This window comes from Lotus japonicus, chromosome 1, assembly GCF_012489685.1.
Source record: "Lotus japonicus ecotype B-129 chromosome 1, LjGifu_v1.2".
NCBI lineage: Eukaryota > Viridiplantae > Streptophyta > Magnoliopsida > Fabales > Fabaceae > Lotus > Lotus japonicus.
In genome coordinates this window covers 31,479,023-31,551,111 of record NC_080041.1, presented here as the reverse complement: position 1 = coordinate 31,551,111, position 72,089 = coordinate 31,479,023, and the positions used below count along the sequence as shown (strand labels likewise).

The window sequence follows — 72,089 nt, the reverse complement described above, 5'->3', positions numbered from 1 at the left end:
CATTTTACCGCGTTTTGCCAACCTCTATATATAGCCAAGAATGAGGAAAAAAACACAAATATCTTACCCATTTTCCCCAAGGAGGCCGCGAGTTTGCATAAGGGAGGAGGAGAAGAGATTTTTTTCAATCCTTGCTTGATCGTTGATTAATCAGTTGCTGCTTCAAGGTTTCGAGGTATAGTCGCTAATCCTTACCTCTGATCGCTTTTTCCATAGCTTTTCTGTAGACTTTTCTGAGCTGATAGTTTTGAGGTTTTTGCAAAACTATCCTGAATATTTCATTTTTGATTCTAAACATCTTCCTTACATGCCCAAGATCACTTCTGTCGGAATAGATTTTCCGTTATGCCGCCGAAATCGTCGTTAGTAACGTCCCTGTCAAATTTGCTTTTTGGGATTTCAGTTTTGAAATTCTAAGTTAAAAATCATGACCAAAATACCCCTGCGACAGTTTTTAATTCGATAATTTTTCCGAGTTTAGAATACCCTTAGTTACGGCTAATGATAGCATAGGAACCAAGTTTGATCGAAGAAAAATCGACCCACCTAATTACCAAAAGTGGCCGAGAGCTATAGAGGAGGAGGAGGAGGAAAATTTCCTTTTCAAAAACTTGTCCTTTCGCGCTAGATTATCGTACCTCGGAGTATATACTACTTTGTGTAACCTTAGTGAGTATTGATTACTGAGTTTCTGATAGTCTTTGATGCAATTCTGTGGTTTTACTCTAAAGGTTCTTTTGAAGAATTTCCTGAAGATCAAGGAGCTCATTGTGAAGGAACGTTTGAGGAGAACGCTGGAATAACTATAGGTAAGGGAAACTTACCTTGCTAGTTAATGCTTTAGGTGTCGATGAATTCGACTTGATTTATTGTTTATGCACTTGTTTGTGTTTGACTGGTAAAATGTTTTCTGAGGCTTCGGCTGACAATGTAGATGATTCATCTACTGAATGCTTTTGAGATTGAATTTCATGCTAAGTGCTAAGTGGGTAATTTAGGATGTGTGGTGCATGCTTTATATGCTAAGTGCTACGTGGTTATTGCATAATATGTGGATATATGACATGCTGGGTGATTGGGCTGAGTTATTTATGCTTTTGCAATGAAATCTGAGATTCTGTGTAGTGAGAATAGCGGGCAGGTCATGCCGATTTCATTTTGAGAGTTTTGAGAAATTTTGATAGGACGAATGAGATTCGAGCCTTGTATGGTTGTAGTGGATCGAGACATTCTCTGGAGTCATTTGGGATTAGGAGATCCCGAGAACTTATAAGATTTGCGATAAGATAAAGTGGAAACTATTTTGTAAGGAAAACTCATAAGACATTAAACAACCTGTAAACCTTTTAATAATGATAATAATCTTGAAGGAAAGCTTAGGAGTCAAATCTTAGTTTTTGGAAAACGAGAAGTGTCGTCGGATCCAAGTGTTGAGATATTGAGAGGTTTTAAGTATGTTGATACTCTCGTGCTCTGGGAGCAGTTGTGTTGTTGGGCTATCTGAGAGATAAGCCGGGAAACGGGTAGTTTCCGAGCATGTTGATGCTCTTTGCTCGTTGAGCAGTGTTGACCATCGGATAGAGATGAGTCGGATGATTTGGAGATCATCATGAGATACAGTTTATGCCTTCGGGTACAGTTTATGCCTTCGGGTACAGTTTATGCCTTCGGGTACAGTTATGCCTTCGGGTACAGTTTATGCCTTCGGGTAATTCGGACATCGACGGGGGATATGATCGACCGTGAGGTTAGGATCGACCTGTTGATTGTCGGGCATAGCGGAGGGAAAAGTCGACCCGCAGGGTTAGGACTGATCCGGCTATGTCAAGGTTGTAAGTGAACTCGAGGGTTATGGTCGACACAATGCGAGTGTTAGGACCGACTCGATCGTGCCCAACCTACTTCTTTCGGAACTGTCAAGTTTGACGATGCATTGACATATCATGCACTCTAATTATATTCGTTATGTGTTTTGATGAGTAGATGTTGATAAATATCGTTACGGGCTTTGATGATTGAATTGTACTAGAGATTTGATAACATGCTATGTTTAAACCTTAGGGTAGACAATGCAGAACTTAGATGTATATATACAATATATATATACCCCTTACACTTTACCTATTGTCTTGTATTCTCTATACTATATTCCGTAAGTTGACCCTTGCACGTGCTACCTGTGTTTGGGGGGCTATGTATGCCCTTTTTGTCAGATGCCGTTGACGGATTGTTTCGTGATGCTTCGTCGTACGGGGAAGACCCGGAGAGAAATGACTACTACTGAGCCTTCGACGTGGACCCGGACTGAATGCATGACCAGATGAGGGTCGATGATGGGAGTATAGGGTATGGGTGTTTAGAGCCTACTAAGGTTGGGTGTTAGTGTCATAGCTCTGATTGTCATTCCTCATTTTGGGGCAGGGTAGGTCCCCGACTATTAGCTTTTGTGTGGTGCTCTTCCATGAGGATCACAGGGAGTTGTCGGACGTAGGAAGTCTTTTGGAGGCCGTTTTGGGCCGACTTACCTTCTTGGAGAACTGTATTTCTAAAACTTATGACTCTATCTATGGGTCGTACTTGTTTGCCGTTGGGCAATACTTTTGGTTACTTGGTGTTACTTTCCGTCACTTGAGGACACTCGTGACGATGTTTTCAGTTGCAGCGAGGGTTGTACCTTTATCGTATGTTAGTCGCTGTTAATCGCGATTGGGTTGAGTCTTTGTTTAGACAAGTCTATTTATATTTAATCGAAAAGAAAAAAAATACCTGTTTTTCCGCTTCATGTTATTTTTAGTTACTAAAGTGACACCCGAAAATCGGGGTGTTACAACTCAATTTAAAGGGTGTAGGTTACGCAGTCTGAAAGTGCATAGCCTACGCAGTTATAAAGTGCGATCAATGAAAATTTAAGGGTGTTTTTGGGTTTCGAATATGTAGGGAAGGTGGAACTAGATGAGAGGGGGTGAGAATAACAATCACCTTATTATAAGTATTTTAAGTAAACTCGTGCATCACTCGTGCAACACATGAGTTTACATGTGAATCTTCCCGTCTATGCTCTTATAAACTTTGTTTGGCTCGATGGTATGAATATAAGTTAATATTGATTTTTTTTTTAATAATAAATTTTTAAATATATGAATTTCAAAAAAATTAATGATATTTACTTATAGTTTTAATTAGTACACATTGAATACAAGAAACAGTTTAGAATATATATATATATATATATATATATATACTACCGGTAGAACTCGCTTACAAACGTATGATATATATAGAGTTTAATGGATATGCACTGACAGTGTAAAATAGTTTTACACAGTCATCCAATCAAAGCATGCCACATAGGAGAGATAATTATATTTGACTTTAATTTTAATTAAAAGAATAAGATATTTTCTGATTTGGCGGAATTCAATTGGATGTCTGTGTAAAACTATTTTACACTGTCAGTGCATATCCATTAAACTCTAAACCTTAATGTTGTTTATTAAAGTTTTATTCTATTTATGTGTGAAAATTTTTTAGTTTATATAATAAAATATTATCTTTTATTAATCACTTAATGATCCTTGGAATTTATTTAGCACAGTCTTTTTTATATTTATTTATGAGTCTATTCTTGGCAAATTATCCTTGCGCTTCAAACAAATTCAAAAGGTTGTATTGCGTCTCATAAAAAACTCTGATGTATTTTGGGAAAAAATAGTAGGTAAACTTACTCACTCAATAAATTAAATTAAATAAAACATTGAAAATCAGACCTTATGTCATAAAAAGATGGCGGTAAGTTTTTTTTTAAAAGGGAAGTAAGTAAATTAACAAGGAATCAATAATATTGAGAGCTGACTCAAATACCATTCAGTATGAAATCAAGGCTTTTGATTATAGTACCTCCATTCCTTATTAATTGTTCCGGAATAGAAGAAAGACGCATATTGAGAAATACAATTAATTTTGTTAATTTAGTTTCATGTTTCCTTATTTATTTTTCTCACAAGGTAATTACTTAAAAAATCATCAATTAATTCTTTATTAAAATTCTAAGTGAACATATATATAGAAACAACTTTTTTTTCTCTAAGTTGACAGTTAATTAACAACGAATGTAATATTCAAAAAGATATTACCGTAAATATCATTCATGAAAAATCAATAAATTATTATTACTATTAATAAAATCAAATGTGTTCTGGAATGAACACTCAAGAAGGGTATATGCCTCAAACCCTAGCAGAGCAAGGGTGAGATAATAACCTAATTCTTTAGATAAAATGCCAAAAATTCCTTTTACAATGGTCATAAAGTCCCCTTTTATAGGGAGGTTACACGGAGCCCTAATCCTATCACTAATGGGCTAGTTACGTTGGGCCTTAACACTCTCGGTCCAACCCCCTCACACATCACGAACGCCCTTAGCGTTCATCCTAGGTGTATCCTTAATTTCCCCAAGTCTTTTCCCCCGCCCTTGGCAAGTTCTATTCCTCGGGATCTTCATTGTCCCTGGGCGAGTCCCTATCAGGGGTCGGGGTCTCACCCAGTCCAAAATTAGTCGTGTTTTCAGTTTAGTTGTAATCTAAGTAATAACTAAAACTTATGATAATTATGTAGATAAGTGGTATGTCAAAATGTAGATTTAATGATCAGTTTTAATTAACATAGTTATAAGTTTATGAAAATATATTCAAAATAATATTTCGCCATAAACTTAAATTAAATAATAATTTTTAAATATTTATTTTATCACGACTTCATTTTACTGTATACTTTATTACAATTTACTACTATCTTTAAATATTACTTTATAATAGGAAATGACTATTAAATATTTGTGTTTCCCCTAAATATCATGTACACCCTCCGGTCACTATTATAAGCAAAAAACAACATTTTAGATTCATTGAATAAATGATGTATCTACTCATTATTATAGACTAGATACATCATTTATTGAATGAATTTAAAAACTTATTTTTTGCTTATAATAGTGACCAGAGGGTGTATGACTTTTTTTTTGTCTTTTGGCCACCAGTCTCCATAGGGAAAGGGGCCCCACGTGACTAATCTGACTCAGGATACTGTAGTAATGTCCCTCTTTGAATTAAAAAATAAAAATTAATTAATTAGTCATAAATCAACTATTTTTTTAGCGTAGAGATTAAGTTAATCTTGAAACAAAATTAACTATGTGAATAACGAATCATGACTTTACCATTAATCTCCTAAATATTAATGAACAACATCTTTATAATTTTATTTCCAATTTAATAATCTCATAAATCATGTTCAACTTTGCACAAAAATACCAATAATTTGGTTATTCGCTAATAACATTCATTAGTAAGTAAAATGAATTCGGAACAAATAATACTTATCTCATTGATTATATATCGTATTATTTAGCCATTAAAGGATTGGCATAACAAATTCAGGTCAATCAACCTAATTCCTAATTGTCAAGATTATTAGGGATTGTTTAGCAGAGTTATATTGTTCTTGTATGATTATTTGGGTTTTTTTTATTCTGTCAATCGTTTCGTAAGTTGTTTCATTTTTTTCCGAAAATACAAATTATATATTATGTGACAAGAGAACTTATTGAGAACAATCTTCTTGACAAGGATACAATGAGCTGTTAAAAAGTTAGTTAAATCAAGGAAGGACTAAATAGGACTCTCCCTGAAACACCTGGACTTTGTGAGGTAATCAACAATTTTATTTGATTGTCTAAAAATATGAATGCTTCCAAGACATTCAACCTCAATCATAAGAAAATCAATAAGATTTAGATCATTCAAAATCTGAGAGTAATTTAAATTAAATGATAATAAATGACAAAGGGTAAATATTATATTTTTTTACTCTTATTTTGGAGTATAGCTTACGGTCATCTTTAATATTACGTCAAAATAGGGAATAACTATTAAATGCCATGTATTTCCGCCTAAGATATAGGTATGAAGTTAAATATTTTCTTAGAAAGCAGAAGTATATTCAATGAAGATGGGGAAATAGACAAGGTGTACAACCCTACTCAAAAAGACCAAAAAAGCTAGCAAAGCCAAATACCAACCAACCCAAAAACCTAAAAAACAACCCAAGCAACCAACAAAACTAGCCCCCAGCATAAACGCAACCGCCCCAGCAAGGGAAAAAAACCCGGGAAAGAGGCGCCCCAAACAGCTGCAGATCAGAACAAAAAGGAACAAAAAGGGAGAAAAGACAAGCAGCTCAAAACCCCTAACAAAAAAAAACAGCTAAAACCCAACCACAAAGCAGCCCAGCACCTAAAAACTCCACTATGGATCACCATAGAGCCTCGGATGAGTAGAAATAAGGTGGCCAACTAAGCTTTGGATGACTTCCTCTTCAGAACCTATGGCGACAACACCTACTTGTTTGGCAAGCAAAAAGTCCCTCCGAGCTCTCATCAAAGCCCGATCAGAACGACGAGCTTCATGGAGAATCAGGGAAGGGCTCCTTACTGGCGAAACCTCGACCACCGGAACCTCAACAACCTCTTCCACCAACAAGGTTAAATATATGTCTATTAAAATTAAAACAACCCAAATTAATTAATCATAATAAATCAACTATTTTCAACGTAGAAATTAAATTAATCATGAAATAAAATAAACCACGTGAATAACCATTCATGACTCTGCACTTAATCCCCCAACATTAAAGAATAATATCTCTATAATTTTATTTCCAAATTAATATACTCCTAAATCACCTTTTTTTAATATTAAGAAAATTATTATCAAGTGGTGTATAATATTGATTTCTAGAATCAAAATTACCATGTTATTACCTTTTTGAGATAATCCTGACTGTTAGCAACACTAACTTATTCTCAAGTAGGTGCATATTTTTATCAATCAAGTCAACCTATTGTTGTGAAAGTAAAAAAAAACTCATTCTCAAATTACTATTATTTATTGATCTCATTTATACACAATTTTGATATGTAATCAATGAGATAATAAAGCTTCTTTTGTTTTAAAAAAATATAATCAATGAGATAACAACTATTTGTTCCTAGAGTCAAATTATTTATTAATGAATATTTTTAACGAATGACCAAACTATTGATTAAACTAATTATAAGAATGAATCATAATATGCATATTTTAAAAATAATATTTTTTTATAAGTAAATTTCATGAGAACAACCCTCTCACAACTAAGACAAATCAACAAAATCCAACCAAACAAAACCGCCCCAAAGACCACACCTAGTGAACGTGCCTCGTTAAAACCTTCCTAGGGAAAACACATTGGGATAAAAACCTAGTGAAGGAAAAAGAGTACAACATCCCCTAGAAGTGCCTTTAAAACTCTCTAAGCAAAAACCAATACAATAAAACCTAAAAACTGAAATCTAACCAAATAAGTGGACGACATCAGAACCAACAACCTAAAACCTTTGTTTTTTCCTATCCCTCTTAGTGACTTTCTTAGGCCGACCTCTTTTTCTCCCAAAAATAAAACTTGGGATAGAGAGCTCCTTCTCCACATAAGGAAAACGGAAAAAAAAGGCTCGAACTTTGAGAAAATCACAATGAAGGGAATCACCAAAACCCCGATAAAAAGCAAAACAATCAGGATTTTTAGCCAAACCACAAGAGAACCTTAATTACTTATATATGATACACAAACATCATCTTCAAATGACTAACATTCAGCCTCCATTAACAAATAGAAGACCTCCAACTTTGCTGCATTCATCCTCCCCTTCTACTTGAATAATCATAGTTTAATAATAATTCCATAAAAAGTAAGTATATAACATATATTTACTAATAAAAAAATGAGAAAAAGGAATAAGTTTACTAATAATAATTCTAAACATAATCATACTAATAACATAACATATATAACATAAAATTTAATAATTGCCTTAAAATAGAATTATTTTTATTTTTCCTTAAATTAATAAATATATAAAAAGACATTAATTTCATAGAATCTCCATTTATTGTATTGTAAAATTTGTGTTTTTTAAAATTGTCAAACTTCCTAAGGTCATTGTCAAATTTTCCCCATTTTAATATATATTTGGTTTTTCAAAAAAAAATATTTTGAAGGTAATTTTATAATCCATATAATATCATAAATAAATTTTAAAGTTTCGCATTAAATAATTTAAATATTTTATTTGTTATCTTTTATATGTATACTAGTACTTTTGACCCGTGCGATGCACGGGGATATTTATTTTGTTTTTTGTGTTATTAATTTAAAGATATTTTACTGATTAAAAGAACAAAAAAAATTTCAATGTACCAAAAAAAAAATTGAAAGAACAAAATTTATTTTAGATATAAGAAATCATAAGTTTGTAAGAATTTTTTTGGTAGTGTATGTTTGTTTTTGTTTTTTTAGTTGCTATTTTTTATTTTATCTTTTGTATTCATTTTTGTTTATCACGTGAATTCGTTAAAAATCTGTGTAATTTTTGCTATGTTTATTAAAAAATAATTATGAATGAAAAGAATAAAATAAATTTCAGATATAGAAAAACAGAAATTTGCAGGTTTTTTTTTTTTTTTACTGAAATCCTCGATTGAGGGTTATGTTAAGTAACATATTTTTTTTGCATCTACAGCATTGAGAATAATGATTGCTGTGATGATTTTTCTGAAATAAAAGAAAATAAATGGGGAAACATAATATGAAGTCATAATATGTAACCACTAAGTTTTACACTGCTATTCCCAAAATTTCAAATATGAAAATGCATGATCTTGTTCTAAAACCTATGAAAGATTGATTAGCCTTAACTAATCACTGAACATTGTCACTGCTTAATTCATGCACTGGTTAGCTCATTGACATAATTCCCCCTGATTATGGCATCACCTTCTTCAACATAGTAGCTCCTCTCCTTCTTCAATCATCCCAAAGGAACCTTGACCTTAAATGGCCAAAGGAAGGTTGTTTGCCTAGCCCAACAGTGAGGATCCCATGGATAAGGTCTCATAATTCCATACTTACCCAGAGCCTCCCCAATAACAGAGTTATCAATCAGGGCAGTTCTCTGCTTGAAGGTGAAACAATAACAGAGATAGTTATACTTTCCATACTTGCACTCTACAGATTTGGGCTCAACTTCGCAACATGTTCATTGTTGATTTGCTAACTTTAAGAAATACACCATTAAAAATCTGTCTCAATCTCAACAGTTGCAAGATCCTCCTTGTCTTAGGATGCAGGGGATTAATCCCATGGATGCGAATAATAAATAAGAGCTTAGCATCAGGATCAACATAAAATCAACTTTTCAACTTTCCCTTACATTTCAATAGAATCAATTACTTTTTCTGCTCATTGCACTCCTTGGCATACTGCTTAACCTTGTTGTGGCCAGCTTACAGCTCTCAGCTCTTTTCTTCTTAGCAGCTTCAAGCTCCTACTTTTTCACCAAGGCACATTCCTCTACCCACTTATGCTTTTCCGGGGCAGACTCTGGAATAGATGCCTTCACCTCTTCTACTTCTTCAACGCAATGTCCTACCTGCAAAGAGAGTTTGATCAATAATGGTAAACAATATGAGCCAAGAAGAGGTTTTTAACTTAGATGTTCATATAACTTTACTATGGAATATGTATATGCATTTCACATAGTAAAGAAGAACTTACCTAGAATAAATGACCCTTGAATGACTGAGTCCCAAAATAATTTGTACACTTGATGCTACTATTGTTTCACGTTCAACTGCTCTCAAGGTCAGCACTAAGAAATTAAAAATTGATTTGGACCAGTCCTCGTCAAATAACATCAACATAGCTTATCAAAATAGTGATGGCTGAAGAATTACAACAACCCTAACAAAAGTCATGCCATAGACCAATCACTTTTCAGTTTTTGCATCCTTCCATGTCTCTATGATAACTCCAGGAAAGCATGACTTTCTTTGAAGTTGTTCTCAAATCATAACATTAAAATCAGGGACTGTTTTCAAACACACTCAGAAATTGCTTACTTGTAAAAATGGAAAACTGTTTGATGGTTGGTAATTTAACATGATAACCTCCGATGTTCAATCTTGAAAATTTATAAGATAAGATCATAGGATTTACCAAGAGGCTGATGAACCTCTCGCCTCCTTCTTGGCGGATTTCAAAGAAACCCTCCTTAAAATTTAAAAAATATTTTAAAGGTCTAGTCTCATCGAAAATGCAAAATGATGCCTCAAATATTACATTTGATTTCTTAGGTGGATATAAATATTGATTATCAAACAATACATTAACACAGAGCATAACTTTTTAGGATTCACTGTGACAGTGATACCAGGAACTCTATGCTCTAGAGCTTTTTTCACTTCATTCATTCATCCTACACATATGTTACATGAGATGATACTCCATTTATTAAAATAGTAATTTATAACCAATACACAACACCTCAATTAAAAATACTAAATAGATAAAGCTAATGCTTAATGGTTAGATAACAAAATAATGGTGGCCCTTAAACATACTTAATGCTCCTTAATGCATAATAACTCATGACCATTCATTTTCTAATTAAAAGTGAATTTATTTCTAACCGTAACTCCCGTTTAAGTGGCTAAACATAGTAATCAAATCAGAAGCCACAATGATTAAATATCAATATAATAAAGGTATATTATGAAGTGGTAAGAATTTTTGTTTAGAATCTCATTTCAACATCACTTTAGTTCTTGTGTGATTGAGTTTCTATATAGGACTAACCTGAAAAAATAGAACTAACCTCCTAGGACTCTTTCTAATTAAAGGCTAATAATCTATGCAGCAAAGATATATATAACATGACCAATATTTTAGTGACTTTCCAAATGAAATCTATAATGGAAAAATTTGTCAAAAAGAATCATATAATCATATAAATAAATGTCTAATAAGTAATAGTAGCTTAATATATATTTGTCTAATATGAAAAAGGAGAAGACTTTCCACTAACGTTTGAAGTTAATCCACTAAGAATTGGCTCGTAGCAACTGTGATTTCTTGAAGCTGAAAAGGCTATAAATGGTTTTTTATAACTTTCATGATCTGTAGTTGATAATCTCCACTACAGATTCATATATCCAAAAAAATTCGTGGCCAAAATAAGAATGGTGAATAATAAATGCAGAAATAGGGTGTAGTTGAAAGGGATCTTACCGGTGTTCTGGTCGGATTGGGCGCCATCACCGAGTCTCTTCAGATCTCCCTCGACCATGCTAGGCTCTTCCTCATCGTCTCCTCCTCCTCCTCCAATCCGATATTGAGCCCGTCGTCATCGCTGGGGTCGGATAAACCGATTGAGTGCAACATAGGAATAATAGATGCAGTGGGGAGCAATCATTCAGAATTGGAAAAACCACTTTACAATTAACGAAACATAAAATAAATAGAAATTGATCATTACCCAACAGTTCAAACTTCAAACTCCAAACATATATAGCAGTACTAAAAAATGAACAGTGCCTCTTGAAATGAAAAATCCACAATTCTTCCTAACCCATTAACCAAAACAAAACCACAATTGGAGAGTTAATGGGGAAAGAACTAAAAAATAAATGAATAAAGTTTATTTCATCACGAATTGCAATCTAAATGGCAGCATCCATGAAACAGAACACGCAGATAGAATTGAACCCTTGAATCTTAAAAGAAAAATGATGGGAAAAGAGAAGAGAATCATGAATAGGAGCACCTTGTTTTTCTTGAGCCTCTTGACGGCTACGCGATCCCCATTGGCCTTTATCTATTCCAATATAGGTGTAACCCAATAGGCTTTAGTTCTAACTTACAATTGAAACGGTTGTCCTGAGAACTCCCTAAAAATTTTGTATTGATTATCCCTACATCAGTAGTTGAGTCGTCCAAACTATCTCTCCAAGTTCCTTAGCCCAACAACATAATCACACATATCGAAAATCTCCTATAATGGATACAATGAAAGATTAAAAAAAATTCATATACAAATGCAAATACTAAATTTTTTCATCTGACATGCTACTAAATTGCAGAATCAAGAGGTTTGCCACACCATATCCTCCCCAATTAAACAGTTCTCATATACATATGCAAAGTTCATTTCTATATTCTTGGTTAAGTGACCTCCTTGCCAACACTCCACCCTTTACCTTACATTTCAATGTTGCTCAATTTGACTATGACCCTACGCCATGTTTTGCCACCACAGATTTCACACTATGTCAAGTGTCAAGGATTGATCAATTCCCTTCGGATAATTTTGAAAATACAGCATGAAGCCATCCACCAAAAATGAATATTGATGATTATACCTGCAAATAAACATGGGCATAGTAAGTCATGCAAATACAACAATCAAGCATAGACTCACACAACATCAGATATTAAGGGTTGTTCAAAAATAAAAACATCAGATATTAAGGGCTCCATATATCAGACCACCACGGAACAAAAATAATAAATGATCACAGCAAGTCAGCAATTGTCCATGCAAGAGGAGAAAATATAAAACAATTATAGCAAAATTCTCAATGTATTGATATGAGATATCTATAGGCAAAAGATCAGCACCCACTTCACACGATATTAAGCTAAAATAAAAGCATCAGGAACACATTATTGCTGCATCTGGCCCCTTTTGAAGAACTAAGATAAAAACAAATTCACAATTGGCAAAGCCACAACACTAACTCTTTGCTCAATCTGCAAAATTGAGGAAAATAAGAAAATGTAGGAGTGGATATGCACGCATCAGAAGGGCAACATTCATATAAATAAACAGGCACAAAGAAGGAAAACAAATGATGGTTCTTACCGGAGCAGAGGATGATGAGAAGCATGTATCCTGGTAACTTAATGAAAAAGAAAAATGTGGGACAGATCAGTATGAAAAAGTCACAAAAAGAAGGGATCAGAACAACTAAATGATTGGAATTCGGAATAAATGGGGTGAAATCAAGAGAAGCAATAAGGAGGAAAATCAGACGTTCATACCGGGTGGAAGACGGTTCAGTATCTCCTAATTCCAAAGTTCAGACTGTGAAAACAGAATCTTCATTGAGAGAAGAGGCTCTCTAACCGGCGCATATCTTCCGTAGAGCCTCTATTATAGTCGCCTCCCCTCCGCTTCTCTCATCTTCCTTCATCCCTCCAACCAAACCGAAAAGACATAATAGATGGAGGGCAAGGCTCCACAATTAATTTCTCCTTCAAGTGCCTCTCTCTTTTCCCTTTCAGCTTTTCAGAAACGAACGATTGAAAATACGAAAGGTTGTCTTGTGAAGAATCAAAAAGTAAGCCCAAGAAAGAGAAGAATGTGACTACAGATGAATAGACGGCTGAGATTTCATCTTTGGAGAATAATATTTAACTTTACCAAACTATCCATACATGAAATTAAATTGTAGTGCAATGAAATTTTAAATTACAAATTTACCCTCAAGGTTGAAGAAACTCTCCCTTTATATATAGTATAGATTTATATATATTTATTTCAAAAGTTTTCCACCTGTAACAAAAAAAAAATTATTTCAAAATAATTTTCTTCTCTCCTCTCTTGTAGGTCACTCAAAGAATATTGCGAATGAAGTTGGGAAATGGTATTATACAATGAAATTATATTTTCATAGAATACAATATATACTTGATTATTTTCTTTTAAATTTTACTCATAATATATAGGAAGGTGTAATATTTATCCACATTCTTTTCAGTTATATTTCAACTTTTAGTTTTTCTAATTTTGCTTATCAAATTATTACAAATGCATATTAAAAAATTTCTAATTAGAAAATAATAATAATAATAAATTACTACTGCAAGTGTTCACATAAAACTAATTATAATTCATTAAACTACGATTAAATTTTCAATCGTTTTAAAATTAAATTTAATCAACCTTAAAATAATGTCAGAGAGAATATTGAGGATGAAATATATGTATAATATTTATAAAAATGGAAAATAGATAACTTTGGTTGCAATGAATGTATAATATTTAAAAATAATAAATGAAAAAATATTGAATGTAATCAATAAAAATGCACATAATATTTCAAAAAACATTTCCATCAATAGAAATTCTGAAATTCTAAAATTGAAATTAAATTTTAATTTCAAATCAACAAAAAATTAATTAAATAAATGATATCTTATAAATAATTAATTTCATCAATGATAATGCAATTGATTTTAGTAAGTTCGAAATTGAGATAATTGACGTTCCAAGATTCAAGATTTGAAATGGAGTTGAATTTCAAATAAGTATTTTAATGATTTTAAAACATTCGAATATAAATTTCAAATTTGTTACGTAATAAATTAATATTATTTTAGTAAATTCAAAACTGCTGATAATTAACAGTAATAAATTTTGAATTTTAAATAGTAAAAAAAAATTTATAAAGTATATTCTAAGATAATTTTCAAAATATTACAAAATAAAGGAATATAATTTTAGTAAATTCAAAGCTATCAATAATGAACACTAGAAGAAGTCATCACTTTTTCGTAGTTATGAACCTTTTTTCTGCTAGGGTTTCTCTAACCCAAACAGACTTGTCAGCGGCTGGAGGCGTTGGCGAGCAAGGCGCGGCGGAAGAAGGAGAGGCGACGGAAGAAGACGAGCAAGAGGGTGCTCTTGGTGACCCGACTCTGGTTTCGTACGCGGAGGGAGGAACGACAGGGAAAGTAGGATCAGAGGTGGCCGGATCTCTCCAGTGTGAAGGCGGAGCGCGGCGGAGCGTCTCTACCCTCTTCGTGGATGGCATTGAGGAGGCGATTGGGTACCATCATATTCGAGGCTTGTTCGCTCTGTTCGGGAAGATTTCGAACGTGTTCATTCAGCGGAATCGCAAGTTTGGGCGGCGATTCCGTTTTGGATTCGTTCGCTTCTTCTCTGAGGAGCAAGCCTATTCTGCAGTCAACGTTCTTGACGGCCTTAGGGTGGGTGGAGCTGCGCTTTCGGTGGCACCGGCGAAGTTCCCAAGGGACAAGTCGAGAAGCTCTGTTTCTCAGGGATGTAGCGGCAAGGATTCACCGGCGTCGATGGCTGATCCTTACAAGGCTAGCGTTCGTGGACAGAAATCTTGGAGGGAGGCTCTTGTAGGTAAGTGTTGTTTGTCAGTTACCTCTCCTTTTGAAGAGCTGAGGGGGCTGGATCGTGGCTGCTTTTTGGGGGAAGGAATCCCTGTTGAATTTCTTTTCCCTGAAATTGGTGTTGGGTCTCTTGGTTTGGATGAGGTGCTGCCTTCGTCGCCTCTGCAGCTTCTTTCTACTGTAGGGGTTAGCGAGGTTGGAGAGTTTGGAGAGGGAGTTAATCTTGGGGAGGCGGAGGTTGAGGCTAGTCATGGGCAGGAGGTGCTCCTGCCTAGGAGACGCGGGCGCCCTAGGAAACTGGGTCGCAGAGCTCGGTTAGCTGGTGGTATTGTCGGTAGAGTCCCTGAAGGGTAGGATGTTCGCCGTCGAGGTCGGCCCAGGAAGAATGAGAGCAGAGTCAAAGAGGTGAGCATTCACAAGGGCTCACCTTCCTCTAGCCCGCTAGCAGAGGACCCTTCTGAAGGTCGTCAGTTGATGCTCTTGCCACCGGAATTTTCAGTTCCTCGAGGCATTTTGACTAGAGCAAGGAGTGCTCTTCTGATGGGGAAACGGTTGGGCTTAGAGTACTCTTGTTCTGATACTGTTGCCTTAAACCAGATTGCCGCTCAGATTTCGACGCGTTGAGCTTTGTTTGGGTTGGTCTTTCTGGTTGCGGTTGTTGCTCGACCTCACTGTTTGGTTGTTTTGGCCTTGGGGTTTTGTGGGGGGTTTTCTCTTTAGGTTTGTTTGTTTTGGTGGGCTTTTTGTTGTACAGGGGAGGGTGTGTTTATTGGTCGGTGTTGTATAGGGCGTTTGTGATTTTTTGATAGAGCTGTTGCTCTGCTCCCTCTGCTGTTTTTGAAGAGGGCGAGTAGCTTCTCCTCTTCATGGGGTGGCTGCTGTCTTGTTTTCCTCTCTTTTATCATATATTATATTTTGCTTTCGCAAAAAAAAATAATGAACACTAGAAATTAATTTCGTTAGTATTCGTAGAAGTTCCTTCTAAGACAATTTCAATTCCCAAGTTATTATTAAATTAAAAAAATAAAAAATAATGTATATTAAATATATCAACAAATTAATAACATTTTCTAATTTTTTTATTACATTTGGAAACTATTTAAAATTACCAAATTCTAATTTGAAAATACAATTAATTGTTTGACTATAATAATATACAAATAAATAAATAACTATAAAATAAATAAATAAATAAAATATTCAATAAATAAATACACATATTTTTATAAAAGCTTGGGGAAGCCATAGCTCCCTTTAGCCTTAAAGAACCGTGAAACTACTTAGAACAATTCAATAGATAAGGATTTTAAAATTCCAATAACATAGCCATGGCACCTAGCACTGACAGACTGAGCTCATTACCTCATTCTTTACTCTGCATCATTATTTCCTTGATACCGTTCAAGGAAGCCGTAAGAACCTCAATCCTCTCTAAAAGTTGGATAGATATTTTTAAGTATGCATCCAACATAGAATTTGATGAAGTGTCTTTTGTGAAAGATGGTCAAACTCATCCAATCAGAAAAACTCAAAGAAAGGCTTTTCTCGAGTTCATGACGCTTTGGATTGATAATCACAAAGAAACTATCGTGGATAAGTTCTCTTTGAGATTATTAATGCCTGAAAAGACTAAGAGGGTTGTGAAAAAATGCATTTCCTTTGCCACAAAACATGGGGTGAAGGAGTTGGAGTTGAACTTTTGTGACCCAAAGTTGGATTGTTACTTTACTACTACTCTTATCAATCATGAGGTATTGTTTGAATTGCCAGCACATGTTTATAACCACACTTGCCTCGAATATTTGAAGTTATTTTCATGAAAACTTGTTGAGACTAAGTTGCTTAACTTTCATGCATTAAAAGAAATTTCTTTGGGTTGGATGGAAGTGAAACTCACTACTATTAAGACCTTGTTGTCAAATTGCGAGGCGCTTGAGAGTTTAAGTCTCAAGAGGTGCTGGAATTCAGATGACTTTGATTTAGGGGAAGAGAATCTAAGGTTGAGAAAATTGGTTGTGGACAAATGCATGTTTAGATCCGATAGTCGTTATTTTATAGTCAATGCTCCGAACTTAAGATATTTCTATTATTCCGGGTTGAACAATAACTTTTTAGTCATAGACGTGCGCTCCCTTGTGATGGAAGAGGAAGTTCTTGACTTTTACATTGAGTTTGAAGGACGTGCTCTATTTCTCTACAAACTAATGGAAGATATATCAAGTGTTAGTGTTTTGACGGTGTATAATTACTTGCTACAGGTATGTTATATTTCATTTTTTTTATATTTCCACACTTATAGTTTGCAGGTAATAAGAAAATTATATATCACACATATATGCATATATTATTTATTTAACATTTTGTGTGAATTTGATACGCAAAGGTTGTTCCGACTGGAGGCTGCTTGCTCCGAATGCCACGTAGCTTGAATGTGAAGAGTTTGATAATGAAGACCTCTTTGGATCAAAATGAGTTTTTAGGAATTACATTCTTACTTAATAGATGTTCTGAATTGGAGCATCTCACTATCGAGTTAGTTCTCCCAAAAAAATATGTGGTGAGTACTTCATACATAGAATTTGTTTTCCTATATGTATACCGAGAAGGAATTAGAAAAGAATTACAATGACAAATAGGTTGATGCGAAGATGACAAAAACAAATTAAAGCGTGATGAATATAATATTTAAATATTATCCTATTAAAAAAATCTCATGGGTAAACGATTATCCCATTTTGTGTTTAACTGACCTTGTCTATGTGTGTATGATTTTGAAGCAAAGTTTTTTTTTTGTTCATGTTATAGGATTACGACTTTCCAGACAATTTTAATGTCGAGAGGTTTTGGACCGATCATGCAAGAGCTTATGGATGTCTGATATATACTCTTAGAGAGGTGGAGATTAAAGGATTTAAAGGAACAATGATTGAGATTTGTGTTCTTACTTATTTCATAACTATTGGAAGAGTCTTGAGAAATATGACTATAAATATATTGAAGGATGGTGTTTCGGACCAAAGTGAGAGGTTGGAATCTTACTGTCGTGACATTTCAGAAATGTTAATGTCTCAAAGGGCATCAAGAGATCTAGAGATTTCAATTTGTTAGTAGTTCAAAATTTTAGAGAATTTGAAATGCTATATGTTTTCGTTGACTTAATTATAATTGAACTCTTTCCTTTGAAAAAATTATTGTTTGTATGATTTAGTATAATTTCCTTTATAAAATTTTAGTTTAGATAAAACAATTAGTGTGTTAAATTATATTTTAATTTTTTCTAAAACATTTTTAGTCTTTATATAATTATTTGAAATTATTTCATGTGAAATAATTTTAGAATAATTATTTTTGAATGAATATTTTTATTTTTATACTTAATTAGTCTTAAAACATGAAATAATTTAATTAGTTTCGAATAACTTAATTTGTTTAGTTTTTAATCATTTTAAAATAAAATATAATCATCATTCCTCTTCCTCTTGTAACAAAATAAAATAAAATAAACATCTATGCAATGTGAAATAATACATATATCATCTCTTCTCACATCAGAAAACATACATATCATCTTTGAATACATAACTAAGTTTTAGTTAAAATAATGTCAGAGACGATATCAAGGGTGAAATATGTGTATACTATTTTAAAAACTGGAAACTAGAAAACTTTGGATGCCATAAATGTATAATATTTAAAATATTTTAAAAAACATATGAAAAAATATTGAATGTAATCAATAAATATGCACATAATTTAAGTAAATTAGACATTATCATCTCTTTCAAAAATTCAATTCAATCAATAGTCATTCTGAAATTGAAAAATTTGAATTAAATTTGATTTTCAAGTCAATAAATGAATTAATTATATTCCTATTATTAATTTCTAATTTAATCAATAATAATGAAATTGATTTTAGTAAGTTCGAAACTACCATTAATAGACATTCCAAGATTCAAAATTTGAAATGGAATTTAATTTCAAATAAAAATTAAATGATTTTAAAATATACAAACACAAATTTCAAATTTATCACGTAATAAATTCATAAGAAAAAATTAAAAACTGCAACATTAACAAGTTTTGAATTCTAAATGGTAAAAACATTAAGGATATTCTAACATAATTTTCTAAATTATTGCACAATAAATGAATATAATTTTAGTAATTTCAAAGCTATCAATAATGAACACCAACACTAAAAACGATGGCATGTGGAGTAGAATTGATAGATGGATTCTCAATGATGATGCCATAATCCAATTTGATGGTGCTTCTCAATCTGCCGAGGAATGGAGTGTCTCAGATCACAGACCTGTCTGTCTCTTTAGCCTTGGGTCGAATGATTTTGCCCCAAACCCTTTTGTTTCTACAATTATTGGCTGGTCAAAGATGGATTCAAGACGATGGTGGAAGAGTGGTGGTTCTTTGTTATATGGTACCCCGAGCCCCTCCTTGCATAGCATTTCCACTCCTTTATTTTGGTCTTTAAGCCTTTAAATCTGCATGACAAACTGATCGAGGCCATGGAAATAATTAATTTAAGAAAAACTGTAGTAACTAAGAAGTGACTCATAGGTCATTTCCCAAGGATTATCGTTTCAACAAAGATTCAATACTTCAAAAACGCACACACACTAAGGGGGTTTAATGATTCAGTTTCAGTAGACAAGCAGAAGATAAAAAGTGAATGAACAAAATCGAGTAAAACAGACGAATCTCTTTGTTCAGCATATCGCTGCTCAATCACTAGTATCAAAAGATTAATTCCTTCTTGTTAATTTCCTAGTTCGCGAGAATTAATTAACTAAGCGATAACTAATTCACACTTTCCTAAACTAAGCGAATAAGAAACAATTACTGTTCTATCAAAGAACATAGAAATGAGGTACGGTATCCATAGTGAGAGGATCGTGATGTGAGAATCTAGAGACAGTTTAGAGCGTAACCGCTTAGAGAGAGAAAGTAACTGAATTTCAAGCTTTTATTTCTCAAATGAGCTAAGAGTCCCTTACAATTGGTAACCGTCTCATATTTATAGATTTGGGGGTTGGGCTTGGCACCCCTAATTTCTCTCAATGGGCCAGTTGGGCCTCCCGGGAGAAGGCCCAATTTCCTAGCTTGCACGTCGCCCCGAACTGGCGCGCCTGGGCGAGGACCTTACGGTCTCGCCCAGTCCAATTACGAACTAACATGAACTAAGAAACCATGCATCATCTTCTATTTCTAACCTACGAAATTAAGCAAACCTAAACCAGAAGTAGAGATGAAGAAGACTAATTAAGAACGAATTCTACATTAAGGACTATACCTCAAGAGCGCGATATACCTCAAGAGAAGAATGTAATTAATAGAGAAGAGTTGTGGTTGGTTAATATGAAAGGTGATAAGTGAGGGAAAATGTATTAAATGAGGGTATAAATGGAAAAAATTAGCAAAAACTGCATTAGCTTTCTAAAACAACAAACATTTTGAAATATTAAAAGAAAGTTCAAAACAACAAACTTTCTAGAAGCGGAGGGAATACATTACTAGATTTGTTGTGTGCTAGGGGCCAACCCAAAATCAAGCCTATCCATTATGGGTTTCAATTGCACGTGGGTCCAATCCAGGTGTGGTGCGAAGCACCGAACAACCACCGCAACATTCACACGACAAACTTCAGACCCGTCTCTTTGACTCTCGACAATCTTCTTAATACTCCTTCTTTCTCTTCTATTTTCCTCTCTATTTCCACATTCCAAAGAATTCAAGTCAAGTCTAGATTAACCCAAGAAAAAAGAAGAGAAAAAGACCAGCTATCAGATCCAATTGAATCAGTTTTTCTTTTCTTTCTTCCATTTGGGTTCTTAATGGACGTTGCTTCGTCTTCTTCGAGTCATGCTGAATTCGATTACTTGTTCAAGCTTCTCATGATTAGAGAGAGAGAGAGAGAGCTTTGTTTTAGTTTTTATTTTTAGTTTTGTTTGAGTCGTATAGATGCATACCAACCCGTTCTTGCAAACTTGTTTTGCAATTTGACAAGGAAATCAAAAGAGCAACTTGCAGGCTGAGAAGATTGTGTAACAAGGTTATGCTAGTGTTTAATACTTCGTGGTTTTAAAATTTAGAAGGTACTCCCTCCGGTCCTATTTATAAGCAACAAAAAAAAATTCACATAGTTTAAGAAATGTAGTTAAACTAGATAAAATTCATTAAATTTGTCTTAAATTAAAATGAACTTCCAAAATTACCCTTTGTTATTAGTGTTGGAAAGTGGAAAAAAAAGAGAATAATTAATGAGACACATTTTACAAGTTAGAATTAATAAGGGCATCATTGGAAAAAATTAATTAATATAGCTCAAACTTTCATTTGGTTCTTATAAAAAGGACCAAGATTTTTCTTCTCTTTCATGCTTATAAATAGGACCGGAGGGAGTAAAAACTTCATCGGTAAATCGATCAATCCTAGATTTAAAAATCCTAAATTTTATCCTTAAAATTGGGTTTTGAAACTCGATATTTTTAATCTTCTTACTTTTGTTTGTTTTGTGTTATAAGAATTACTAAACCCAAAACATATAAAAGGGCAATAGTACAACCGAGTTCTAAAAAATCTAAAAACTTTAATTTTTTTTTGTTACAAGAGGAAAATTAACAAATTAAAAATCAAAAGTAGCTAACAACGTCTAGATACAAAGATGCATAAACCGACGAAGGGGGTCGCATCTAGATCTGCTTACGAGCTCCTGATAAACTAGTCTGGCGCACCAAATAATATGTTGTATTGTTCTTCTCACGTTGTACATGTAAGAATCGCACTCGTAGGAACCTTGGCACCATATCTCTGATTCGCTGTGGAACATCTCTAGCCCAGAAGGTTCTGAAATCAGCATTACTTTAGATAGCAACAACCTAAAGTACTACCATTGCCCAAACTCGTCGCCACCCCTGAAATCCATTCGCCGACCACCACCGCACATCCCATACGACCAAGGACCAGGTTCCAACTACCATCAACCACTACCACCTCGTTCGTCCCACTGTCAGTGATAAAAACTTAAATTCAGTATGTTGAGAATATAAATTCCCGAAATATAGTTTTGAAACTAGCTTTCTGTAACGCCCCGACTTTCGAGGGTCACCATAGTAAAATAAATATGCAATGTTTTCCAAAAGGATTTATAAACATGAGTATATTTTTTTCTTTTCAAGGTGTTTCTAAAACATGTCATGCATACTCTCATCTACAAATAAATTTACATCAAGCCTTGAATAAGGCAAGTACCCGAAGGTAAACACGAAAGCACCCAACCTACAAAACCTAACCAATAGAAACAACTCAACAAAGAATCTATTATGCAATGACGTCATAAATCCGACATACTTCCTATGGTCTCCACATCGGGGAACCGCAGGAAAGCAAAACATCGGAACCTACCCGAAAATTCAAATATAAATTCCTAAAAATCATTAGGTGAGTTTAAACCAATAACGGTAAGCTCTCTAACCCAAGGCTCTAGCCTTAAACCCGACTCTACTCTTCAAGTCCTTTACTAATCTTCAAGTTCTCATCTCCAACTCGTACTGAGGTCAAACTCCATCGAGGATTCTCCATCGCCTAATAGCGTTAAGCGCCCAAACAACAAGTAGCAAACAGAAAGGGTTAACTCCGTGCAATTACCACGTATAAAAGGGAAAAGCATGCTATTAAAGTTTAAGTTCATAACATGACACATAAGCTAGCAACTTAATTCCAGATAGATGACGACATATATCCAACAACATAAAATCAAATCAGATATCAACAACATAGATTTAATCAGATATCAGCAACATAACAGATTTAAATCAGACAACAATAACCTCAACAATATAACATCAAATCAGATATCAACAAGCTCAACAATATAACATCAAATCAGATATCCATAACCGCAATAAGTGTTCTGTAGTACAACTATGTGTTACTACCAAGACAGGTCCAATCAAAAGCGTCTCGCAAGACGGGACAGTCACCTGAAACGAAAACCATTGACCTGCCACTTAATATGCCACGAAGGCCCCACCACAATATGCCACACAGGCCCCACAATATGCCACACGGGCTCCACAATATGCCACACGGGCTCCACAATATGCCACACAGGCTCCACAATATAATCTAATAACACATATGCACAAATATCAACACAACATATAGCTACTTAGCACATACTTAGTATGTGATCAGCCCCAACATCAACCATGACAACAATCAAAACATCCACAAGAAAGCAGTAATGACAGAAACCAGTAAACGGTCGAAGCCTCTCAGAAAACGGAGACACACGTCTCAATAAGTTCACTCGGCCGAAGCCGCCAGAAAACATTTTCCCAGTTCAGCACAATAATTATAATCAAATGCCAATCAATTTAAACACATTCATCTCAAACGCATGCAGTGCGATAAAATCATGCAAGACTCAAGGCGCGCTAAAACCGAGCTACCCTTACCTTTTATTCTCCTTCCAAGCTCGATATCACAGACCGATCCAAAATCAAGATCCCGAACTCAGCAAGTTCCCTGAAGCGTCCTCCTCTGTCGTGAAACCTCACAGCTTGTTCCAAACCTCTTTCCTCAGCTCAACTCGCTCCAACCCTTAAGCAAAATATCATTTCTTAGACACTAAGAAACAATACAATCCAATAACGCTAAACAAAACCGAAAGAAGCTTTCGAAGCTTCAGAGTTCGACATCTAAGCACGAATGGACAACAAGACCTTCGTTCGCTAAAACGCGCATAACTCGAGCTACAGAACTCGGAATGACACGAAACCAAAGCCAAAATTTCAACAATAGAGAGAGCTATGCTATGGACCAGGCCATACAAACCAAAAAAATATTTTTAGACACGGTACAACCCCAACAGGTTTCGGCCACTACCAAAAATCGGGTTTCCCGAACTTTTCTTCGATCTAAATTAATTCCTAGGTATTCTTAGGTGATATCTAGGGTAAAACAATGCTCAGAATTGTTTTTAGAAATTGCTCTGCTACTAGGTGCTTTTGGGTCCAAACTTTAAGCTCAAAACTCAAAGTTAAAATCTTTGAAAACAAATTCGACAGGGTCGTAGATCGGGGCGTTTATAGCAACTAATTCTAAAGGCACTAAGCAAGATCAAGATTTTTTGAGTAAAAAAGTAAATTCAGAGAGAAAATGGGTTTCAGGCTTTAAAACTCAGATCTACGGCGACTCGGTGCAAATCCAAACAAACCGACAACGATTATAGCATGTTGGGTTAGTGGGGAAGATAGATGAAAAGAAAAATAAAAGCTATCGGACATTTTGAAATTTTGCTCCAAACTTTGAGCACAGAAAGACATGAGAAAACCCAACATAAAGAAGAAACGGAAGTAAGATCAGGCATCCTTACCTCTGCACCTACGCGTAGCTTCTGAAATCAGGACGATCGGGCAAGAATGAAAAAAGCTCTGCTCCTCTCTCTTTCTCTCTCTAGCTCTCGGCCAAATGGGGAAGAAATGAGATCTCATTTTTTCCCTTTTTATAGGTGAGGGGAAAATCCGAAAAATCGATATTTCGTGGTTCCGGTCGTTTTGATACTTTCACCTGCTGATAAAAATTGAGTATTCGGCGACAGAATGTCGAAAATCAAATCAAGGTTCATTTAATTGAGGAAAACGTCTCAAAGGCGGTGTGGGTCGATTTACGCTGAAAAACTACTTTTTGCAGTCGACGTCGGATGAAGAAACTTCCTTCAGGAAAAAGATCACAAACGTCGAAAGGAATGAGGCATCGCGGATGGAATCTTCGTTAGAAGCTCCGAATAGAAAAACTCTTCATTCGGGGTCTTAATTAAAGTCCCCGAGAAGTTAAAGTCTAGCTTCGGCGGACTTCTGGGAAGCGAAACCTAACAAGCGTACAGTCCATGGTTTCGTATCGGAAATCTGGTCATGGGAAAATACTCAGAGGTTCTTATTCTCTCTTAAATTCTAAAATTCTCTTAAACAGTGCTGTAGGAGCGGATATAGCATTTTTCGGACATTCTCGACCTTAGTCGGGTGCGAATATGGCTCGTGCTATCAATCAAAATGACTATAGTGTCATTTTTAAACATATTTCGATCTTAATTATCATATAAATAATATTCGTGACTCGCAATAGAGTTCGAGTTAGGAGAATAACATAGAATATAAACACTCAATCATTTAATACAACGAAAATAGATAAATAATCTAGTTATTTATTTTGGAGTCTTACACTTTCAAAATTAAAAAAACCCAAAGACAAATATGTATTTTAAGATATCGAAATTAACATCTATTAAGGGCGTTTGGTGAAAGGTTGGGAAATACATTATGGAGAATAATATTCTTGCGAGTCTGATTGTTGGAGATATCATTTCTAAGTAAGACTTATATGTGTGTTTAGTTAGGATTTAGGATTCTCAGAAATATTTTTAAATTTTATTTAATTAAAAAATTCGAAATGAAAAAAATATGCAATTTGTGATTAGTGGGAAGTTACATTCACTTTCTCATGGGAATGGAAGATTCCCAACCCATTTCATGGGAACCAAATGATGGGAGTTATGGAAGTTATTCCATATTCGTGGGAATGTTTTATGCCCGGACATCTAATTTCCAACCTTATAACAAATACGAGAATACCATTCCCTACATCCACATTCTCGGGAATGTATTTCCCACAACCTTGTACCAAACGCCTAACCCGATAAATAAAGTACTTAAGGGCATTATAGGAATTTACTGCATTAAAATCAAGCTTATCCATTTTGGGTTTCAATTGCACATGTGGGTCCAATCCAGGTGCCGTGCGAAGCACTGAACAACCACCGCAGCAAAACTTTACACCCGTTTCTTTGACTCTCGGCAACCTTCTAAGTACTCCTTCTTTTCTTTCTCTTCTATTTTCATCTCTATTTCCACATTCCAAAGAATTCAAGTCAAGTCTAGGTTAACCCAAGAAAAAAGAAGAGAAAAAGTAACCAACTCTCAGATCCAATTGAATCAGTTTTGCTTTTCTTTCTTTTGATTCTGAATGGACGCTGCTTCGTCTTCTTCGAATCATGCTGAATTCGATTACTTGTTCAAGCTTCTCATGATTGGGGATTCAGGGGTTGGCAAAAGCACGCTGCTTCTCAGCTTCACCTCTGATACGTTTGAGGATCTTTCTCCCACTATCGGTTAGTTGCGTTGCTTCCAATTTTCATTTGCTTTTTTGTTTTCCTTTTTTTTAAGAATATAATTGTATTGGATTAAACATGAGTTACATGAACAAGTGTTTAACAATTTGCTTAGCACTTAGCAGTTTTTGCCTCATTTCTTCAAATTTGGGGTATCTGTTACATTAGGTCTTGATGGATTTTTAGAGAATTGGGTGTTGAAGAGCTTTTTCTGTTTGTTCAGTTCATACAAAGGCCTCTTTGGCTGGAGAAACCTTTTTTCTATTTTTATTTCTTATTTTTCCTAATAATTTATTTAAATATCACCTAATTTTCACTTAGTAATTTCAAATATTTTTGCAGGAAATGTATGGTAACAACAGAAGTGTTGCTTTTATCATGTCATGTACATATCTATAAAACTAGGAGACCAGCTGAAAATAAAATGATATTTTTATAATTATGAATGACTATAGGAAGTTATTTTTTTTGAAAGTGACTATAGGAAGTTAATACATGTAAACAAATTTTATCTTTCATTTCTGTGTTTTAGTTCTGTTGTAGTATATTTGAATGGGATGAGGTCTGGTTGGTCTTGTCTTTCTACTTTATCTAGTTATGTCTTCAACAGAGCATGCCTGTTATTTAGTTAAATTCTTGATAACCCTTTCCATTGGCGTGCGAAGTCACATGAAATGTGATGTCTATGTTAGAGTTGTCAAATAGCCGATATAGCGGTGCCATAGCGTAGCGCTCTGAAGGCGGAGCTCATTGCTAGCCGCTATTTGCCGCTATTTTCTGCTCTGAGCATTTGGCATATTGGATTTTTGGCTTTCCATTATTTTACGTGATCCACGATTAACAACACTGGTCTATGTGTAGTTTATATAGGGCCTATCACCCAATTATATGTCTTAAAAGATATATCTTTCCTTATCTATATGCATTTATTCTTATGGTTTATGAACATGGTGCAGGTGTGGATTTCAAAGTTAAATACGTTACAATTGGTGGGAAAAAGTTAAAACTTGCTATTTGGGACACAGGTAATTTTTCATGTGTTAATTTTATCTTCTGGAAACTCAATCTTTAGTTGTTTTGTCATTTCTGGGGTTTCCTTTTAATTTTGTGTTCTTTGCTTCCTTTGAATGGTTTCAAAATTTCTATATTAGTTAAGGTGTGGAACTTCTTCTAGTACTACAAACATATGTTGTAAATTGAGTGTGGAAGTGCTGGAGCTCTCATGTCCTTAACTGTTTGAGCTATAATTGCAATGAGTGCCATTCGATATTAAATATTTAAGTTTAATTTTAAATTTTTAGTTTTGGTTCAATAATATATTATATATCTTAGGATTACTTGTATGGGCTTGGAGGTGAACTCTTAATTCATGTAACTACAGAATTTTGCAACTTCTGCACTATTGATTAAAATAAGCGTATGACAGTATGAGGAATGTACTTTACATTCATGTTATACGACTGGGGAAATTTTTTGTTCATTTATAAAGTGTATGTAGTTAAGAGCTTTATTCAACTATTTAGACAGAGATAAGCTACATTGGTTAGACAGAGATAAGCAACTTCTTGTGATATACTATATTCGACTAACTATATTGCAAATGTGTACAACTAAAGCTTTAGGGAAGTCCGGTTAACCATATCTGGAATTAGTTAGTTGGATAATTTTGTACTTTATCTTTGTGCAGCTGGACAGGAAAGGTTTAGAACACTTACTAGTTCATATTATAGAGGAGCACAAGGAATAATTATGGGTATGTTCCTTTATTTTCTCTATTAACTATATTTCCTGTTTTTTTCATTATTTGTTTGAATTTGGTATCGTTTTTCAGCCGTAAATCATGCAAAATGACTGCATAGTTCATACCTGTTTCTATTCTATCCCTTTCAAATATTTTATTGTAAAGCAGTTAACTTCCATGGCATGGTGTCACTTTTTTCCATATGTTGACCTCTTGTTAGTCTTGTATATGTATCGTGTCATTAAAAGCTATTTTTTACTCCTCGGCGTAAAACAGTCTTCTATCAAATGTCTGTTTTGAATTGTGGAAGAAATACCACCTATATTTTGGTAACAAATGCCTAAATTCATGCAATATTGTGTCAAACCAACTATTCTTAAGCATACTTTTGGGCGAAAGTATATGAATGGTCTTATGCCTAACACGTGCCTTCATGCAAGAGTCTTTTGCGATTGATACTGGACAATGCATAAGGTCCACCCCGCCTTGTGCCTAAGTTTGACTTTTATTTAGAAAAATAGGGAAGTAAGTCAAACTCTACACCATATGGTCATTAGGGCTTTGGTAACATTTTATGAACCAACTACTCCATAAGAACTGTTGGGCAAAGGCTTAAAAATGATTTACTAAAAACAGGAACATGATTAATATAAAATCATATCAAATGCTTGAAACCTCAGTTATACAATTCAACCTATTACAAAAAATAAAGTCAAAAGCTATGTGAATAACAGTTGCATTCTGATGGTTGAAGTGATTCTTTTCCTTAAGATGGGCACCTTAGGGCGTGCGGTGGCTGGGGATTGCTGGGTTTCTGGGTATTGATGATCTTGGCTAGGCGACCACCATGGTGGTGGCGGTTGAGGCAACCGGCGGTGCTCAGGGATGGTGGCTGCCGGAGAACGCCTACGGTGGCCAGGACAGGAGTGGGGTGCTTCCAGAAGGAGAGGCACATCAGAGGTAGAAGCTGGAAACTGGAGATGAGACACGGTTTCCGGGAAAAAAATTCGCACCGATAGAAGTAGGTCTACCTGGAAAGTATGGGTTAGGATTAGGGTTGCCTCTTGTTAGGCTCATGTTAAGAACCAAATGTCCCAAAAGCTTAAGCTATTGGGTAAATGACACATGAATGGTTATATTTCTAATACACATGAATCAATGACTATGTCATATATTAAGCTTAAAAAGTACCCATTTACCTCAAGTGTCTTTTAATGGTTGGACCTATAGTTTTCTCTGGTCTTCATTTACTCATAAGTGGCTATCCCTCTCTTAATCTAGCCTAGTTACCAGTGTTCTTATATAGGTCCTCTCTGTACATGCTCAAACCACCGTAGAGAAGACTTTATCATCTTCTACTGCTGCTTTAATATGTTTTCCACATGAATGAAATGACATGTCATATATTAAGCTCAAAACTAGCCATTTACTTCTATATGTCTCTTAATGGTTTAACCTATAGCTGTCTTCGGACAATGTTGTAACTAGATAGAATTACAATGAGTGTATTGAACATATTTTTTAGCGAATCCATTGGTGTTGTTATCTTTCATTGAGTAACTTCTTGGTGTTAGCAAGAATTATTGTCTTTATTTCTTGATCATAAATCTGGCTAACTTAGTATAAGATGACCTGTTTTGCTTCTAGATTGGTTAAGTTGTAATTGCTGTAGCTACATATTTATGTTGCACTTTTAAATTGTAAGGTTATTCAGTGAATCTGGGTTATGAATACAGTATATGATGTAACTCGACGGGAGACCTTTACAAATCTATCTGATATATGGGCCAAAGAAATTGATCTATACTCTACAAATCAAGACTGTATCAAGATGCTTGTAGGAAACAAAGTTGATAAGGTACGTTGTTAATGTATTTGCATTTATATAATAATTCATTCTAGCAATTGTATGGGTAGGTCTTGGTTCAGTTAGAAATTTGCGTTTGTGTAGGAATATGTTTCTGTAAATGCTGCTCATATGAAAGCTCTCACATTTAATAATTTCATATTTCAGGAAAGTGAAAGGGTTGTCAGCAAAAAGGAAGGGATTGACTTTGCTAGGGAATATGGATGTCTTTATACTGAATGTAGTGCAAAAACCCGAGTAAATGTTGTGCAGTGTTTTGAAGAGCTTGTAATGAAGGTAAGCGTGCAACTCTCCCCAATTACATAAATGTGGAAAGAAGCCCTAAACCCTTAACCCCATTGGCTTCTTATTTGGATTAAGTAGAGTTCAACCCCTTCAGGAAATGACAGAAATGATTGAAATTTGGGTTCCCCTGTTTATCTGCAGATTTTGGAGACACCAAGCCTCTTGGCTGATGGCTCATCTGGTATGAAAAAGAACATCTTCAAGCAGAAACCCCCACAGTCTGATGCATCAAATAGTAGCTGTTGTTCATGGTGATTGTAAGGTTTACTTTCAGTATGATCTGGATTTCAAGGGCAATAAAATTTCATCAGATGTACCCAAATTTAATTTCATTAGAGCCTGCATATCTGGATTAAGTGATGGATCTTCTCAAGAGTTTTACTACCTTTAAAGATCTCCATTTTACTGGGTGTGAGCAAGTAATCAGGCTGGGATTCATATTTCATACTGCTCTTGCATTCCTCTAAGAAAGGTGTTTGTCTATATTTTTTTTTTTGATGTTTTAAAATGATCATAGGTGAATTGACATAATAGAGGAAATTCAGAACGAAAGCTTTCTCTGCAGAAGCGTAACAATTATCATATAACCATCGTTTCGAGCACTGCACAGCATAAAAGTAACATAGAACATGATGGATGGAGTGGCAAATCCGTAAATAGATAAGCCATGGTGTACTGTATTTGGTCATTCAACAAACTTAAATAATTTAGTATAAGTAGAGAACATGATATATATCATGATGTGATATATATATCATGATGTTAAATAAAAAATCCATGATGGCTTTTTTTTTTGAGGGGCCATGATGGCTTTAACTTAATTTGTGTTCACAGAACTACTCTCTCCGTTCCAGAAAGTTTGTTGTTTTTTATCTTCTTTCAATATTCCAAAATGTTTGTTGTTTTAGAAAGCCAATGTATTTTTTGCTAATTTTTTCTATCTATACCCTTATTTAATACATTTTCTCTCACTTATCACCTTTCATATTAACCAACCACAACTCTTATCTATTTTTTTTATAGGCACAACTCTTCTCTATTAATTACATTCTTCTCTATCTAAGTATAATTTAATAGTTTCATATCATATATTAGTAAAATTAAATAAGGGAAATCTAATCAAATTATACTATCAATAATTGATGGAGGGAGTATGATAGCTTAAGAAGCTAAGGAACTACAAGGTGAATACAAATTAAATTAACTTTTTAAGTGTTAAAAGACACTAAGAAATATTTAGTACATATATATTGTTTAAAGATCAAAACAAGTAAAACATAACAATGACATTTAATAATGTATTATGATACAAACATTTATTGTCATGGTTAGTCAAATAAATTCGACTAAATTAATTTGTCATGGCCACAAATAAACCATCCAAGCTTTATTTTCTGCTAAAGTTAGAATCTAAGGACGTAGTACATTGGTTGGTCGAGATATACTAGGATATGACTTCATCTAAGGAATTGGTACACTCTATCTAAGGAATTACTACACTGGTTGGTCAAGATACTAGGATATGACTCTGACCCTAAGCGCGAGGCCGACCACCGAGTTGGTTCAAACCATTTTCCAAAACGCATTATTTGCTCGAATTCTCAAGGCCAATGACACTTTGCCTTAAACCAAACTCCTCGCTCGAGGGTAAGCCTAACAGTGGGTAGATGGAAGATTCATCGTTGACAAACCTAGTAGATAATTGAACCAAAGGACCCAACGGTTGGCTGCAGCACGTCTTGCCTAGGAACTCAAGTGACGTTGACATAAGCTTAGACTCTTCAATCTTTGTTCACGTAAAGGGCCATCAAGTAACCACGAGGTGCACATACTATCATAACCCTAGCTCATTACTAAAACTCTTGAGAATCAAAGTGTCTTCGTAGGAACTACGGCCAAACTCTCATAGCGAAGTAGCAACCATGAAGAAAGAGTGCCACCAACATTGTCCACACCAAACTATCTGCACCATTGTACCAAGAGATTAATACTTGATCTTGAGTGATTGATTGGATTCTCTCGAATCATTTGGGAAAAGAGTATTTAAGGTGAATTTACAATTATCTTTTTTTATGGTTGATGGTTAATTTAGAACAATAAGTATTTTATATTTAGTCTCACTCAGGGTATAACAAGGTCCCCTATATGTGATTGAACAATATGGAATGTGACCGCGTGAAGAAAGTGTGGAGTTGCAATTATGCATTTACAGAGACGATCGGTCCGCAACACTTCATAAATTAAATGCATTTTCACTTTTATGAAAAGAGCTCAATGGTTGTGCAAAAATATTTGTACAGAAATTGGACGTCACAAGTACTCACTCAAAAACACTTTTATTCTTTTTTATTTTAATTAAATTAAAAGCTTGTTTTCTAATTTAATAACTTATTATTAATAACCATTAAATCCTATGAAAAAAACTTAATAATTGTGCACTGTTAGTGTAAATCATTTCTAACAAATATGTAGGTAGCGTTTGGTGACGGAATAGAACAGAACGGAACGAGACAGAATAGGATGGAACATGATAATAATGTTCTGTGTGTTGTATATGGTAATTCCAAGTCAATATAACGGAACCATAATTTTAATTCCATATATAACCCTGCATGCTTAATATTTGATTAAGGAAAACAAATTCAACTCAATTGAAAATTTTGCATAGAAACAGTTTTTATTGCTTACTTCATGAAATAATCACTATTTCTTTAAAATAATCACTTATATATTATTTAAGTTGTTTCAGTATGCTATTGAAAAAAGTTGAAACCTAATTATCTATTTAAGTGCGTTTGTTTAGATGAAAAAATATTGATTTTTAACTATCATTTTATTTTTATTTTAAGAGATTTTGAGAAAAGGATAAGTTAATTCGTATTTGACTACTCTAATTAAAATCACTTTTTTTTGTATCTCCTCTCATCTATCATCATAGATTCATTATAAGTTAAAGTAACTGTTTCAAATAATCTGTTTTCAGTTTCAGCTAAAACATACACAAAAAGTGATATTTTGATTAGAAAAGTGATTTTTTGATTTTAAAAGTGATTTTTTGATTAAAAAGTAATTTTTACAAAATAAGTTGAATCAAACGCACTCTGATTGGCTCGTTTATCATTGCTTACAAAAAGTGATTGTACTTTTGAAAAAATAATTGATTTTTTTTTAAGTTTTTTTTTTTTTTTTTTTTTGAAAAAGTAGATTTTCATTTAACTTTGTCTACAAATATAATAAGTGCTTCCAATTTTAGAAGTGATTTTAAAATGTTTAGATACATAAAATTTCAAATATAAATTAGGGGTATTTTTGAACTTGCAAAATTTTTAAGAGTGTGTTCTGTTCCGTTCCACCCTTTTCCAGGGAACCAAAGTGTCCCGTTCCTATAGCCTTGCCTTTTGTCTCATTCCGTTCCATCTTAAAAACATGACAAACACTGAACGAAATCCATGTGTCCTGTTCCATTCCCTTCCCATGTCTACCAAACGCTACCCTTGTTTTGAAACAAATTGAGGATTTCCAATCATTCATAGGAAGTGTTTCAATAAAATATATACAACCTTGTTTTAGTATTTGTTTGAGAGTTTATATATGAATGAGGAAAATGATTTTCGTTTCGATAGATACATCAAGCAAAATGGAATACGCAAGCAGTCAAAGTTAAAGTTCCGTATGGATTCATCTCAAAAGAAAAAGTTCCGTATGGATTGGTTTTTTGAGGCTTAATATGGGTATAAAAAGTGAATAATTTGATATACAGCAAGCAAAGGTTCTATGGTGTAGTGGTTAGCACTCTGGACTTTGAATCCAGCGACCTGGGTTCGACTCCCGGTAGGACCTTTTTTGCTTCCGTTTTTTAAAATCTTTGCTTTCTCTCGTGGTCAACAGACAAGGCTTACATGAAATGTATACATTTAATGATTATAATCATGACATGATACACCTTTTTTATTTTACCTTTAAAAATCAAAATATTCATAAAAAGTAGTAATTTTATTTCTGGTCCATATAAAAAGTAGCAATAATTTATAGACAACACTCCCCAAGCCAAGAGACCCCAAATAAAGCCCAACAAAAAGAGGAACCAATGAAAAGTACCTGCACCCTTCCTTTCCTCCAATCCACCAGTCCAAAGCTAAGTACAGAGGAGATGGAACCCATTAACTGGCCCTCTGACAACTCTGAAAGCCAAACCACACATACTCTTGTTTTTAATTATTTACATTGAAGTTAACATGTTAAAGTTAAAATCATTCTTCTCCAATCAACATCAAATTTAACATCCAAATTCTAGTTTTTCTGTTCCATTGGTACATTTCTTTTTAATAAAAATGATATAATAGAGAGAAAACACTTAGACCACCGGGCACGGGGCCGATGACATGTTATGGAGGCCAACATAGACTCACTTGTAGCTAGGAGCGCCCGCAGATTTCCACGACGAGAGTTGTCGACTAACTAAGATTGACGCCAAAGCCTCAACCTATAAATAAGTGAGAGCTAGTTCCATTAGTACATTAAGATATATGAAATCACCTTAGCGTCGGCTCTAACGCGAAACCAAACATGCAAAATAGTAAGAGAATATAATTTTTTTTTAATTGATCTTTTAAAATGAATGTGATGATTATGATTTATGAGAAAGAAAGGAAGTAGTGGTGCCAACTGGGGCAAAACCACAACTGAGAGTGAGGCTTAAAAAACAGTTTCCTCCCGCTAAAAAGCAGTTCCCGTGAAATACAATATTGCAGTTCAGAACTGTAAAGCCTCTTCATCCTCGTGACACGAGTGACCCACACACCTCTCTCCATTTTCTTCCCCTTTCTCTCTTTCTCTTCTTCTTCACTTCTCTGCGCTTCTTCTGAAACCGCACCACACGATCGACGACAATGGTGAAGGAGAGAGAGTACTACGACATCCTCGCCGTCGCTCCCTCCGCCTCCGATTACCAAATTCGCAAGGCCTATTATCACAAGGTAAGGTTCTTCTTCAATCGTACATTTACCGATTATTGCAATTGCATCAATGAACGATGAATCTGATGATGATTGTGCTTATTGCTTGCTGCTTCAGGCAAAGCAAGTTCATCCTGATCGAAACCCAAACGATCCTCATGCTGCTGAGAAGTTCCAGGTAACTACTCCTCCACTGCAATTTCTCAGGTTTAGACATTTTATCTGTTTAATTAGTTTTGATCAACGATTGGTAATTAGTACTTGATTATTGTTAATTGGTTAGTTATGTATCTATAATGTAGTTAGTTGTTTGATTGTGATTTTGTAATGTTTGCAGATTTTGGGCGAAGCGTACCAAGTGTTGAGTGATCCGGTGCAGAGGAACGCGTACGATCAAAATGGGAAGCATTCTGTGTCTAGGTACGCGTGGTGATGATGATGATGATTTGTGGTGTTTTGATCTGGTTTTCTGGACAGAACTTGCTAATTTTGGTTTTTCCTTATTGAACTTCGGTTGTGCTTATAGGTTATCTGAAAAAAAAAATCATATTAGGCATGACTAGCATAACAATCTAGCATTCAAGAAAGCATTCATGGATAATGGATTATTGAAGATAACACACGAGGGAACATGAGAGAATTTTCACCTGAGAGGATCCGTGACATTGAATGTTTACTAATGTCAATTTTAGATGTATGTAGTCATCATAGATAGTCATCTCATCCGAGTCAGAATTCTACTTGACTGATAAGTGATTAAAAACACCAGCACCTAACATGGTAGAATGTTAAAAGTTGTTCAAAAGCAAAATATTTGTTATCAAAATGTAAATTCCTCAAATTGAATTAAATTTTACATAAGTAGAGTGAGTTCAATAAAAATGTGATGATTAGTATTACATGCCGTCTTATCATCCTTAAATCGCTATGTTTCATGAAGATGAACATGTTTTCTTAAAGGATTAATGGGTTCCTTGACAGAGAAACTATGCTTGACCCCACGGCAGTTTTTTCCCTGCTCTTTGGAAGTGAATTGTTTGAGGACTATATTGGGCATTTAGCTGTGGCATCTATGGCTTCTTCAGAACTTGCAGATGAAAGTGAGGATCCTGATAAGCTGCAGGAAAAGTTAAAGGCAAGTATGCCTCAGCATTGCAATTCGGTTTACATTATATTTAACTCTGCAATCTGTTTCAGAAATTATCGATTTGAGATGGGATGCGTAACCTTTTTATATATGAAATTTACCTTATGTTTATTGTGTGCTTCAATATAGGCTGTCCAGAGAGAAAGGGAAGAAAAGCTAGCAAGATTTTTGAAAGATTTTCTTGGTCAATACGTCCGTGGTGACAAAAAGGGATTCTTCCAGCGCGCTGAGTCAGAAGCAAGACGGCTTTCTCATGGAGGTTAATGAACTTTTAACTTCATTTTTGCGCAACATTTTCCTTGAGACTAATCACATGGTGAATATGCTCATCATTAAATGATGTAAAAATATTGAGTGCCTTATACAGAGAAAATGCCCCATGGAAATCCAAAGCTTGACTTAACACTTTTCTGATTCAAATTTAAACAAATGACTTAGATGTTTAACCATCTAAAGTCATTCTTTGTTTTCACACATCCTCTCTTGCAAGACATGAACTGTCATGATTTATGAGACAGTAATGAGTACATAATCATCATACAGATTTTTCTTTATAGCATTTTATTGAAACAAGGATAGTATTGACTAGTTTTTACTGTTTATGAATGCAGCTTTTGGAGTTGATATGTTACATACTATCGGCTATATATATTCAAGACAGGCAGCCCAAGAACTAGGGAAAAAAGCCATATATCTTGGAGTGCCATTTGTGGCTGAATGGGTTCGCAATAAAGGACATTTCTGGAAATCACAGTTCACAGCTGCTAAAGGTATAAGACAATTCCATTAGGGACCCTTCCTTATTTATGTCAATTTCTTCTAGGAAGTTAGTTATTCTAAACTATGCCTGATTTGTTGTGCATATATAATTTAGGTGCTTTTCAGTTACTTCAGCTTCAAGAAGACATTCGCAAGCAATTCAAAATGGATAGCAGTGGCCCTGAAAATGATATTGACTCTCATATTCGTCTTCATAAGGATACATTGATGAATTCCTTGTGGAAGTTAAATGTAGTGGATGTAGAAGTTACCCTTGGACACGTGTGTCAAATGGTGAGTTCTTAACTTGTACTTCTGAGCATTCAAAATGCTTTATATTTGTATGTCTATGTAATCTGATATAGAAAGTTGATCAGGAAACAGGTTATTATTATATTCCATGTCGTTATTCAGATACCATGAAGCTATTTGTATGAACAAAATAACTTATCTCCGCATGGTGAAATGAGGATTGTTAGCTGCAAAGAAAATGGATTCCATGCCATTTTCCATATGCCATGAAGCCTAAGCTAATCTAAGACAATAATGACTTTTCGATTGGACTTCTATTTAATAACTGGATCTTTTGTCACCTAGCAGCAGAATAAAAGAAATGAAAGGCTAGCTTTGATTTATTCATAAATCTATTTCTGCAGGTACTCATGGAAAATAACGTTAAGAAAGAGGAACTCAAAGTTCGGGCTACTGCTCTTAAAATTCTTGGGAAGATATTTCAGGTGCACATTTTAAGTTACTTATCAGTTATCATCAACTATATATTCTACCTTTCAGCTTTCAAGGAATAGAGGCTTTCTTTATATTAATCCTTGTTACCTTGCCCCCAGTATATATATATATATATATATATATATATATATATATATATATATATATATATATCTGTTTATGATACAAGATAGGCTACAGATTTATCAGATTTAGAGGAAAGTTTGAGTCAATTATGTACCTTGCATTGTAAAACAGTATACAAGTGTCAAACTAAAAACAAGACATTTGAATCTTGATATAAGGCCAAATATTCCAGACCATGAAGGAGTGAAACCAATTATCATAATGTTGCGCTTTTTCATGTAGTAACTGATATAATGTTATTATACTTCCTTCAGGACAAGAATTCGAAAGAAGGAGAAACATTGAAAAAGAAAATGGCTGATGATTCTGATGACGAAGGAAGCAGTTCTGATTCTTCAGATGATGAATCGCCTAGAGCACTTACCTACCGGACTCCCTTTTTCACTCAGGTTTGTATAGAACTAGAATTGATCACATGCAGGTGCATACGAGCCTTCAAATTTAAAATGTATAATGAGCCCGTTTCGATACGGGCTTATTGGAATTTATTGAAGCTTATCTACTAGTAAATGTACTACATAAGCTCCAATAAGTGCTCTTTGGTTTGCATCCATTTAAAACTAACATATGCTAACATTTGATGTGGATATTTGTGCTTCTGCAGGGTATCGGTAGGCTCTTCAAATGCCTTTGTAATCCAGCATTTGATGTGGATGATGAAGAGATAGTTTACAAAAGCAAATGATCCATATAAACTTTCTCAGATTTGGAAACAAAATTCAGCCCATGTCAGTATTCTGTTCAACTGTTCGTGAGATTAATATACGTGTGGTTCCCTCTGAATATAGTTTTGGGAAGACAATAATGGTGCAAGCCATAGATATTCATACCTTGTTTGTTGTAATTACACTGCCATCAAGTTACATGTGCCAAAACACTTGGCCAAGAGTCAATCTTACAGTCAATTCTGCAACTCCTTTTTTACCTTCCTTTTCCCTCTCTGCTTTTGGATGTTACAAAATTGGAAATTCATAGCAACTTACCTGGAATCAGTTTAGAGAGCTTCGGATTTTTACTTGAGAAGTGTGTATGCCAAACTTTAGCATCAAGGTATAAATTGTGACATTAAACAGTAAACAATAATAACCGTATAAGACTGTTGCACCCTAAGAAAACAACTGTATAAAAATTTAAGCACCTCTACCATTATATAAGTTGATTTATCCTGCCTTATAAAATAGCTTTCCTATTTTCCCGGGCACTTTCATCTAATATGTTTACTAAAGGAGTGCTAGCAACACTCTTTTTGATACTCTCTTTCTAAACTCTGATTGGTTAAAATCCATCTAGGATCCACTTAAATTTCAGAGTATTTTTTTCATTGGCTATCAATTTTCTTATGGAGAAATTCTCAGTTAGGCACAGGCAAGCACGAAATCAGAAAAGAAAAAAAAAAGGTTTAAATAAGTTTTTGGTCCCTAACCTTTATCATATGTGTGGTTTTCGTCCCTCGCCGGAGTAAAGGTGTGCTTTAGTCCCTAACCTTTGTCAAAAGGTTTGGTTTTGGTCCCTCCGGAGCTATGGGTCAACGCCGGAGCTCCGATGGCCCATGTGGCATGGCCACGTGGGACTAATGAGGCCAGGTGGATTTTTTTATTTATTTTTCATTTAAATTCTATAATAAATCTTAATTTTTGGTTACAAAAATTAACTAATCATTCAAGGATTTCTTTTATTCTTTATCTTAATCTTAATTTTCTAAAGCTTCATCACCGTTCACCATCACCCACATCTTCTTCTCCCCTATGAAACTCTGAAACCACAAACTTCTCATAACCTTTTCTTCAACACCCTCCATCAAAATCCAAAGCTCCATTCTCAACCCCATCAAAATTCCAACCTGAACCTCTAACTTTCTCTCGTTCAGTCAGCACAGGAAAGCATCACGAGAAATTGAATATGTTTGCTCAAGTGATGCTGGTTGTGAGAGCAGGTGGTAGGATTCAAATTGGAGGATTCAAAGGTTGTGCACCTTTGTTGATGGATAATCAATTGATTATAGAAACAAAGCAAACACAACAAAAATTTGGAGAATTTATGGGTAAATTGAAACAAGCTTTTTGTTGCTTGTTTAGTTCAGTGTTCTTCTTCAATCTGTGTTCGATTTAGATGTTAATAATTAGGTGAGTGAGTTTGTGTAGGTATGTGAAAGGGAAGATGAAGAAAAGAAGGAAGAGATAGATGAAGAACAAAATCTGGGTTTTTAATGAAAGATGTGAGATGAAGAGATTTATAATTAATAATTAGGTGAGGGATTAAATTAGTAAATTAGGTTTTAATTACAGAGGTTAATTTCCTTTTTTTTAGAATTTAAATGAAAAATAAATAAATAAATTCACCTGGCCTCATTAATCCCACGTGGCCATGCCACATGGGCCACCGGAGCTCCGGCGTTGACCTATAGTTCCGGAGGGACCAAATCCAAACATTTTAACAAAGGTTAGGGACTAAAGCCCACCTTTACTCCAGCGAGGGACGAAAACCACACATATGGTAAAAGTTAGGGACCAAAAACTTATTTAAGCCAAAAAAAATAATGATAAGGAGAGTGGAAATCTGATACATAATGCAAGATAATCAGTATGTCTAATTGGAGGAGACACTATAATATATTTTTATAGGAAAAATATAATATTTGATTCTATAAAGTTTTTTTTCTCTGTTCAAGAATGACTTCCCAATTGGTATAAATATGGTTCCATCTAAAAGTTTAGGCTTAATCCTCAAATTAGTCCTTGTCTTTGTCTCGCCGTCTGAACTAGGTCCCTCATCGGAAAAATTTGTGGAATACGTCCCTATTTTTGCAAAACGTCTGGAGCCAGTCCTCGCCGGAGCCCGGAGCTCCGGCGAGTGATGAAATGGCATGATGACTGTGTAAATGAAGCTGACATGGCACTAAAAAAAAATAAAAAATTAAAAAATTTACACATCATATAATTAATCTAATTAAACATATTTCTAATTGTAACTCAAATCTAATTAACCAATTTTAATTCTCCCCAAACTTATCCTAATTCTCCCCCCAAATTACCCCAATTCCCAATTGCATCTCCTCAGAAACATTTCATTAAATAGATCTCATCTTCTTCTTGTTTATCTTCATCTTCTTATTTATCTTCAGACCTTTTTTTTTTTGAATGCCAAACTAATATTAATACAATAGAAAAAATGCACCAGGATTGCAAAGAGACAATTACAAGGAAAAAGAAAGAGTAGGAAACGCAAGCAGCAAAAGGCAAAACAGACCCAAAACAAGCTCACTAACACAGAGGAGCCATCTTCAGACCTTCTTCATCTTCATCATTTTCTTCATAACTAAAAACTCATATCTCAACCCAGAAAACCAACTTCTCACCCACCCTCTTCCCTCAACCCCACCCAAGACAACACTTATTTCAGATCCACAACCACCAACAAACCGACAACCACATCTACCCAGAAACACAGCGAACCAAACATCTCTCTCCCCTGCATCTCCAACCTTAACCCAAACTCAAAGCTTCCACGAACTCAGCCACTCCAACACCTCGACCCCTAATTGCACACCCAACCAGATCAAAACATGCAAGTACCAGATCGAAGCTTTGTAGCACTAAAGGTTGAAACTTTTCCAAAGGGGTTTTCTTCCTGTGCTTTGTGCCATATCGAAACATGCAAGTACCAGATCGAAGGTTTCTCTTCCTGGGTTTTGTTTTTAAAGCTTTGGCTCTGTCTGAAGCCCCTTTTCTCCTCCCTCAGTGCCTCTCCTACCGATCTCTCAATCTCTCGGATCTGGGTTTGTGCTAGGTGTGAAGGTTGGTTGTTTCTGAAGAAGAACAAAGGCAGGGTTAGAGTGGATGCTCGAATGCAATGGAGATGGAGAAGAAGAAAGAACTTAGGGTTCAGATTAGAAAAGGTTTCTGGGCTATGTTAGGTGATGCAATTGGGATTTTGGGTAATTTGGGGGGATTAGGATAAGTTTGGGGGAATTAAAATTGGTTAATTAGATTTGAGTTACAATTAGAAATATGTTTAATTAGATTAATTATATGATGTGTAAATTTTTTAATTTTTTAATTTTTTTTAGTGCCATGTCAGCTTCATTTACACAGTCATCATGCCATTTCATCACTCGCCGGAGCTCCGGGCTTCGGCGAGGACTGGCTCCAGACGTTTTGCAAAAATAGGGACGTATTCCACAAATTTTTCCGATGAAGGACCTAGTTCAGACGGCGAGACAAAAACAGGGACTAATTTGAGGATTAAGCCAAAAGTTTATAGGCACTTTAAGCTTGGACGGAACCAGGTTTATGCAATATCCTTTTTGTAAGCCGGTTATATACCTTGTGGTTTGTATAGTCCAATTTGGTAAGTTCCAAGAGCATGCTATATGATGCACACTATTTCAGCAGTGAATCCATTTCCATGTTGTGGATAGCAACTGATGGACCCGCCTTTAATACAAACTTGAAAACATAAAAGGCTCTTGTGGATCAAGATCCTCTCAATTGTAAACTCTCTCAGGTTTCCTGATGTTGAAATTATGTGTTTATCCCTCTCTTCATATGTATTAAATATGTGAACTCTTTGGATATTTATGAAGAGAGAGTAAAATGTTGCAATTGATATTGTCAATAGATGATCCTAATCCCTTCAACGTTGTTCTTTGATAGGATACTAGTTATCATGGTTGGTCCCCCCTCTACTGGATGCGCATGAAATGTGATAAGGTACTCTTCTATCTTCTTGCATATTTTGCTCCTCACAGCTTTACGGCATGTGCATCAACCTAGAAGATTTGTGAAGACTTGCCTTCTAAAAGATATTTTAAAGAGCAGTAGAAGAAGTCAAGAGACAAGAACAATGAAATCAACAACTCTTTATTCGAGAGTTTCTAAAGGTACTGCTTTTTACTATTCATCATGCATTGTTTTTCAAATTTTCTTGGGCTAAATGGCTATAATATTGAAAAAAGCTCAAATGTTTCAAAAGCTACTTTTTTTTATGTAAGTTTAGATTCTTTTTATTTATTTATTGGAAACCAATGCAGGAGACGAAAAACTAAGAACTAGAAAATGAAAACGAGTCCCTTAATTACAAGAGGTTCTCTAACTCAACATTCAGAGCATCAGACACTCGAACTCCAGACAACACATCATGGGCACTAAGCTTTGTCAGTCAGTCCGCAGTCATGTTGCAACCCCATTGGATCCTGTTTGTGACAATTGTCAAATCCATGATTAGTGGCGTCTAAATATCATGAAAAAAAGGGCCAAAACGCACACTGTCTGTGTCTTCAAGCGAAGCCAAGAAATCAACGCAACCAACCTCGCATACAACCTTCTAGTATCCTCTACTCCAAGCCAAAGTGAGATTGTGCTTCATCCCAAGTGCCTCAAGACTGTGCTTTTACTGAATAATTTACGCTTACAATAATAATAAGACTTAAATAAGTTTTTGTCCCTAACCTTTACCATATGTATGGTTTTCGTCTCTCGCCGGATCAAAGGTGGGCTTTAGTTCCTAACTTTTGTCAAAAGGTTTGGTTTTCATCTCTCCGAAGCTCTAGATCAACGCCGGAGCTCCGGTGGCCCATGTGGCAATGCCACATGTCAGTGACGAATCCAGAAATTGTATGGAGTGAGGGCAATATATACATATAAATTCGTAACAAAAAAAATTAACATATATTATTAGAAGTGAGGACATTTTTTACCAAAACACTACAAAAAAACTGTCATTTAGTGGGGGGTTTTTAATGGGGGTTTTCGAAACCCCCGCAAATGTCGTTAACTTTTTAAAGTTAAGGGGGGTTTTACTAAACCCCGTAATTAACTCGCGGATTTTTTCTAATTTTCCCTCGTTTATTTCAGATCCCTTTCCTAATTACCTCTCTCACGACTCACACCTCTCATCTCTCTGCAACTCTCACCATGAAACCCTAGATCTAGCAACCGATCGTTGTTTCTCCACTCTCTTCTCTCACCGATCGTTCAGTCTCTTCTCTCACGGATTTTTGTTTTCGAGCGCAGAATCAGTTCTTGAAGAGCGATTGAGTTCGATTCACTGCTCAACTGTTTCATGGCTTCACTGCTCAAAGGTTGGTTCATTCTTCTTCAACCCTCTTTCTTCGTCAATCGTTCCTTCAATTTCAGCATTTTCTGTTCTCTGATTTGGTTTCGCTGCATGCGTTTTCGATTCTCTCTGCAACCTTCGCTGTTGCTGTTGTAACAGTTTCGAATCATTTGAAAATTGTTTGATACTATCTATGGAATTTTTAGCTTGCGTTGGGAGTAGATACCTAATTTTCTTGGTATTTTTATCCTGGTTTCTGAGGCATACACACTGTTCGGTTAATTGATTGCCTGAATTTATAAGCATATTACCATTGAAGTTTTAATGCCTATAAACTGTTCGACAAAATTCCTGACTGGTTTTCTCTCTTTCCCTTCATGTCTCCGTTGAGTTTTTTTGATGCGAATCAAGTCAGTATGATGCTTGCTGATGGTGTTCCGAGAACGCTGAGAAGCTGGATTGAAATGGGACTCCGGGTTTGAACAATCTAACTTTCCTTATGCTATGTCGATTTGATGGTTTTTGTCACTCGTAATGGAACATGAAAATCTGAATATGCTATGTCGATTTGTCGCTTGAATGATTGTCAAATCTTAAATAGCTGAAATATTAGACTTGTGAGTTAACATGTTTGCTTTGATGAAATCTGACATATCCTATTAATACTATTACTCACAAAATAATGAGTACTGAAACTTCCACATGGTGGATAAACAGGTTCTAAGCTATGACTTTGTCTATTGGAAGCTTGGGTACATCCATTGTTTCTTCATGATATAGTTTCTACTTAAATTTCATCGAGTTGATTTGTCTTTCAAAGCCAATAGCTTATCGTTGTGACCACCAGTGCATATGGCACCATACATGAATTTCCATGATTCCGTAGTTTCTTTTATAGCATTAGTAAAAAATGTTTTAATGTTGCTTACTTGGATTCAGGTTATGTACACTTAACCCTTGACATGCAATTATTAGTAAAAGATGTGAAACTGAGGCTGCGAGTCAGGTTAACTTCATTACCTTCATAAAACCTAGAGCATAAATTTCATAAACCTGTTACATGGATGATATCACTTTGCATTTTCCATGTAACAACTATGCAATATACACTATTATAATGAGATTCCTGATGATGGAACCACTTTAAGCTTAGTGGGACAAATTTAACTTTATCCTCATACTTGCCTAAAAAATGACAAACAAATCAGCACATGTTAGAGTATATATGATTTGGCTTCATTTCCTAATATTCTCTCAGTTCTCATTGCTTTGTGATAGTATGTGTGACTGCTTGGACTTGTTAACAAATAAGTTGGATGAACACAGCCAGGATGAGGAGACGAATGGAAGATTGTCTGGTATTAGTATATTCTCTTCCAGTAATGAACCAGCCTATATGGATACTGTGTATCCTGTTTTCACGTGCTACTTCACTTTGTTCCAGTTTGCAATTGCCAGTCTTCTATTCCACATCCTAAGTTCCTAACTCTGACCAAAGTACTACATGTCATTTATAAAAGTGTTCTGCAATTTAAAAACTGTTTTTAGTTCAAATCGATAAATTAAAAAAAAAGTTTAAAATGAACTCTTACTAATTTTTCAGATTATAGATGCCCTGAAAGTATTGCTCATGTGCCTAGTTAAAAAATGAGATAGACATTTTTCATCAGCAAATTATAAAATCTTACCTTATACTAATGTGTTAGTCTAGTGTGTATGGATTTCTATGTAACTGAATGATGACATCACCATAAATTTTTGTTATGCTGAGTTATCAATTTGTTAGAGGCAGTTAGATGGTTAGCTACTGTTGAAAACTTTATATATGTTGTAAATCACAGTGTTAATTCAAGAGAAGAGTTCATTCAGTTCACTCTAAACTTCTCTCTCTCTCTCTCTCTCTCTCTCTATTTACTATCTCACTATCTAATTCATCTTGGAAGGAATTGGATGAGGGGCTCATGAAGGTTAAGGAGATGGAGATGAAAGACTTTGAGATGTTAGCCGATAAGTTCAACGACCTACTACTTTCCTTGATACAACAGACCAACGATCTTAGTGGGATATGCCGCAAACACCGGTGAAGTCACCGGTTTTCCAAGTATGGTTTTTACGACTAGTTTTCACATATCAGTTTCTGAAGAATTAATTAATGGGTTAATAACTCATTCAATATTTCTTTTTCATGTATCTAGGGGTTGTGAATGAATGGAGATATGCTTAAGCTAGATGGATCGAAAGAGGAAACGAAATGAAGTATTCAAACTGCTGTTGCTGTATTTTGGAAGAAACTCTCAGCAAAGTATTTATCTAACTCTTGTCTATTCTGTCAATATATGTAGGTATTTATTGGTTAACTTAGATGAACTTGGTTTGCACATGGTAGTATAACAAAGAAATACTCTCTTACTGAGGTTCTGTACTTTTGCACATTTAGTTGATTTTGAGTATTATTACTATCACCAATTAGTTAAGTTGGTTGTCTATCATGAAGCTAGCAGACTTTTCCTAGAAGTAAGTAAGTAGACTTCTAGACCATTCTATGTTTCAATTTTCATGAGGGATGATAAGTTATCTAGAGATGCTAGAGGTCCCTAATGACATAGAAACAGTGTAAATAATCTCTTACATTTAAGGGAGGTTGAAAACTCCCGTTAAAAAATGCTTGCAGATAAGGGAGGTTTAAAACCCCCGCTAAAAACCCCCGCTAAATTTATATGCATGTACCAGGGTTTGCTGAAAAACCCCGTTAATGATTTGTGGGGAGTGTAACTTCGGGATTTTTCAAAACCCCCGCTAAGTAACTCGCGGGGGTTGAAAACCCCCACTAAAGGCAAAAAAAATCCCCCGCTAAATAACGTTTTTTTTGTAGTGAAGGGGACACAAGTGAACATATTTTTTACCAAAGGGACCATAAAAACCACATACTTTTACTCCTTAAGTGAGGGCATTTAGCAATGTGGGACACAAGTGAGGACATTTAACAATGTGGAACATAAGTGAGGGTTTTTTTTTTTATCAAAGAGGCCATAAAAAATAACATATTTTTACTACCCAATTTTTTTTTTCTAATGTTTTTCCCAAATTAAGTGAGGGCAAGTGCCCTCATACCCATACACTTGTATCCGTCACTGCCACATGTGATTAATGAGGCCAGGTGTTTTTTTTTTTTAAAAAAAAACTAGGAAATTAACTTAGTAATTAAAAACCCCACTTAACCTAAACTAATCGCTCACCACAGTGCATTAATTAACTCCCACTAATTAACCTCTTTTTTAATTAATTAAAACCCTCACCCAGATTTCTTCTTCATCATCATCAACACCATCATCCTTCCTCATCTTCTTCTCCTTTACACTCCCAAACCCAGAAATTTACATACCCTCCATCCCCAACCCCCTTCCCCACTGATTCTTCACACAACACCAACCCCACCACCACCCCGAACCCTATCCTCCCTTTCTTTCTTTCTTTCTTTTTCACGCTCTCTGCTTCGATTATTATTTCTCTGCTTCTTTTTTTCTCTGTAGAATAAATGAGTTGAATCAACATGTAAAACTCATACAGAGTTGAACCCAAGAGTTTTTCTCTTTTCTATTGAAACCAAAGAGAGAGAAATTTGGTAGATACTGGAAGGTAACATTCCATTCAATTAATCACAAAGAACAATCACAAGAACAACAACAACACGAAATTTTTGAGCCGCTTCACTTTCTTCAAATCGAATGAATCCTGATTCTGCTCCCATCGTGAATTCAATGTTCAAACCCATTTTCTCTTCTCCACCCACAAAACCCATTTTCTCCACCCAGATTTGCGCGCAATTCTGCCAGAGCACGAAAACACAGTTCTGCCAGAGCACGAATGAAGCTTCACGCTTCAAGGTTGAAGACGAGAATGAAGATTATTCGGAGTTTGGGTGGTGGAGGTCGTAGATCTGGAAAATTTGGGCTATGAGGGGTAGAGGGTTGTGGGTTTTGATGTGGATCCAGAACGGAGAGATGGTGTGCGGTGCGGGCCAGACAGAGAGACGAGATCAGGCGCTGGGGTTGGTTCTCTTCACCTTCAAAGGCACTGGTGTTGAATGTTGAAGAAGAAGAAGAGATGATGAATCGTGAGGAAGATGATGAATCCTGAGTTTTTCTTTGCAGATCTGGGTTAGGTTAATTATTTTTTATTTTTTTAAATGAAAATGAAATAAGAATTCCACCTCAGCTCATTAAATGACGTGGCAATGCCACATGAGCTTCCCGGAGCTCCGGCGTTGTCCCAAACACCCGGAGGAATGAAAACCAAACCTTTTGGAAAAGGTTAGGGACTAAAGCCCACCTTTACTCCGACGAGTGATGAAAACCAAACATATGGTAAAGGTTACGGACCAAAAACCTATTTAAGCCTAATAATAATCACTATTTTTCTTCTGGTACGTTAAATTGTTTCGCAATTCCGACCCCTGAATATGGTGAAACTCAAAATCTCAAGATAAGACCACTATTTATTTGAAACACTTCTTGAAATAAATTGAAAAATCTGAAAAATTCATAAAATAAATTTTAAAAAACTTATAAATTTCAACAATTTCTGCAAAATAAACTCTAGCTAGTAGCTAGGATTATCCCATCTATCTATTATAATATATTAATTTTGAAGCGCGAAATATAACGTTGTCACTTGTCATTTACTTTAGCCACATCACATACTTAGCTTAGTTGTCATCTTATAGATATTAGAGTTTTTCATCTTCCACAACTCTGCATGTAACTTTCATTATAATTAAATACAAAAAGTAAATATAAATTTTTCATAATAATTTAATTTCTTATTAAAAATACAAATAGCCCATTATCTAATTGATGATGAAATTTGAAAATAATTACAAAAGTATTATTATCATTATTATTATTATTATTATTATTATTATTATTATATTTTCTAATCTCTCAATCATCTTACAAAGTAATTATATGCTCTCGCTCTTATGTATTGCGCATGTCTTATTTTATTAGTATATTAAATCTGAAATTGAGATGTGGAGCAGCTACTTCATAAATATCCGCTCTCATTTCATGTCACATAAGCAATTTTAAACCGTTGGAACACTCTCCCCTATTTATTTTTCAATTTTCAAATGATCATTTTCAGTAAATTTTTTAACTCTATCAACATCCAATACGAGTCTCAAGAAAAAAGTTTGAGATATGACTCAATGAATATAGTTAACCTTTTATCTAACCTCTCTTTAAAATACATGTGCATACCTTTTTCTTGGTACGTCATAAAATAATTTGTAGATATGACATTCATTACAAGAAAAATGGGAATTACCGTTACCGACAGACAAAAATCATTGGTAAGCCCTGAAATTCGTTACTAAAGAAAAATCACCGACAGTCAAGTATCCATCGTTATTAATCTCCTTAGTAATATTTACCAACAAATTTCAAAAGTCATCAATAAATTAGCAACGGTCTTAGTCATTGGTAAGATACTAATGATTTCAATCGTCGTTAAGTTATCGACAGCAGAAATAATCAGTAATTCTAATTTGAACGAAAAAATACATTACTAGGAACCAAAGTGTTTCATGAGTAGATTTGTTTTTTAGTATATTTCACTCTTCGTGACAATACAATAAAATCTACTTATAGTTTGATAAAAATTACTCACATTATTAGATAATATTATTTAAATATAAAACCTTAATATCATTTTCCATATTAGCCCTTTTTAAATTAATAAAATAATAGTAACTACCACTAGTACAAAAAATAGATAAGGTAGCGGTTAAAATATAGCAAAAGTAGTGGTTCTAACCGCAGAAAAGCAAGGCGTAGCCTTTGAGCAAGTGCAACGGTAGTGGTTCTTAATCGCTACCTTTAAACACTAAATGCAGCGGTTGATTTTTGAGGAACCGCTACCAATACTGCACAAATGACTCTCAACGAACATCAAACGTAGTAGTTGTAACCGCTGCCTTTGGATAGAAATAGTAGCGGTTGTAACCGCTGCCTTTGCTTAAATATTTAACAACAAAGGCAGCAGTTCCAAACCGCTGCTTTAATTTTTTTTTTTAAATGACCAGTAGGAAATGTAGGCTTCTGACATTGCTTGCTAAATAAACATGCTAAATATTTGTCCAACGAAAAATTACATAGTTCACAAGTATCTTGATTATCACATAATACTATTTGATAGAAGGAAAAACAATTAAAACATGACAAAGTTCATCTTTTAAGGTTGTCAAACAAAATAGGCTAAAATAAACATACATATTAAGCGTACTCCTACACAAATAATAATGAAAGAGTAAGTACGATACAAAAAGATGACAACTAAATTGTCCAATAGCTTACTCATCAAAATCCAAAAGACTTCACTATCTCCATAAACTTGCATCAACAAAACAAGAATCCAAACAAGTAAACATTTGATAGTACAATTCCAACATTATCAAAGCATGAGCAAAGAGAGTTATGACATAAACACCGCTAAGCCATGAACCTCTAAAATCAACCGATACAATTAAATTCAGGTCCTCACAATGAAATAACAACAGAGGAAACAAAAACAAAGTTGGGCAGCAGGAAAGGCAAACAAAACCAACAACAAATAGGACAGGACAACAACAATTCCAACATCCTAGAGGGAGAGAAACACCAACAAAGGGAAAGGCATTACAGTAGCCAAAACAGCAGCAGGAAAAAACACTAACAGAGGCAGTAACACAACCAACAGAAAAGAAAAAAAAAACATCCTACACAGCACCCCCCACACACACAGTAGCAGCAGAAAATTTTCCTGAGAGAATGTAGTGTTTACATACTTGAAAACAATTAAGGCCCAACATTCAGCAATAGAAAGGATTATTTTGGATCTGCAGGTTACAAAGGGGAAATTTGAAAACTATGGATCTTTTGTTTAACCAAGTTTTCTTTTATGGGTTATGCATTGTATCTGCAGTTTTAAAATCTTATACCATGAAACCTAAATAATAAGTTTTTACTTTATGAGGTATGTTTTTAAATAAAGCTATTAATTGGAAATAAGACCCCACTACAGTTAAGAAACAACCTTGGAATGAACTGATGATCATGATCACTTCTTTCATATGAGCTAAAACACTGAATAACTGATTCAAAGAAACTAAGATTATTAACCAAGACTATATGACATAAGGTGGGAAGCAACAAAAACAATCCACTTGAGAAAATTCATAACTCAAGTGTAGTCTTATGTATGTTTGGATACTCGTACGCAAGTGTTAACGCACTTTAGCACTCACATTGAGAAAAAAGTGAACGGAACACTTCTTATAAATACAGGAACTAGAGCTAACTGTCTGTGCTAACAACTGCCATACTAACTAACAGCATTAACTCCTTCGAACAAAATTACAAAAGCTAAACCAACAGCTTTATAAACTGAAATATAACTGAGGGTAATTAGTCTAATATTCAGAATCAGATTAACCAATTAGATTCCTTTCTCTCTCAATTCTCTGTTATACTGTTTCTCTGTGTTCCCCTCTCATTTCTCTATATAATGACCAAGTAAAATACTATCCAACACAAACAAGCATGAAACCAAAAGTTAAGAGCCTTTTGAATCTTTTTTCTTTTTAAAACAGAAAATTTGAAGTTGAGAAAGCTATTTTTGATCTAGAAGAGGTGATTGAGATGGTGAAAGTTAGATCATGGAAGTGGTTAACCGATAAAGCTCAAGCTTTTAGGTACTCCACTTATGCACTAGAAGATGATGTGAAGGACTTGTTTCTTGAACTTGAATTGGATATGCATCTGTTATATGCAATTGTTTATTTCCCAAGCAAAAAGTTGTTTTGATAAGCAAAAATATATATAATAAGGAAGTACTAGATGTACTTCAAACCAAATAACTAAGAGTAGAAAAAAAAGAAAGAAAGCAAGGATTGTACTAACTTACCCATCTCAGGAAATACTATCTAACATCAAAACCAACACTAAACTACCAAGCTATACACTGGCCTTAGCCCACTAGGGAATTCATTCAATCAAAACTACACTAACAGGGCCTAGATAACGTAATCAGCAGCAGAAAAAGATAGCCACCACATTGCCATAAAGTACTAGTAAGTTTTCCTTGATCTTTTATTGTGCATAGCCTGTGTATTTCAGTGAAGCTGATGAAATGATCAAGTTTTGCTTCTACTTGATTCAAAGTGGCACTCGTTTATGTTTATTCACAAATTTAGAAATCCCTAGCATGGATTTATGTTTTTAGTGAGTTAATAAACCTTTCAAGCGTTACAACATGCATCTAACATGTGAATATTCACATACCTTAAATCTATCACTGCTCATTCTTACACAACAATAGTTACCGGTGGTGATCTTCTATGCCTTATCACAGTTGGAAATTACATCTGATCTGAATTACAATCTATTCAGAGTATTGAATTTTTATTTTACATTTTCTTCAGGGATCTATCTAGTAACAACAACATTTCAATTAGATAAGCCAATTTGTATCCCAGCTTGCACAAAACAGACCCCATCACATATTCATAAACTAAACCAGAGAAAACAAATTGCACCCTTCAATTTTCTATCTATTTGATTATCTAACATGCCCACAAATTACATAACGACACTGAGAAGGTAGAAGCAACTATGTATTAAATCAAACAGTGGAAAAAGTAAGAATTAGGAGAATTACCACAAAAAATATCTTATAATCAAACTTCAGCAACAAAAAAGTGGAAGCCACACAAATTTTAAGTAGAGATAACAGTGTCTCTACCATTCTCTGAAAAAGCTAATAAAAGCCTAAAACCGTCAATGAGTATAATTGCACTAGCTCTTATAGACATAAATAATGTCAAGATGATGTTACCATCAAATGATTAAACTTTCTGACCTTATTCATAAACCCTGTTGTATTACTAGGCCTGCCACCATTCTAATGTTATCATTTATCTAAAAAATACTTTTTTACCTGATTCATGTTAAAAATGCATTTTTTTTTCAAATTTGACCCAGCAAGAACAAAATGGAAATTGGAAAGAACTAGGGCAGATGAAGAAAGAGGAAAAGGAAAATGGGGGTATAGAGTTTGGTACATGTAGCTATCGAGCTCATCCACAAAATCATCAAGCGGCATCAAATTGGCCAATGCAACAATCTATCAATCACAACACCAATTAGCAAAAATTTGAAGTTGAAAACGATAATCAAATTTGATACAGAGAAATGAGAAAAGGGAAAGAACAAACAAACCTGGTGGCCATAGTGGATTGATTTCATCATGGCATAGCAACTGTCTTTGCCGCCGTTAACGAGTGCAACCACCTTCATCGGTGGTGTTTTCTTCCTGGGAGAGAGAGAGAGGTAGAGTGCGTAGAAGATAGCAGCAGTAACAGACCGTACAGCGACGCCGGCAACAACAATATACAAACGACGACACAAAGCGGAGCACGGCAGAGACAAAAATACGCTTGCAACAACGGCAGCAACAAGGTGACGATTGACAGCAGTGAGATGGCGTAGGGCGGAGATGAAGTGTGGGAAGAAGACGCAGCAACGCAGAAGAAGAACGAGAGTGAAAACTGCGCACGATCTATGTGTGGAAAGCTAGGGGCGCGCACGATGTGGATAAACCAGTATTTTTTTTTTCAAAATTACTTTAAGGTTGCATCTTTTATGGTAGCAGGTTTTTTTTACCCGATGCCAAAGCCCACTTTCCTTAATTTATTACTTAGCCCGCTACCTATTGCCTGCTTAAAGGTTGCGGTTTTCTTTTAACCACTACCTTAGCCCCTTTTTTGCTAATTTAAAAAAAAAACGTGTTAACGTAGCAGTTACTTCAAAACTGCTACCTTTAGCCCACTACTTATTCCTTTTTGTGGTGTAGTGTACTGAATAAAAAAATTTAAAAATATTTGAAATTCTGGTTCTCGCACATGACAGATGTCGAACGCGATGTTGGGACAATCGGTTCGACAATTGCACAACAGTACAGAAATTAAGCCACAACGTTTAATACAGTAGAAACAGCACAGTAGCAACAATAAATCACTAAAAAACACAGAGAATTGTTAACCCAGTTCGGTGCAACATCACCTACATCTGGAGGATACCAATCCAGGAGTCAATTCACTATCAAATAATAGCTCTCAGGTCACATGAAAGTCCCTCCTATACCTAAGTATTCCCCCTTAGTATAGAGCCTCTTCAATGTCTACCACTATTACATAAGTGAATCTAGCTTAGCCCTTCTCCTCTAAGCTATGAGGAAACTTCCTCTAACTCCTAATGACCACTGCCACAACGATCAAGACATGTTTATCAATAAACAAGTTTGATGAGATTACAACTCAACTAAACAAACCAACTCTAAGCCATATGATTATCAATGGAGGCAGTAGAGAGGTGTACAAAATAACAGAACAAGGACTCACAAAACAAAACCCTAAAAACCCAATCCTTGGGTGCCCAACGCACACTTTGCAACTAGGGTTAAGCCTCCTTAAATAGTCATTCTTCAGGTCTTGATCTTCAATGGGCTTGCACGAAAATAGAGTCCACAAAACAGATCTGGAACAAATCTTTTAAACCAGTAACAAATCTTATCAAATAAGATTTGAACAAAAGATAACAACTTTCACAATTTAAACCAAATCAAATCCTCTTCAACAGATTTGATTCCACTATATTATATTCCAGATAGCACAGAGAAGCTTCTTCAATAACCCTAACTTGATTATCACGAAATCCATCCAAAGCTTCTAGAAAAATCAGCCAAACACACAGCAGATCCGCAGGGACAAATGTCACAGCACGATGTTACAACATCAGCTTCGACATCAGGTTGTTTTTGAAAAAATGCAGACAACCAAAAGTAACAACAATATTGAATATTAAAATTATTTAATCATAATTCAATTTATTGATAATTATTCTATAAAAATATATCATTAATATTTAAATTATTTTTTCACATATTTATAAATATAAATCAAACTATATCTAGAAACTTCTAGATTATCTTATCTCATAAAGTCTATGTTTTTTCATTCACAAAACATATAATGCATGTTTGTATAACACACTTATAATATATTTTTTTTAAAAGTTATAATGCCATGTTTGTATGACCAACATATATTACATGTTTAATATATATATATATATATATCAATGATTTATATACACATATGTTTGTGTGTCTATATACATATACAGATACTCACGATATTTTATGAAATGTATAAATTTATATTGATATATTTAGTAAAACTAATAATATGAAAAAATAAAATATATTTTTTATTTATTAAAGTTATTTTGCATTAACTAAGTTTCTTTAAAATGATTTACCTATATTTAGTACATTAGTTAAGTTAGTTGCATGAATTATTGTTAATTCTATTTCTAAATAAGCTTTTAATTATTACCAAATACTATAAGTATTGACACAATTAATATGTTAATTTACTAGTATTTTATAAGAAAAATGTAAGAAACTTTCCGAGGTTTGTCGAGTTTGAATAAGAAATTCACATAACATCCCTGTCTCACGATGATTAACACAATTTCCACATGAAAATTTTCCTAGGCAAAAGTTTAAACTGCATGTGCTACTTCTACTATCATATAGCTAGCAATCAACATACACATAATTCTCTCATCTATCATAGGGACGGAGCTAGGAATTATAGAAGGGGGACTAGGATCTAAAAGAAAATAATTTGTAAGAAAATTTCAATTTTTATCAAAGAATGTGAAGAAAAAAAAAACGTGAGTATTCTTAAAATTATTGTGTGCCCTCTCAAAATTAAGAAGTAGAAAAAGTAGTACACCGTAAGAACATGACATATGTGTTTAGTCAAAAGAAAAAAAAGTAGGTGATGGTGTAAACATAACAAGGAACAACTAGGATTTGATTTTTAAATTTGAGTTAGTTTATTATTTAGCTATTGTACAGGTAGGTAGAAGTTATTTTTTTTATTTAATCCAATCATTTTGTTACTATATATATATATACACACAAGAGTTGCATTCTCTATAAAATTGGTAGAGAATTTATGGGGAAGGGGAGGAAAGAAACCCTAGCAGAGAAGAGGGAGGGAGAAGGGAAGGTATATTTTTTGTCAAAGAGAGAAGAGAAGGTTAACAATATTCTTCTTATCTATTTTTGAATTAATTCTCACACTAAAAGATAGTGTAAAATGGCTTGGGCCTTACAAGAGATGCCCACTGAAATAGGCCCATGTGCTAATGTAAGATAATGTGCTGTTGAACTAAATCTGATTATTTGACCCAAAAAAAAGGGGAAAAAAGAACTAATCTGATATACATCTGTTATCCTTCGTGACTTGTGTGAGAACCAGTAGAGAAAAGGAGAGGCGGCCATCACCAGAACCAGTAGAGAAAACAGAGGGTGAAATAGGGGTATTAAACAATAAACAGAACCAGAAACAGACTCATGGTACAATGAAATTGAAGGGAAATCACGAAGGATTTCCAATTCCTCACACAAGATGACTCAGAACATAGCAGCAAATTAATTGCTCCAATTCCACGGACCCTTCCGCCCCAACCACACGAAGCGCCCCACTGCAGCAAAAAAACGCACAAAAAGCCAGCCGAGAACATCTAGCATGAGCTTTTGATAATCCCACTGTTGTGATTCTGCTTCAAATTTTTTTGGTTGAAATTTTCCTAAAATCCATTGGTGACTAAGCAGGGGTAAGTCACCCCTGTCCCTCCGCCACTGTCTATCATAGCCAAGCCTCTAACTCAGTGAGTTGGATGAGGGAAACTGGTGATAGCACGGTGCGCGTGGACAACACACGCACAATGCACAAATGTCAGATTGAGACAACCACTCATGATGAGTGAATGTCTTCCAGAACAGGTGTGAAGTGTAGGGTAGGAATCGCACACAGCTTGACCAACAGAAAGTGTGAGTGCGATACACTGGCTAATGTTCAAGGTCCTTAAACCATCCTCATCGTTTTCACATTTCATATTATTGTTCACTTTACTATGTGCCAAGGAGTACATAGGTCTGTCTGTGATGTTTTTGCAATAGTACAGCCCAAGGGACCTCAGATGAGAACAGTTGTTTGCCAAGGCAATCACACTATCATCTGCAAAAACATCATAATACAATTACAATCACTAACGGATCCATAAATTTTGAGATATGTAGCAATATACACATATAAATTTGTTTTTTTAGCAAGATAATCAACAAATTTACTTTAAACATAGGATTCAATATGTTTTCCTATTCACCCAACAAGTCAGCCACTCTATTCATCGAAGCAACTATCCCATCCTTTTCTCTAATTTTTCCTTTTCTAGATTGCATGCTAGTTGACTGTCCATTTTTCCTTAATGTAAAGCTTCATTCATAAGCATCAACATCCACAATGTAAGCTCCTTTCTCATTTACTTTTTTGCTCATGATGTCATCAGCATCCAATGTTGTCTCTGCTCCAATTCTTGTTGCTTTATAACGAAACCTCTTAGCTTCTTCATGTATCGTCACGATCTCCTCCCATCCAAGAAGAGAATTGAATAACAGGGGCATTAAATGGGACACGTTCATTTACTCCAATGTTCTTTAGAGCAGTGTCAACCCGGCGCATAAACTTTGGTACTCCTTTCCAAATTGTCTCATGAAAGTAGCCCATTCCTACCCTCATCTCATCTTGTGGTGTAGGAGGAGTCCTTCTAATTTCATCTGTGCAAAATGCAGCTTGGATCTCTCTTTGTAAAGCCTCATCAAGTTCCTGTTTATCATATAGTGTTATATCTTTAGCACAAAACTGGGATATATTATCCCTTATCCTGAAAAACAAGACAATGATTGCCAACATAAATATTAAGATTTAGTAATAGTATATGGTATTTCCTCTCTATACAGAACATACATTTTTAGTATACAGTGCATCTTCGTTTGCTTTTCATTTGTTTGATAAATCTGTTTCATATAAATCTGCCAATTGCATGCTAACAATTTCTGAAATTTTGGGCAGTATGCACATATATGAGGCGCCATTTTCAGTGCCCATACCGACCCCGGCTTGGCGATGACAAATGCAACACGCACTGTTCACGGGTGCTGCATGGGAAGCCGTATGGGAACAGGCAAATGGGAGCACTCATCAATGCAAATTTATACTGCACAAAAACGACTTCAGGAGGCCTGGTGTGCATCCACTTCAGACTTCCGAACTCTACCTTATGTGCTCATCATAGTGAGCTGGCTGCCAATGCAGATTAGTAACATTCAAAACATAACATATTACTATTAAAAGATTAAAAATCAAGAAAATTCTGCACAATTTATTACACAATGTTAGTTTAAAGATGAAAAACATTGATGTTTAATTGAGTAATTATTGGCCATCAGTTAAAACTGCACGGAGCAGGAAGATACTGTAGTAATTATTTGAAGAATAATAAAATAAGGTTAGGAAATCATAGATTTTGAAACAACATTAACTACACATGTTAGGTGAGTGTTGAACTAGGTGCTCTAGATATTCTTATTTCTCTGCCTCATCGAGAGATCATTTTCAATTTCTTCTTCAGTGATATATTTTTCGTTGTTAATTAGCTTGAATATATGCTCTCAAGATTGATCATAATAAACTCTACTTTATGTCCAATTATATTATTTTGCATTGTCATGTTTGGCCACCTAATCCATTCAAAATATGGAAACATAATAGAAAAGTGTGCATTCAACAATAGTGCATTAGAATTTGGTTATGCCTAAATTCATCCCAAATGCTAACTTCAGGGTGATGATTGTTGTATCCTATCTAAGGACTTTCGGTGTCAACATGGGGCCTTAAAACATTGATATTTAGACCTAGGATTGAACATCTTAATGTGGAATTTGTGAGAATGGACATCTGCAGGTGGTAAATATACGAGTAATCTACAATAAAAAAATCTAGAATATGCTCTCATATCATGTTGAATAAAAGAAAGAAACTGAGAGACAAAATTGATTTGAATCTGTGTGTCTCAACTACACAACAGAGTGTATTATATATTTTTTTTCATAATAAATACATGCATTATATCCTAGAGTGTATTATATACAACACTATATTGAATATTTGTATCTCAATTACACGACGAAATGTATTATATAATAGGCATAATAAATACATTATACTATTCTTTCCCTATTTATAATGATTATGCTGCCTGATTACAATGATAAGAAGATATCTTACCTATTTACATTATTTGTAACTTAGGTAGCGTTTGGTGACGGAACGGAACAGGACAGAACAGAACGGGACGGGACAGAACAGGACAATAATGTTCTGTGTGTTGTGTTTGCTAACTCCAAGTTAAGAGAACAGAAGCATGATTTTAATTACATATATAACCCTGCATGTTTAATATTTGATTGAGGAAAACAAATTGAACTCAATTGAACATTTTGCATAGAAACCGTTAATTATTGCTTACTTCATGAAATAATCACTTATTTCTTTAAAATAATCACTTATACATTTTTAAGTTGTTTCAGTATGCTATTGAAAAAAGAAGAAACCTAATTATCTATTTAAGCTATTTTAAGTGCGTTTGTTTAGATTAAAAATTATTGATTTTTAAAACTATAATTTTTTTAAACTTTAAGAGATTTTGAGAAAAGCATAAGTTGATTCGTGTTAGACTACTCTAATTAAAATCACTTTTTTTTATCTCCTCTCATCTACCAACATAGATAAGCTAAAGTAACTGTTTCAAAAAATCTGTTTTCAGTTTCAGCTGAAACAAACACAAAAAGTGATTTTTTTTTATTTTAAAAGTGATTTTTTTTATTTTAAAAGTGATTTTTTGATTAAAAAGTGATTTTTCCAAAATAAGTTGAATCAAACGCACTCTAATTGGCTCGTTTATCATTGCTTACAAAAACTGATTTTACTTTTGAAAAAATAATTGCTTTTATTTTAATTAAGTTGATTCGTGTTTGACTACTCTAATTAAAATCACTTTTTTATCTCCGCTCATCTATCATCATAGATTTTCATGATAAGCTAAAGTAACTGTTTCAAATAATCTGTTTTCAGCTTCACCTGAAACAAACACAAAAAGTGATATTTTGATTAAAAAAGTGATTTTTTGATTTTAAAAGTGATTTTTTGATTAAAAAGTGATCTTTCCAAAATAAGTTGAATCAAACGCACTCTAATTGGCTTGCTTATCATTGCTTACAAAAAGTGATTTTACTTTTGAAAAAATAATTGATTTTATTTTAAGTGATTTTTTTGAAAAAGTAGATTTTCATTTAAAAATATAATAAGTGCTTTTAATTTTAGAAGTGATTTTAAACTGTTTAGATACATAAAATTCTAAATATAAATTAGGGGTATTTTTGAACTTGCAAAAGTTTTAAGAGAGTGTTCTGTTCCGTTCCCTTATGTTCTACCATTTTCCAGGGAACAAAAGTGTCCCGTTCCTGGAGCCTTTTGTCCAGTTCTGTTCCATATTAAAATCATGACAAACACAAAACGGAACCCATGTGTCCTGTTCCGTTCCCTTCCCACCTGTCTACCAAACGCTACCTTAGTGCATGTGACTGATGAAATAACAGGACATTCATGTCACATTTAAAATGTTAACAAAAGGCTTGTTATTCAACGCACGATACCTAAGGGTGAACAGATAACTCATAAACTTGCTGCCTTTTTGCTGCCATTAATATTTAACACTCTACTACTGGAGTTGCTTAAACCGCATGTATCATATAAGACCTAAACACTAGAATAAGCTCAAGTACATAAGGAACAATACAAAGATGAAATAGTTTTAAATTGCGTCCGCAAAAGCGATTTAGACCCCCCGAGGGCATCATGACTACAATTGCGACTACATTTGTCTGGAACACGTACAATGGCAACCGTAACTTAAAACTCTGGATGAAAGATGTTTTGTAATAAATTTAAACAAGTAGAATCACAAAAACAAGAATACCACAACCATTTGGCGACTTTAAGAACTGAAATTTTAAATAAATTACCTGTTATAAGGACACATCCACATAAGTCAACTGTTCTATGATCTGGGCACCCATATGCTAAACTCAGTATGAAGGTATGAAAAACCCTAGAAAAGCGGGGGGGGTTGAATAGGGTTTTGAAGTTTTAAGACTTTCCCTCTAAGATTTTGGTAAATCTTTTCAGTTTAAAGAACACAAGGTGCAAGAGAAAAAGATAGAGAAAAGCACACAAGTATTTTATCCTGATTCACTTGATAAATCCCTCAAGCTAATCCAGTCTACCCGTTAAGGTGATTTCTTCCTTCTTAGGATGAAGGCAATCCACTAATCAAATATTGTTACAACTGCAGTAGCACACCTTGCTCAATGACTAACAACCTATGAACTAGCAACACTAAGACTCACTTGTCTTAGTCTTCTCAAGAATTCTGACCTCACTGGTCTCTCAAGGAACTGCAAAAATTTTGAGGAAAAGTTTGGTTTACAAAGAATTGCTTCTAAACAAGCAGATGTAAACACAATAAGAACAATGAAGAAAATATTGCTAAGGTATTTTGCTTGAAGTTTTTCACTTGTATTGCTCAATAGTTTCTTAGCTATTTCGTATCTCTTCAGCCTATTTATACTCCAAGGCGTAGTGTAGTATTCGTTAGAATGATTCTATCCGTTGGAGGGCAATTTTGGGAATTTCAGAACCTGCTATGACTGAACGTCGTAGGTAAGGCGGTCGGAATAGTACACTTGCTTTTGTGCTATTGATAATGACATTTCCTTAGCCTAGTTGACTTCTGATCTTGGCGACACTTCATGTTGGAACTTGTGAAGCTATGTGATCAGAGTCAGAAGGTAGCTTGGATCCTCTGACCTTCAGAACTTCTGCTTCTGGACCGTTCATTCTGAACATCTGGTCTTCAGAAATTGGAAGTACTTTGGTCTTGAGAGGCAGTTTACTCTTGGAATTCAGAATCTTCAAGTCTCAGCTTCTGGACCGTTCACTCAGAACTTCTGGTCTTCAGAACTTCAACACTTGAATCTTCAGAGCCCACATCAGAGTTTTAATCTTCAGAGCATCTGAAGCGTTTACTACCGTTCATAAGAACGTAGTGATTGCAGAAGCGATTCATGGTTACTCTTTGGCCTTTAACTTCTGATGGATATAACTTTGGGTCAGAGTCAGAACATGTTTGTCACACACTTAAAAAGACAAACGTTAAAGTACTCTAATTGTTCATACACAAATATAAATATGTTATCATCAAAACATAGAGTTGTATCACATGACCAAATCTTGATCTTACACAGTACTCCAACATCACTAACACTTTCACACCATCCAAGGTTCAAGGATTGCAACTAATTGCAGTAATGTCCAATTTCCTGCATTTCAATTTATATATTGCAATTATAAATTAAAACTCAGTCATCTTATATCTTGTTTGGAAAATGGAAATTCTTCTACAATTAATTCTAATCTCAAAATCAATTCTAGAGAGAAACTTGTGTGAGTGACTTCTGAGTGCCAAAATTGATTGTAAGCAAAAAAAAAAAGTTGATCTAAACATGTTTTCGGTTCTTCTCTGAATTTAACGACAACTAGTCTCAATCATACCTATAATGCAGTGTCCGACGCAGCTTTAAAAAATCCACATAGATTCAAAAAAATTCAGCTTTTGACAATAGCTTGCAAGGTAGGCCAGAGCATTGTCGCTGAAGGATGAACACCCACTGATGTTCAGCTTTGTTAGATCTCCACAACCAATAGCTATGGCATACAGTGATCGATCAGTAAGCTTGAAACTTTTGCTAAGGTCGAGGATCTGCAGGTCGTGACAGAAATTTGCAATAGTCTCAATAGCATTGTCCTCTAGTTGAGGCTTGTCTTGGCGAAGGATTAGAGTTTGCAGCTTTGTTAACTTAGGAGCAAGAGATAGAACCAAGTTATTCATGTTCTTGCTACACCTGTAAGGGAGAGGAATTGCATAATCTAGTCAATGCATAATCTATGCATAACGCACACATAAGTTTCCACACACACACACAAGCACAAAATAAAAAGTAAATAAAAGATACATAACGAAAAACCAATCCATGTCACTAAACCAAATAAAGACTCTGCAAAGATATGATACCATTGTTTTTATGTAGATTTCTGAGTAGAGTGCAAAAAATAGAGTGAATTCATGAAAACAGTGAATAAAGTCCCCAACGGAATCGTAATACCAAATTGACCCAAATCCACTAACTCCAGTCGTGATGATGTAAACCATAAAACATTAAGAGTCGTTTGGATTGTTGTCATAGTTTTAATTAATGAAAAAGTAGAAATGTGATATTTTTCTGTTTCTGTTTGAATACATCAATTACAAGTCACGTTAATTTGTTGGGCATCTTCCTTGGGGGGGAGGGGGGGCTGAGTTGTATTGTCGGATCAGCTGCTCAAGACCTTTGGTCTCTACCCGAACCTGATGAAAAAAAGCGGAAATTGCAATTGTAACCTTTTTTAGCACATAATATTTTTTCACTTCAACTTTTAGTTGTAGACGGAAAGAGAAAATAAATGATATGATTCAACATCAAACCCTCCTACGTTCCTTTCATTAGAGTATTTCTGAATCACAAGCCCTTTTTCAGTAATTTTATGTCTACAAGTACTTTTAGATTTATCTATCTAAAAAACATTTTTTTTAAATTACTTTTATCTATCATTTCCAAACACAAATTCATACTTTTAAACTTCATTTTGTCAAACTTCATTCTATCAAACATAATTTTATTCAACCGTAATCCAAAAGGAATCAAAGTAATCCACATGACACCTATTTACTTAAAAAACCAAAGGCTAATGTTTAACTCCTAAGCATATTTCATTCTCATGAGAAAATACCAGCCTATTATTAAATGACTGAAGATATGCAAGTGCCACTGGAATGCATATTAAGCTTGTAGATTCCTAGACAAAAGGAAGAAAATTGCATATTGAGACACACAAAACAAATATTGAAATTAGAACAAGGTGCTACTTCTTCTTTAATCTGTACCCAGGAACACATGTTAACACTGGGTTATACTGTAAAACTTAATGCGAGAATCTAATTGCTGCATAGCAGAACAACTTCATATAATTAAACAATAGAAACAAAGAAAATACACTTTAATAGCAGACAAACAGAAAAAAGGTAATGTAATTCATGTTAACATGTGTACCATGAGAGTGATAAACGGGTAAGACCAAAGCCAATTGCATCTCTCTATGCACGAAAAAATTCAGAAGCTTTAATCACTGTCTGATCATCCACAAGTGACAAAATCTGCATCAAAAGTTCCAAAGGAATATCCTTCCATTCCGTCATCGCCCCACTATTCATAATCACTTTTTTCTCACTATTTCCAACCATCATAAGCTTCTTAAAGCACAAGTTCAACTCCTCACTCCTCATGCTCCATTTGCCAATCATTTCCTGCACCACACACCACCTTTCAATAAACAAAAGCATGGCAAATTTAATAACCAAACAAAGTATATAATAAGGGTATGTTTGTATTAGAGTTACGTCGGATATGAAAAATCATTTCAACCAATCCAACTAGTTTATTTTCTGAAAAAACTAGTTTTTTTTCATTAGAATGTGTGCTAATGTGAGTTGAAAGTATATCCAAACACACACGAAGTGACGTCTCGCAAAGGAAATGGATAAGGCCTGAAAAATTCCAGAACCTAGATTTTCAGTAGACAGGGGTTCAGCAAAACAAAAGCAAAACGCAAACACGTGTTCAGGACTCACAAGTAAGTAGAAACTCTTTAAATTAATACTCGGTAAATTAATAAACTCTCTAAAATAATAAATTTGTCCAGTCCTGACTTGGGCCAATGTAAAAAATTGAAAAACTCAATAAAATAATAAGATAATAATTTTTTGGGAGACCCCTCTATAATTTTCGGTCCCAAGAAAATCATAAATTAATAATTCATAGAAACTGAAAAAAAAATATTACACTCTATTGAAATATAATTCAATAGTTGTCTGTTTTCCTTTAAAGTTCAAGTCTATTTGGAGCTCATCTCTAACTTTTCTTATTGCATCCAATCAGTGACGGATCCATAAATTTAATGTTGTGAGGGCAATACAAACATATAAATTCGTAAAAAAATAAAATAATATATACTATTAGAAGTTATGAAATTTTTTACCAAACCGGATACAAGTGAAAGCATTTTTTACCAAAGGAGTCATAAAAAATCATACTTTTACTACTCAAGTGAGAGCATTTAACAATGTGAGATACAAGTGAGGGCATTTTTTACCAAAGAAAGCATAAAAAATCACATACTTTTACTACTCATTTTTTTTTTTCTAATCATTTATTCCAAAGTCAAGTGAGGGCAAGTGCCCTCATACACTACAACATGTATCCGTCCCTGCATCCAATAGCTCAGGTGTTGTATTTTTTGTATTGTATCATAAAGTTACATTTTTGTTTAGTATGTACGGTTTACTTAAAAAATCTTTAAATTAATAATTAATAATTTATTGATAAATTAATAACTCTCTAAATTAATAAATTTATCCGGTCCTGACATTATTAATTTAAAGAGTTTCTACTGTAATTACCCCTGAAAACAACAGAAAGATAAAAATAATAAACTAAAAATCGCAATCACTATCACCATCGTAATGCAAATACAAAAAATAAAAATAAATGTAATAATAAAAACTTTCTAGACTGATCAGTAGAAATTGGCACATTCTAGTAATACCCATTACAGATTTCTCACGACTAAAAATTCTCAGAAGCATCAAACTAAAGCAAAATGATCACTAGAAAGATCAAATGGAGCAGAACAGGGTAAATAAGCACCTTTTTATGAAATTTTAAAACATTTCATCATGAAGCAGCAGCAACCCAGTAGTTATTGAAATGACACAAAAGGTGAAAACTCCACCAACCCATTTAATTCATTCTTACAGAAAAATTGAAACAAAAGATAAGAAACAGCAAAGAAGAAAATGATCATAGAAAAAGTGGAAAACAATGTTATGAGTGAAGTGGAAATGGTGGTTACCTGAGGCTGTGTGTAGCTAACAATGTTATGTGAGTGAGTTTGGTTACTTCGGTTGTAGTTTGTATGCAAGTTGCTGCGAGAAGGCTGGTTTATATATACAGGAACACAAACAAGGGTACGACGCAGAACAGCATAGCGACACGTGCAGTGCCACGTCTCATCTTGATGTGACAGGTCTTTAGAGCAACTCCAACGCTAGTTTCTTAACCCAGCAGGAGTTGCTAAGAACCGTTTCTTAAATTTTCAACCCATTGGAGCTTGCTTAGTTGGCAGTTTGGGTTTCTTAACTACAGTGCAGAGTTGCTTCTGCAAGCAACTTTGCTTTATCAGTTTCTTAATTAAAATATATTATTTTCTCTCACTTCCCCAACAACTTTCAGAGGTAAAGATAACAGAAATGATGAAATTGAACAATTCAAGTTCAACAGAGACATAATCAGAGGACGAAAAATTACAATTTTATTGAATCAATTGAAACTTTACATGAAAAAATTGAAACTTTACACAAAAAATTGATATTTACATAAATAAATAAAAAAATTATTCTCTGATGAAGTTCAGGAAGCTCTGATCTGAAAGCATTAATCTTGCATGTGTGAAAAGGAAGGATTTTTGCAAGCTTCAAGGCTTTGAAGCTATAAAACAGGGGTTGTGGGGGTCGGATGGAGGCTGTATGGTGGCGGTGGTCGTTGTTTGGTGGCCGATGGTGACTGCATGTGGTTGTTTGATGGCGGTGGTGGCGGTTTGGTGGCCGGCTGGGGACATGGAGACGTGGACCAGAGAGAGCGAGAAGAAGTGAGAGAGATGTAGGTTGGCTTGTGTTTGTGATGTGATAAAAAATGGAATTCAAGCAGAGAGAGGGAGAGAGGAAGGAGACGGCTGATTAGAGGTGAGGGAGGAGAACTAGAGTTTCAAGTGGGAGAAGAGAGGAATGGAAGATTTTATACCCAGGTGACCGGTTCACCCGATTTTTTGCCCGTTTGGGCCCCTAGTTAACCGGCTAGAGCCAGTTTTTTGGCCATTTGTGCCTATTTTGACCGGCTGGGCCGGTTTTTTTGTCCATTTGGGCTCCTCTCATCAGCCCACTTTTTTTTTTGAAATTTTAGCCCAATTATTACTATTTAATTATAGTATTAGGAAATTAAAAGAAACTAATTTAATTTAATCATAGTATTAATTTAGTATTAAATTATAAATCTAAATTGGGTGATAATAAATATTATAAATTAATGTGTATGGTGGGACACATGTGAGATCCTTGTAATAGTAATTTAAGGAACTATGGGTTGGAGCAAAATCTGCTTCAATTTCTTAAGAGTTTCTTAAGTCTGATGTGGTAGTACGGGCCCACATGAATAGTGCAGAATAGTGCTAAATAATGTGTAAGAAACCAAATAAGAACTCTATGCATTGGAGTTGCTCTTAGAGCCCTTTGTTGTTTCAAATTTCAATGAGCATGGACTATGGAGCTCAACATACATAGAGAGCATAATAGAAAATGTGAAATGTTATTGACCCTCTTTTTAGGGCCCTTTGTAGTTTCAATATCCTCTTGTACTCAAATGATCGAATCATAGCTCAAGTCATAAGAGTTAAAAAAAAACCTATGTTCCTAATTTGTTGTACCTTTATAAGATTTTTTTTAAAGATGCTTTTGTAAACTAAAAAAAAATGACATCGAAGTCAAGATATTAGCATTTACAAGAGAAAAAGTTTTCGGCGGAACCTCCTCTATCCAAACTATGTCAGGGGAAAAGGACGTCGTTCGGGTAAAAAAGCAACCTTATTACGAGTCCTACATGTAAAAGATAAATTAACATAATCAAACAAAACACAAAAAAGAGCGGAATTCGCTAACCACATATGTCAAGTACGAGTCCCATGCATGGCTGCATGGTAATTTCTCCATCACCTAAAAAGCTGCAAATAATCGGTCTCAAAGCAAACATTTAGAAAATCAAGTTCAAAGGCTATAAGCATTGTCCACCGAAGCCCCAGAGCTTCCATGGGCGATGGAGAAAGGACATGAGTTGGGTACGTCGTTGCTGCTGCCATAATCTTATCGGAGCAATTTCGGGCCACCACCTTTTATTTAGGTTGTCTAAATGACTCTAAGTGAAATTTGTGTTAAATAACCCACGATCCTGTGTCACAATTACGATAAATGACCTAGAATTTTCTTATTTTATTTATTAATTTATTTATAAGTATCATATTAGTCCATTAGAGTGGAAAAAAATAATCCTCATAAGTCATTTAATACAAAGTTTATTTTTCAGACCACATATTTTTTTAAGTTCAAGATGACTGACTATTCACTCTGATTTTTATTTTGTATTTCCTAGATACAACATTAATTTATTTTATTTTATTAATGTAAGAATTGAGATTATTAAAATATGTCCAAATTAATATTAAAGCGAGATAAGTAATAATAAAAATATTTGCTTAACTTACATTTATTACTTGGATTTTTACTATGGTACCTCTTCTTGTAATAAGGTGCTTTTATGAGCGGTTGTTATTCGATCTTGCCTCGCATTCTAGGTTCTGGTCCTTGTGATTCCTAGGTTTGGTTTGGCTTGGCGTCCTTCTTCCCCAAGATGGACTAAAATAAATGTTGGTGATTCTATTTGAGATGCTTCTGTTGTGGGACTTGATATGATTGCTCATGATTGTGACGAAGAGGTCTTGGCCTCTACTTCTTCTTTTCCAGTTCAGAATTAGTCATCGGGGTTGGCGAGTGTCCTTAACTCTGTTGGTTATGCTTCTTGCAATGGATCTTGGATTCAAATATGTTTGCTTTGAGACAGATTGCTTGTTGCTCTTTCAATAATGAGGCTCTTCCTATTTAATTTTACTTATTTAAGTTTATTGTTTTGTTTCTTCTAGATTTAATCATGATAACCTTCTATTTATTCGTAAAAGTTATAACGGCCCAATTTCTCTACTGAGGAATCACATTAGTAGTCTATCAAAGTTTAAGGACTATTTTGCAATCCTAAAACACAAAGGTATTTTTTTTTTTTGAAAACAAACTGAACATTTCATCCATAGGGTTGGGAACATAACATAACCTTAATTAAACAACATATTCCCAACATATAGTAATAGTAACTTACAATATGATAACCAGGGTTCAAAATAAGTACGCACACTTAGACAGTGGCTAAAGCAGAGTTTTAGTAATAGAGTTTTCAGTTGACAAAGAAGACTCAAACATAGACTACAAAAAGAAGACCAAACAGCTTCTTCCATCTCTACTCTGTCGTTTACTATCCCTTATCCATCTTATGCATGGCTAAGCATCGTCGGAAGGCTCTTCATCGCCTAATAGCGTTAAGCGCCCAAACAACAAGTAGCAAACAGAAAGGGTTAACTCCATGCAATTACCACGCATAAAAGATAAAACATGTTATTGGAATTTAATTACATAACATGGTAAATAAACTTATCAATTTAGCTCAAGTTAGATGACAACTCATCCAACAACACAAAGTCAAACTAGATATTAATATAATCAAACGTTAGTGTCATATGATGCGACTATATGTTGCTACCAATATGGATCGATCAATAACGTCTCTCAAGACCGGACGATGATAGGACCACACCTCATCATCGCCACACAAGATGGGACCATCATAGGACCACACCTCCTGATCGTCGCTTATAGTGTCATACAAGACGGGATAATGATAGGACCACACCTCCTCATCACCACTTTAACTTAAACTTAAGCCATATATGCCAATTCAGGAACAACTTCCAATCCAATAGTCAATTCAGATTAACCACATATTATTCATATTATCAACGAGCATAAGTCAATTCAATTATGCATACCAACTCATCAAATAAATCATTAAGCAAGGAATAATGGCCTAACCCCAGAAAACAAAGGCATAAGCCTCGAGGTTTAACAATGGCCGAAGCCTCAGAAAACATTTGACACAAGCCTCAGAAACAGTCAACATAAGAAAGTATACAATATTGCAATTTGCATGCATGCCAATATTTCAATCAAACGCCAATCAAATTTAACACCTTCATCTCAAACGCAAGCAGTGCGATTAAAGCATGCAAGACTCAAAGACACTCTATACTGAGTTACCCTTACCTTCGTGAGTAGAAGTAGTGCATGAAAGTTGCGAACCTAGAACAAAGAAACTAGTCTCATCAAAACAAGCTCCATAAAAGCAAATCAGTCGTAAATAAACCTAGTTCATTCCTCGTCCCTAAGCAAACGCGAAAACGATTCCCCCTCCCCCTCTTCCAAAACAGTGCTCTCGGTCATAGCCTCAAAATAGGGCTTCCCGAACTTTTTCTTTGATCTAATTTAATTCCTAGGTAATGTTAGGTGATATCTAGGGCAGGAAAACTCTCAGAAAAATTAAAGGACTTAAAATGCGAATTAGGGGCATTTTGGCCAAGATTTAAGGATGATGAAGGTTACCTTGGTACCGATCCAATGCAACAGAAATCAGGCGAATCAGGCAAGGAATGAAGAAAAGCTCTTCCTCTCTCTCTCTCTCTCTCTCTCTAGATGCTCCTCGGCCACAATGGGGAAAATGGAAGAAATTCCATTTTTTTCTCGTTTTATAGGAGAGAGAAAACGCGGAAAAGAAAGATTTCGCGGGTCAGGGTGTTTTGGTACTTTCATCTGCTGATTTTAAGTAAGTATTCGGCAATAGAATGCCGAAACTTATTTTGAGGTTCTTTTAATTGAAGAAAACGTCTCAAACACAGAGGGTCAAAATACGTCGAAAAACTACTTTTTGCAGTCGACGTCGGATGAAGAAACTTCCTTCTGGAAAAGGATCAAAAACGTCGTTAGAAGCTCCGGAGAGAAACACTCTTTATTCAGGGTCTTAATTAAAGTCCCTGTGAAGATAAAGTCTTAGCTTCGACGGACTTCTATGAAGCAAAACCTAACGTGCGTACAGTCCAGAGTTCCGTATCGGAACATTGGTCATGGGAAAAATACCTAGAGGTTCTTATTCTTCCTTCAATTCTAAAATTCTCTTAAACGGTGCTCTAGAAGCGGATATAGCCTTTGTCGGACACTCTTGACCTTAGTCGGGTGTGAATATGGCTCATGCTATCACTCAAAATGACTATAGTGTCATCCTTAAACATACTCTGAACTTTCTTCTTCATAACACTTTTCAAAACATCAAACACAAGTTCAACTTCCTCTCACGTTTATCAATTCAGTTCGGATGGAGAAAATACCTACATATCTCTTAACTTATGTACCTTTTGATGTTTTAACCTCTACACCACTTTTATCTTAATTTTATTTGAATGATCCTTATAAAGAAAACATTTATTAAGAAACAAACATTTCAAAGGAAGAGAAAAACAACAAGGAACTATTCAAGCAGGGGATCAGTTGACAGAGAATTATATGGGGTTGGTGAGGTGTGTCAGACAGGGGTGTGAGCCGGTGCATCAGAGACAACTTCATTTGGATGACATGGACGTGCACGGTGTCATTAAGAAACCTACCATGACCATAGGGAGCACCGACCACGGAAGGAGGTGTCACTATATTTCGGGTACAACCGTGAGACACATATCATATGACCTCATCTCCCATAGAGGGTACTTCATCAGTTTGGGTACGTCCAGAAGGTCCCCCATCCCCCAACTGCTACAGACATACTAGCCACCACAGCGGAGATAGATGTTACGTACACCTCATACGACACTCGGCTCATCCCCCTAGGGGCTCAGGCTACTTTTGCGTCAGAGACTATACCCGAGCACATGCCTTGGTATATTTTGACATCACATTCGTGCATCATACCTGAGTCTATACGGATGATTGTTGGTGTTGTGGTAAGTTGAATGTCATTATGTGGAAGTAGTTGTCAATAATTACGTTTTTACTTTCGTTATTCATTGACATAGAAATTGCGTTCTTTTCAAGCTGCCCTTTGGCAAGTGGAGAAGTGGCTGAAAGAGGCGATAACAACTCATGATGTGCTTCCAGTTGTAGGACCTAGCTGAGTCGCAATGCAGAGTATTCCGAGAATAACATCTTCCAAAATGTTAAACAAAGGAA

The 72,089-nt window shown here is 34.8% G+C and overlaps 3 protein-coding genes, 1 non-coding gene and 2 pseudogenes across 4 annotated transcripts; 4 read left to right on the top strand and 2 right to left on the bottom strand.

The window, feature by feature from the left end:
* Positions 1 to 8,629: 8,629 nt before the first annotated feature.
* LOC130734399 (60S ribosomal protein L7-4-like) lies at positions 8,630 to 13,286 on the bottom strand (annotated as a pseudogene).
* Positions 13,287 to 16,691: 3,405 nt separating this feature from the next.
* LOC130732812 (uncharacterized) lies at positions 16,692 to 18,183 on the top strand. The gene is made up of 3 exons (XM_057584798.1): positions 16,692 to 16,826; positions 16,914 to 17,333; positions 17,881 to 18,183. Exons 1-3 carry the CDS (start codon positions 16,692 to 16,694, stop codon positions 18,181 to 18,183), a joined length of 858 nt encoding a protein of 285 aa, XP_057440781.1.
* A 7,708-nt stretch (positions 18,184 to 25,891) lies between these two features.
* On the top strand, positions 25,892 to 30,601 carry LOC130734398 (ras-related protein RABC1). Its single transcript, XM_057586774.1, has 6 exons — positions 25,892 to 26,263; positions 27,220 to 27,288; positions 27,951 to 28,016; positions 29,741 to 29,862; positions 30,019 to 30,147; positions 30,298 to 30,601. The coding sequence occupies exons 1-6, from the start codon at positions 26,119 to 26,121 to the stop codon at positions 30,409 to 30,411; spliced, it is 645 nt and encodes a 214-aa protein (XP_057442757.1). The 5' UTR covers positions 25,892 to 26,118; the 3' UTR covers positions 30,412 to 30,601.
* Positions 30,602 to 33,924: 3,323 nt separating this feature from the next.
* TRNAQ-UUG (transfer RNA glutamine (anticodon UUG)) lies at positions 33,925 to 33,996 on the top strand. The gene has a single exon. It is a non-coding gene; the product is annotated as a tRNA-Gln (tRNA).
* An 842-nt stretch (positions 33,997 to 34,838) lies between these two features.
* LOC130734397 (chaperone protein dnaJ 10) lies at positions 34,839 to 38,823 on the top strand. The gene is made up of 10 exons (XM_057586773.1): positions 34,839 to 35,132; positions 35,230 to 35,289; positions 35,449 to 35,531; positions 36,093 to 36,246; positions 36,388 to 36,517; positions 36,870 to 37,028; positions 37,133 to 37,311; positions 37,674 to 37,754; positions 38,145 to 38,279; positions 38,495 to 38,823. The coding sequence occupies exons 1-10, from the start codon at positions 35,046 to 35,048 to the stop codon at positions 38,573 to 38,575; spliced, it is 1,149 nt and encodes a 382-aa protein (XP_057442756.1). The 5' UTR covers positions 34,839 to 35,045; the 3' UTR covers positions 38,576 to 38,823.
* Positions 38,824 to 56,720: 17,897 nt separating this feature from the next.
* Positions 56,721 to 64,412, bottom strand: LOC130731791 (F-box protein SKP2A-like; annotated as a pseudogene).
* Positions 64,413 to 72,089: the final 7,677 nt, after the last annotated feature.

Excerpts from the sequence above, each read along its gene's own strand:
- LOC130732812 (XM_057584798.1), top strand. The coding sequence starts at position 16,692 with ATGCCTGAAAAGACTAAGAGGGTTGTGAAAAAATGCATTTCCTTTGCC. Across the intron at positions 16,827-16,913 it reads CTACTCTTATCAATCATGAG|TTGCTTAACTTTCATGCATT; the intron begins GTATTGTTTGAA and ends GTTGAGACTAAG. Across the intron at positions 17,334-17,880 it reads TGTATAATTACTTGCTACAG|GATTACGACTTTCCAGACAA; the intron begins GTATGTTATATT and ends TTCATGTTATAG.
- LOC130734398 (XM_057586774.1), top strand. The coding sequence starts at position 26,119 with ATGGACGCTGCTTCGTCTTCTTCGAATCATGCTGAATTCGATTACTTG. Across the intron at positions 27,289-27,950 it reads ACTTGCTATTTGGGACACAG|CTGGACAGGAAAGGTTTAGA; the intron begins GTAATTTTTCAT and ends ATCTTTGTGCAG. Across the intron at positions 29,863-30,018 it reads TAGGAAACAAAGTTGATAAG|GAAAGTGAAAGGGTTGTCAG; the intron begins GTACGTTGTTAA and ends TTCATATTTCAG.
- LOC130734397 (XM_057586773.1), top strand. The coding sequence starts at position 35,046 with ATGGTGAAGGAGAGAGAGTACTACGACATCCTCGCCGTCGCTCCCTCC. Across the intron at positions 37,312-37,673 it reads TTGGACACGTGTGTCAAATG|GTACTCATGGAAAATAACGT; the intron begins GTGAGTTCTTAA and ends CTATTTCTGCAG. Across the intron at positions 38,280-38,494 it reads GGACTCCCTTTTTCACTCAG|GGTATCGGTAGGCTCTTCAA; the intron begins GTTTGTATAGAA and ends GTGCTTCTGCAG.